At 37.5% G+C, this 72,089-nt stretch overlaps 1 protein-coding gene across 1 annotated transcript; it reads left to right on the top strand.

Annotated features, from left to right (window-relative positions):
- Positions 1 to 14,429: 14,429 nt before the first annotated feature.
- On the top strand, positions 14,430 to 44,473 carry LOC133803742 (uncharacterized). The gene is made up of 3 exons (XM_062241857.1): positions 14,430 to 14,909; positions 30,658 to 30,957; positions 43,323 to 44,473. Exons 1-3 carry the CDS (start codon positions 14,894 to 14,896, stop codon positions 43,349 to 43,351), a joined length of 345 nt encoding a protein of 114 aa, XP_062097841.1. The 5' UTR covers positions 14,430 to 14,893; the 3' UTR covers positions 43,352 to 44,473.
- The last annotated feature ends 27,616 nt before the right edge of the window (positions 44,474 to 72,089 follow it).

Genomic DNA, 72,089 nt, shown 5'->3' with positions numbered 1-72,089 from the left:
GGGCGAGTCGAGGGGTATTTCGAGTATTTGATGTTTTATGGGGTTATCAGGTTATGGAAATAAATATTTGGAGATATATTTGAGGTTAGAATAGGAGGGAATATTGGGGAAATTTATTATTTTTCCCTTGGGGACATTTTTGGCACCCCGAGCCTTGAGGTAACCTTAGAGACTAAGTTAAATAAAAAAAAAAAAAAAAAACCAAGAGAAGCCTTTAGAAAAAAAAGAAGAAACCGACCCTCCCTTCTGTCTCTCTCTCTTTTGGAGTTTATCCTTGGGAAGCATGGGGAACCTTGGTGAATTTAAGCAAAGATTAAAGGATTTTAGCTGGGATTTTGGGAGCTAGGGGCTTGGAGCTTGGAGAATTGGTTTAGGGATTCACTTCTACTTAAGGTAAGCTTTTAATATGGTTGAGTTGTGTTGATTTGTAGCTGGTTTTCTGCTGAAATATTAGAGCTTTGCATGTGTGTTTGGTGAAGGATCACTCTTGAGATTTGATGAGGTTTTGGGCTAGTTCTTTGTTAGGTTTTGTTACTGAAAACATGGTAGAGATTATGTGATTAATGGTTTGGAATGTTCGGTAGATTTTGGGATAAATTGGCTGGGTTTTTGTGGCATCAATGGAGGATTTTCTAGGTTCGAAGGGTCGGGCCGCGACATTGTTCTTGCTGAGTCGCGGCCCTCCAAAGCATTATGGTGGCCTAGAAGAAGGGCGGGTCGCGGCGCGCCTGCCATGATTTGGGGTTGCTCTCTGTTTTGGGGGCAGGCCGTGGCATGGCCTTATGGGGTCGCGGCTCTTAGTGCAATATTGGGCTTTAAAGTGTTTAGGCTTGGGAGTTCAAAGGTTAAGGCTCAGAATGGATTTTATCACCCGGATTGATAGAATTCAAGGCCCCGGAGATTAGAATTATGGCTCAAAGTTATTTAATGGATTAGAACTTGATGGATGAATATTATTATGCGTTGTGACTAGGGTTTCGGTGAGGCTCAGATTAGGGGACTGTGCTCGGGACATCGGTGCTTGGAAAGCTCGGGACGCAGGTAAGAAAACTACTGTTCCCGTAGAGCTTGTATGCAGGGCAGGGCCCTATATGATTGTGTTGCAGGGCGTAGCCCTTTGATTGAGTTTATTCATGTTTTGTATTTGTTTTATTATGCTATGTATGCATATGTGTGAATGTTCGGCAAGAGCCGGGAACGATGAAGGCCCAGGTCGGCAAGGCCGGGAACGGCAAGGGGTCGAGAACGGCGTTAGGCATGTAGAGTGCAAGGCCAAGTGCAGCAAGGGGCCAGGAGCAGCATTTAGCACGCGGAGTGCGAGTTACAGGGCGAGACCCTAAAGGATACCTGGGATATCCTTACGGTGTAGACCGCGAACCCAGGGCCTGGTAAAGCGCCTGGGACGGCATGGCCGTATGTGTATAGCCTATTGATGGCTTGTTTATATGCTAAGTGTTTGATATGCACATGTTATCTACTTGTGAGGGTTTTCTTGCTGGGCTTCGGCTCACAGGTGCTCTGTGGTGCAGGTAAGGGCAAGGGAAAAGTCGACTAACCATGAGTATGGAGAGTGTGAAGCGGCACGTACATGTTTGGCCTGCCTGGCTGCCACGGCCAGGGGTATTTGGGAGATGATTGTACTAAACTTAGATTTTGTCGTCTAGTCGACTTTGCTTGTATTTATGTGTTGTAAAAATTTCTAAACAATGTTATGGGATCCCAAATGTTAAACGTTTTAAGATTTTCAGTAAATGGAATTATTTTCAAAGTTTATGACCCTGTTTATGGTTTAATTTCACGTTTTTTTAAAACCTCGATTAGCGAGTTAAATGCACGTTTTAAACTCACGTAGTAACGGCTCTAAGGAAGTAGGGCGTTACAACGCGGTAGACATGGCCATGTATAGGATCTGGGCCAACAATGCCGACCTCGATACAAACTTCCTGGATACCCTCGAGGACGAGTTCTTGGAAAGATGGCAAGCTCGGTTGGAGGCAGAGGAAGCTGAGGAGGAGGCTGAAAAGGCTAAGGAGATGCCAAATGTCGTTGGGGGGGACGCTCCAGCTTACTAGAAGCGAGATCATGGGTTGCGTCCCATTAAAATTTTTGTAATAGTTACTTTGTTTTTATATATATATATGTGCCCTCGGGGCAAAAACAATTTACAGCTCGTATGAGAGTTATTTTTTTTGTTTGTCCAAACTCACATTTGATATTTTTAATTTTATGCTTGGCTTCACTTTAATATTTTTGCTTCACATTTCTAGTTCGAAATATTTTGAGCATTTTATATTAAATATTTGCCTCTATGTTTGTTGATTCATACAAACATCAGTTGGATTTAAGCTCAAGTTCCAATGCATTCATATACAGTTTGCTCGATATATCCATATCCGATCTCGTTATTTGTCAAGGTCGGACCTTACTTTTACCACACACTTGAAAGTACTTATGTGGCATGTAAGATAGGTAGTTTAGTTATATTTTTCTTTTCTAGTAACTTTTCCTCTTCCTCGATTAACTCCTTAAGGTTATGAGGTTGAAACTATTTTTTTGCAAAATATTCCAACCTCGATCTCAACATAGCTCGAAGTAGGTTTATCTTTTTCCCAACTTTTGTCGATTAGTTTCAGCTGGTTTGTTCCAAACCTATTTAGGTCGTGTTTGGTTTGTAATCCATACACTTGTATATTTTTTAATAATCTGGTTGTGTCCAGATCATCTTAGCTCGCGTATCTGGTTATATCCAGACATTTGTATCTTTAATCCAGTTATATCCAAATCATCTTGGCTCGCGTATCTGGTTATTTCCAGACACTTATAACTTATTTAATCTGGTTAATGATCCAGATATTTTTATTTTATGATAATTATTTTTTCAAACTTATGGTATTATTGTATACCACTGATGCCCCCTTAATATCCTATGAGTGTGACCATATGTTATTAAATTAAGAGAGTTTGCAAAAAATACAACATATAAGAAAGAAAAGGACTTTTGATCAAAATCGAATTTATTAATAAAGATTTTGAAAAGACAAACATGCTTGGTTACAATGAGACATCATTCTTACACTATTGATAGTAAGGTCGTAGATGTTCGCCATTCCAAGCTCGCTGTACCAATTCTCCGTTTAATTTGGCCAATTTATATACTCCTAGTCAAATAATGGACTCGATTTGGTAAGGTCCTTCCCAATTAGGTCCGAGTACTCCAATAGACGGGTCCCTTGTTGCTAGGAATACACGTCTTAGTACTAAGTCTCTTAATCCGAACTTTCTATCCTTTTTTATTGAAATATCAGGTAACTCGCTGCTGATATGACGCATCTTTTAGTTGAGCTTCATCTCGCCTTTCTTCGATAAGGTCCAGACTTACTTCGAGCTAGGATTGGTTCGAGGTTTGATCATAAGCATGGCTTTGAATTGTGGGTATTTCAACCTCAATTGGTAACATGGCCTCGCACCCATATGCCAGGGAGAAAGGGGTATGCCCTGTCGAAGTGCGATCTGTGGTTCAATATGCCCACAAAACTTGGGGTAACTCCTTGGGCCATTTTCCTTTAGCCTCTTCCAACCTCTTCTTCATTGAGCTTTTGAGGGTTTTGTTGACTACTTCGATCTGGCCATTTGCTTGGGGATGGGCCACAGAAGAGAAGTTCTTTATTATCCCATTCTTTTCACAAAAATGGGTAAATAATTCACTGTCGAATTGAGTACCGTTATCAGATACAATTTTTATGGGCATTCTGTATCGGCAGATGATGTTTTTTACCACAAAGTCCATAACTTTTTTTGAGGTAATCGTTGCCAGGGGTTCGGCTTCAATCCATTTTGTAAAATAATCAACCACGACCACAACATACTTTACTCCACCTTTGCCGCTTTGTAATGAGCATATAAGATCGATTCCTCATACCGCAAATGGACATGGGGAGGTCATCATGGTTATCTCGGATGGCGGAGCTCGCGGAATTGTAGCGAATCGCTGACATTTATCACATTTCTTGACATATTTGAATGCATCTGCTTTGACAGTAGGCCAGAAGTATCCTTGTCTTATAATTTTCTTCGATAGACTATGCCCCCCGGTGTGGTCTCCACAAAATCCTTCATGAATTTCTTGCAGGATTTTCTTTGCCTCGAGCGTTGTCATACATCGGAGTAGTGGCATAGAATATCCTCTTCGATATATCCTTCCTTCAACAATAGTGTATCTCAAAATCTGATACATCAATTTTCGAGCCTTGTTCCGTTCTATTGGGACAATGCCAGGTTTGAGGTAATCAACTATTGGGGTCATCCAGGTTGGTTCGGAATCAACCATGCGTACGTCTTCCTCTTCAAGCTCGTTGATATTGGGGGTCGGCAGGAATTCTATTGGGACTACGTTTAGCCTGTCGACCTCGTTGGATGGAGCGAGCCTGGCGAAGGCACCCACATTTGAGTTTTGTTCTCGGGGAACCTGCTCTATGGTGTAGAACTCGAAATGTTTGAGTGTAGCCTTGGATTTTTCTAAATACGCAGCCATCCTTATGCCTCGAGCTTGATATTCCCCTAAAATTTGGTTGACCACCAACTGCGAATCACTGTAGCAATGTATTGCCTTTGCCTTGAGTTCTTTGGCTATTCAAAGTCCTGCCAATAAAGCTTCGTCCTCAACCTCGTTATTAGATGCTTTGAAGCTGAACCTCAAGGCGGAATGAAATTGATTTCCTGCTGGAGTGATTATTATGATTCCTGCCCCCAGTCCATTTTCACTGGAAGATCCGTCGACATAAAGTTTCCACAGTTTGCGAACTGGGGTTATAACTTCGTCGTCAGATTCTCCAGTACATTCTACGATGAAATCTTCCAGGGCTTGCCCTTTATGGTTGTTCTCGGGTGATAAGTGATCTCGAACTGTCCGAGTTCAACTTCCCATTTTAACAATCTGCTTGAGGCCTTTGGTTTGGACAAAACTTGTCGCAGTGGTTGGTCAGTCAACACATGGATAGGGGCGCTTGGAAGTAAGGTCGGAGCATTCGAGAAGAATGGATCAGGTTGAGGGCCAGTTTTTCCATTAAAGGGTATCTCAATTTTTCCCCTAGTAACCTTTTGTTGACATAGCACACTGGTTTTTATTCCTTCTTGTCTTCTCGGACGAGCACAACGCTAATGGCGTGCTCGGTAGTAACGAGATATAAGTATAAAACTTCTCCTATGATAGGTTTTTACAAGATCAGAGGTTTTGTGAGGTGTTTCTTCAAATCATGGAATGCGAGCTCACATTCCTCTGTCCACTCGAACTTTTTGCCTTATCTCAGAAGGTTGAAGAATGGAAGACAGCGGTCTGTAGATTTAGAAATAAACCTACTTAATGCCGTCATCCGTCCAGTTAAATTCTGGACATCTTTATGCTTTCGAGGCGAGGGCATATCAATTAATGCCTAGATCTTGTCAGGATTAATCTCTATTCCTCGCGTGTTTACTATAAAGCCTAGAAACTTCCTCGAAGATACTTCAAAAGAGCATTTTTGGGGGTTGAGTTTCATGTTGTACTTCTGTAATACGCCAAAGCATTCCTCGAGATTATCTACATGGTTATCGTTATGTTTAGATTTGACTAACATATCGTCCACATAAACATCCATTTTATTACCTATCTGCTCGGAGAACATTCTGTTCACGAGTCTTTGGTACGTTGCTCTAGCATTTTTAAGCCCGAAAGGCATGACATTGTAATAGTATAGCCCTTTATCGGTTACAAAGCTCGTATGCTCTTGGTCCGGTGCGTGCATGGCGATCTGGTTATTTCCAGAATAAGCGTCCACCAATTGAAGTATTTTGAAAAAAGTGAATACTTTCTTAGCAAAAGGGAAAAACGATAACTCCAGACAAATCGATTTCGTCCGACAAAGAAATGATCTCCGCACTTCGTCATGGGATGAATGAACGACATAAGGTCGTGCCTAGCTGTGGCATCTACAAGCTAATCGATCCGAGGTAAGGGAAAACAATTCTTGGGGCATGCCTTGTTGAGGTCAGAGTAGTCGATGCAGGTTGGCCACATTCCGTTAGGTTTCAGAACAAATACTGGGTTGGCGATCTAATCAGGATAGAAGGCATCTCGTATGAACTGATTTGCCTTTAACCTGTCGACTTATTCCTTTAGGGATTTATTTCTATCATCGTCCATGAGTCTTCGATTTTGCTGCTTCGGGGGGAAGCTCTTGTCAATATTAAGTGCATGGCTTATCACATTTGGACTTATCCCTACCATGTTCGAATGCGACCATGCAAAAACATCCTGGTTCTTCTTTAAGAAGCAAATTAATTGCTACTTTGCCTTTTCAAAAAGGTTTTTCCCCACCTTTACAGTCTTTGTGGGATCGACTTCTTCGAGCTCTTCGAGTGGCTCGAGGTCATCCCTTTCCTCTATTATGGGGTCGATCTCTTCATCTATTTCGAAGACCATTCCGTCCTTGTTCTGAATTATGAAAAGTGCCTGTGCACTTGTTTGTTCCTTCCCTCTAACAGAAATTCTATAGCATTCCCTTCCCACAAGCTGGTACCCTTTCAAAGTCATGACGCCACTGGAAGTCGGGAACTTGATGGCCAAATGCCTAACAGAAGAAACTGCCCCCAGCCTAACTAGGGCGGGTCTCCCGAGCAATACATTGTAGGCAGATTGAAGATCAACTACGATGAACTCCATTATCTTGGTTGCAGAGACTGGGTAGTGTCCCAAGGTCATAGGGAGTTCAATGGATCCTACATAGGCAATCCCTTCTCCTGAAAAGTCGTACATCGTGGTTGCACAGGCTTTTAGGTCGCAAAGCGCGAGTCCCATCTTTTCTAGAGTAGCTTTATAGAGGATATTCACCGAGCTCCCATTATCAATAAGGACTCGGTGTACCCTCTTGTTCGCGAGATGGAGGGTTATGACCAGGGGGTCATTATGGGGAAATTAGACATGAGACGCGTCCTCTTCAGTGAAAGTTATGGGTTGAGTTTCAACCCTTTGTTTTTTCGGAGCTCTTGGTTTGGGTTCGTAGGAAGAACCGTCACTAATTTTTAGCTCATTTACATAACGTTTTTGGGCATTCTTGCTTGATCCTATGGTATGGGTTCCCCCCGTGATGGTTATGACATCTTCTCCATCAATCGAAAGGGTTCATTCATCCGCTCGAGCTCGGGAGTTATTATTTTGGGTAGGTGTTGTAGCTGTTGCCCTTTGGCTGATGGAAGCCTGATTGGGATTTCGGTTTCTTACATATTGCCCGAAATATCCCTTCTAGATCAATCCTTCGATCTCGTCTTTAAACTGTCGACATTCATCGGTTGTATGTCCGATATTCCAGTGGAATCTAGAGTACTTACTATAGTCTCTTTTTGCCTTTTGGTTCCTCATGGGATCAGGTCGTCTGAATGGGACCTGGTTTTCATTAGCCAAGTAGATATTCTCCCGAGACTCATTGAGCTCGGTATACACTTTGTATACGGAGAATAATCTTTCCCCTTTCTTCTTCTTTCCTCCATCCGCCTCGGGGTTACTCCCTTCATTTTTCTTTCTCTTGGAAGGGTTGTCCCCGGGAGGTTTTGAAGTCGTGGGGTCCACCGAGGTTGAAGTAGAGTTTGCGTTTGTTGTTGTAGTTACGGGCTGAGAGGTCATGTTTAGTGCTGACCTCGCCTCCTTTACATTAACAAACCTCTGGGATCTTCGATTAAACTCGGTTAAAGACCTGAAAAACTTCCTTTGTAAGTCTTCCCAGATAGGAATTCATGGCATTACACCGGCTCGAACTGCCATTAAATGACCACTATCGTCGACATCTCGAGCTTGAGCCACTTCTAAGTTAAACCTTGTGAGGTAACCTTTCAGTGATTCGTTTGGCTGTTGTCGAACATTGGTTAAGGGTGAAGCCTCAAGCCTAATGCCGACCATAGCCTTAAATTGTTTCTTGAAATCTCTTGACAATTGATCCCAGGATGCGATCGAATGTCTTTTGAACTTTTTGAACCAATTTTTTGCTGGTCTTGTGAGAGTGGCTGGGAACAGCATACACCTGAGCTCGTAGCCTACGTTGTTGGCTCGAATAATTGTGTTGAACGTGTTCAGGTGGCTGTATGGATTCGAATTTCCATCGAATGGAGGGACATGAGGAATTTTAAACGCTTGAGGAAACGGGGTGTTAGAGATATGTGGGGTGAATGGTTCGAGCTCCTTATCAAACTCTTCATCCCTTTCCCGGCTATGGTCGTTCTTTAAGAGCCTGAATGCTCTCTCCAACTGTTCGATCCTTTCTTGGACAGGATCTACGAGAGGCCTAACCCGGATCTGAGGGGGCTGGTTTTCGTTGATAACAACTCCAACTCCCTGTCTCGGTGCAAGATTGTAAATCGACTGTTTGCGGCCATTTAGATGATCTCGTAGATCTGGGTTCGGGGGATTATCATGTCCCCAATTATGGTTTAAATGTTCCCGTAGGTCAGGGTGATCTCCTTGATTCCCGACATTCCTTGGCTCCGTGTCATAAATGGTCACGGACCTAGTGTAATCCGAGATTTCACTACATAGCTTGCTGCTCGGCGATTGCGATGTGGGTCCCTTACTTGTCTCCTTGTCCCAACAGCTTGTGATCGTGACATTTGGCTTCTAGCAGGCTGAGGAGCCCTGTGATTTCGAGGAGCTTCTCCTCCATTTCCCTATCTGCGTCCAGCCCGCCGATCCATATCTTGGTGGTCAAGTCGTGGAGCCCTCTGGACTGGCGAGGGTGTTGCGATATTTTATTACACGCAAGTGCACGTATCATACAAGTAGTAACTCACATAGGTGAGGTCGAACCCAAGGGAATTGCAGCTAAGTACTAACCAAATTGGATCTATATTTCTATTTGGAAACAATAAAATTTGGTGTTAAAATAATAATGCAGAAAACAAAATAACAATTAAAAAGGGGTTTAACAATGGATGTGAAATTAGGAATATGATTTCAATTGCTTTGATTACCCAATTGTCAATACTAGTTAACTATTCTTCTTCCTCCTATGTGATGACAGATTATAAAATCACCTAAAATCTTTTCAGATCATAAAGGTACTAAATTGCATGTCAACTACTGCATCTCTGAGATAGCATAACAAACAATTCGCATTAACCAATAATCTAAAAGTCACACAAGCTATGCAAATACTTTCGTATCACATCAAAACCTATGTTTATTCATTTAGAGCATTCCTAATATTCACTTTTCAGATTTCATATTAGGATCATGAATTATGCTTAAGGTGATCAATCTCAAACATATATTAAGCACAAAGATGAACAAATCACATAAACAAGGAAGAAGGAACAATCAAATAGCATTAATCCATGGAATAATCTCAGTCAATATCCATCAAATCCCTAAATAGGAGTTTAGCTCATAATCTCAGTATTCATATCCATAATCAAACTAAACATAAACAATAACATAGAAAATTGAAGAAAAGGAGAATGAAACTAGATTGGGAATTCTCACAGATCGCCCACGCTCGCTCCAAGCTTCTTCTTCTTCCTTTTCCACTTGTTTTCTGTTTCTCCCCTCTAATTCACGTTTTTCTCCTCTTCAAATCGCATCAGAAATCGTAACCCTAAATTATCCCCCTTGAATTAACCAAAATGCCCTTCATTTAAAAATCTGCCGAATTTCAATTTCCAGCAACCTAGCGCGGTCGCGCTCTACAGTAGCGAGGTCGCTCTACTCTCTCAAAAAAGGCATTTTTGACAGCTTTACGAATTTTTGTGCTTTTTGGCATCTTTTTCATTCTAAATCATCCCAATCCTTCAAAACCTGAAAATAAACAAAAACAACACAAAACAAGCATAAAATAGAACAAAACAACCATAAACCTCTAAAATACTTCCTAAGTAGACACACTAAAACAAGTCTAAAACTCGCTAATCAGAGGGATGCCTTATTGGCGATGGTGGGTGCCTTATAGGAGATGGTGGCTGCCTCCCATTGTGTGGTCTTGATGGTCCCAAATTCGCCCGGTTAGGTTCCGGGACGTTCTGTGTAGCACTGGGATTTGGGGTCCGAGCCACTTAGGCGGCTCGGTTATTCTCCATTCCCGTTTGTGCTTCTGCAGTCGGGTTAGTAGTAGTTTCAGCCTGATTTCCCTTCTGGGGTCTCGGTCGAACATGATGGGATGTTGGTGGCGGTGTTGGTTTCGCTCTCCTGGCGCCCGCATTCTTACGAGGGCGCCCCCTAAGCCTACGAGGTGGGGCCTGAGTGTCTCGAGGAGGTGCTTGTGCTTCAACAGCTAGTCTGGCTAACTCTTCGTTGCACTTTGTGGCTTCTGCCAACTGTTTACGCAGTTGGCGATTCTCAAGTTCCACAATTAGAACATATCTCTCGGGATTATAATACATGTCCTCGTCGGCCCTGGGAGCAGGTGGTCCTCAGAAGTTGGATGAGTCACTCCTTTCGTCGAGATCGGGATCCATCATAGCCTGCTTTCCAGACCATCAGGGGTATTCTTCTTCATGAAGAATTTCCTCCTCAGGTATATTTTGATCGCTTGTTGCGGCCATTGCTGATCCGAGAGGCTCTTTGATTAAACAGGCTCACGTCTCCGTTTAATTGCTCTCAATGAAAACACCAAACTGTTGATGCCGTTTTTCCTCTACTTAAGAAAGAAGAGCAATTAAACAAAAATCTACCAAAGGAAATGAATAAAAAGGATGAAAACAAGATCTTTTTACATGGTTCATCAGTTGAAAATCTGCCTAGTCCACGAGTCTATGTTATTAGCACTTGAGAGTCTTTTGGAAACTTTCAGAGAATAGTTGCCCATGTTTTTCTCTCAAGATCTCAGTCCTTTGTCCCATACAATTGAGGTTTCCTTCTATATTTGTAGAGAAGGTTTCAGAATTCATTCTCACATATTTCGAGAAGATATTCTGTGAATCAAATAATATAATGCAAATAAATACATTATTTACTATATACGCGGTAATATCCCATAAAATGTGGGATTTAATAATAGTATCACATTAGATCCCTTAAACAATGGGAAGCTATAACAATAAATACATTCACACACAGCTGACGTGTTCGGATGATGGATCCATTTGTCTTTGAGACCATTTGCCCATTACAAACTTATCACACTGGTTCGCTTATGCTCCCAACAAGTTACCGTTGACGAAGCCATTATGTTCGAGTTTACCCTCTCGGGCTCGAACCATCTTGTCTGAGGGCAAGAGATACATCAAAAAACTTTTACAAGTGTTGAACCCTTGATATCGTGAGTTGCGAGTCCAACTTATAAGATCGGAGCACTTTCGAGGTTACATATTCCTCGAGCTCACGAGGTCGTCATTCACAGCGAAACTGTCTCTGAATAGTGGATCAAATGATAGCCGTGTTCATTTCGAGCTTACACCTAACGAGCCTGGATTTCGAGATCATGATTTCCTTGTTCGAAATCTGGGTGTAACATGGACTTTTTTAAAACATAAATACATAGAACATTCACAAATTTGAAAGTTTAAAAACATAATTAAAAATCCATAAGCATAACATAACCTACATATATTTATAATTTCCGTCGGTTTCGGTTCATATCGATCGGTCCACACAGACTTTTCAAACCGACCGAACAGTGGTAGTTTACGCCGTTAACGGTTTTTTCAGTGTTTGGTTTAATTGATTTTTGTTTTTTCGGTGTTCAGAAAGTAGGTGTACTCAGTTTTTTTTATTTTTCGGATTTTATGCTCAGTCCTACTAGGTAGTGAAAATAAGAATAATATTTTATTTTCTACTTGACTTAAAATAATATAGAATAGGAGATATATAGTAAATTTAAAAGGTAATCTTTAATTTAATTCATAGCCGTTGACCGAAATTAAAAAATATTAAAAATTTATTAAAATAATAATAGAGAAAAATAAATATTCCACTTTATAATTTTGCCAATAATATTTAAGAAAACCATATTATCTAAAATAAATAAATAAATAATCTTACACGTTACAAAAGCTTCCAATTCTAAATACTCATTGCACAAACCACCTAGAAATTCCAAATTAATACACATAAACCAAACATAAAGCACAAATTAAGACAAACACTTTATAGCGCATGAAAACATTTCTCAGCCCCATAAAGTATATAAATCAATATACTATGAGCTATTTTGTAATCAATATTATGTATAAACCAATAAATTATGAGTAAATACTCATTTGATATCTTGTTTGATTGAAATACAGACTTGATACTCTATGTTTATAATAATGATCATTCGGTACTTTCTATTTGTAATTTGTACTAGTTTGTTACTGTCTACTGGAATCTAATCAACTCAAATTCAATTTCAAATATAACCATGTTACCTCTCATTTTAATAGTTTATTTGGTCTTCTTTTGATTTTGTTATTTTAAAAATATTTTCTGAAAAAATAAAACAATTTTTTTTATTATAAATTAATCAATGAAAAAGTATTTAAAAATAAATTTATAAATTTTAATTGATTAATTTATAATTTTTTTTAATTAATTCAAAAAATACTTTTGATTTATTTTAAAATAACAAAAATCAAAGAAAATCAAATAAATTATTAAAATGAAGAGGAATATGGTCATATTTAAAGTTTGGGTAGACCGGATTTCCACGAAGGGTACCAAACTGTTACGAATTGCAAATATATGATATCAAATGATCATTATTTTAAACAGAAAGTAGGGTTGTTCATTGGACCATATCCAATGTGTTTGGACCCATCCAGATCCAATCCAATTATACATTGGATGTTGGATTTCTCCAACCGATCCAATCCAATATTGTGTGCTCAACCGAACCGATCCAATAAGTCATTGGATTGGATCGGTTCCATCCAATGGATATGAATCCCTGTATTGGATCAGATCCATCCAATATTTTTGATCCAATATTTATTAGGTTATTAGGGTTTAGGGATTTGCTTTTTTTTTCTTCTTCTTTTAGAATATAAATGCTTTTTAATATAGGTAAACAATAAATGTAATAAAATATAATATATTTTAACTTTAAAAAAATATATATAATATATTTTTTATCTGAATATTAATTGGATGATATTTGATCATTATTGGATTGGATCGGTCGGTTGGATCCATTGGATTTACATGTCATCCAAGAACCGACCGATCCAATATTGGATTTTTAAAAATGTCATCCGATCCAATCCAATCATGATTGAATATCCAATTTTTAGCGGTCGGTTGACATTGGATCGGTCGATTTGTTATTGGATCGGATCGTTTCTGCACAACCCTAACAAAAAGTACCAAGTTAATAGATAAGGTACAAAATAAATATTTACCCATAATTTATATACATATTTACATGGTCATATGTGTTCACGTGCATAGCATGTGTAGCTTCCACTAGTATTTAGTTAAAGGTAAAAAATGATAATGCCTAATTTTTTTTAATCATGACTTCATGCTCTGCCTAAATTTTTAGCTATGATGAGAAAATCCAAGAAAAATCTAAATTTCAAGCTATATTGTTTAATTCATTTTCTGCCTAAGTAGTTTGATCATTAAGTCAGCATTTGGAAAACCTAAATGCTAATTTAATGTAGTTGCAACCCAACCATCAAAATGTGCCAAAGCGCATATTGAGTAGCTTTAAATAATGAATAAAAATAATATTTTTTTAGTTACTAATAAATATTATTGATATTTTGTGAAAAAATTTAATATTATTAATATAGTGTAACATATTTAATAAAGAAAAAACAAAAATAAATTAAAAATTACAAAAAAGCTTATCAAATTAACCTCTTAAAGAAAGCTCTAGTTGCAAGCTAGGTTTCAGTCATAGGCAAACATTTTAAGAAAAATCTTAAAAATTTGATTTTATTCATGTAATCAACAAACCATGCTTATTTATATATATATATATATATATATATAATTAATCTATTAATTTGCAAGGTTTCAGTCTTAGGCTATAACATTTTAAGAAAAAACTGTAAAAAATAATTTTATTCATTATTTAACAAACAATGCTTTGAATTAACTAAAATTGGAGAGGAAATGAATCATATATGTTCTTCAAGAATAAATCCCTCATTTTCAACCCAAAAGAAAAAAAAATACAAGATCACACTAGACTTTTCCCCTATTCAAATATAAGTATTTAATGCCTTTAATAAGAACAACCCTAAAGATCTATATAGCTTATATGCACAACGTAGCCACAAACCCACAAATTTTTAACGACTTTTTAAGAGAAAGAGCTGCTTTCTTATAGTTAGGTAATTAGCTAGATTCCTCGCCCTAGTGAGAGTTTATTGAAAATTGTAAATAAATAAATTAGACAACTATCTAGGTATATTTACTTAATTAATTAGTATGAGACTGACGCTATTAACTAAAGTCATTTGCTTTAGTTGTGCATTGGCGCTAATGACTAAATTTTTTTTTTTAAAAAGGTCAAGAAGCCCACAATTCCCACTTCCCCCACTAACCTTATTCTCGTTTTCTTAACCTAATCAACCGCCCCTTTACCATACTCTTTCTCTCTCTCTCTCTCTCTCTCTCTCCCTCTCCTCTCTCTTTCTCTTTCACTCTCCAAACCTCTCATTCTCGGGCCTTCTCACTAACTCTCTGCCCCTCTCTCTCATTCTCCATCCTTCTTTCTCTCACGCCCTGACCTTCTTTCTCCCTCTCTCTCACTTTCAGTCATTTTTCTCTAGCCCTTTTCTCACCACCGACCCTCATTTATTTTTTATTTTTTTTATGTGTTGCTGGGTGTTTTTTGGTATTTGTTTTCCGTTTCGGGTAGATTTTGCAGGTGGGTGGTGGTGGGCAGTGCGACAAGGTTGTGCGGTGGGGCTCGGGGTATTGTGCGACTATTTATCTTGCTACCTGTAGATGCACAAACACACGAGTAAGTTCTCTGACCGTCTTTTTCTGTATGTGTTGATGACTTCGTGTTAAGATTGTTAAATTAAAAATTAATCTAGATGCATAACAATCTTAATGTGGAATAAACAAATTGTTATATATAAATTAATAGGATCGAATATGTGTACCTCTAGCCATTGTTATTGATAATCTCGATCTATAAACTTTGGATCTACGAAAGAAAAGAAGAGAAATTAGAACAAGTACACATGCTTCCAAGCTCTCACAAACTCTTTTAGATGGAGTTTGTTGACTGCTTTTTTCGCTATCAACCTTAAGAAGAGAGATTGAGGAAATATGCAATAAGAACACAAGAATTTTTATGTGGTTCAAGTTATAAAAGAACCCTAGTCTACGAGTCTCTGGTATTAAGAGGAATGGAAGCTTGAGATGGCAAGCTCCAATGGTGTATTCTCAAGCAGCGTTTAGATTGCTTTGAATACAATGTGTTTTCTCTCTAAAAAATCGAACCCTTTACAATGAGACTCCCAGCCCTATTTATAGAGGTTGGGGTCATTAATACTAATAATTAGTAATTAATACACATTCTTGTTGGGAAAACTTATACAAGATCTTGTTTATTTTCATGTAGATCTTATATTAAACAAATTAATATAAGAAAACCTAGAACATGTTTCTAAAATTGAATTCATATAGAGATATGATAAGAACACTTACATTATTGTGCAGCAGAATGATTGAGTCATTCCTTCAGTTTTTCTAACCCTTATATCATTTCTGTCACAGAGTATTACTAGGAAACTAAACAGCTCTTCAATTATCTTCACACCCTTCCAAAATATCCTTAGAATCACTTACACTAGGGTGAGCAATTCTCAACACATGATATAGATACAGAGAGAAGAATATTGAGGCTTAGAAAATGACTTATGTTGTAGAGAGAATCTAAAATCTACTAGATCTTCTGATTTTCAGTCAAATAATCTTTTTTGTCATCTGTTTTCAACTCCCACTTAACATTCCTTTTATAGACTCAATTAGGTCATTACTTTAATTAAAAAAATCAATAAAATAATAACCAATTATCAGCCTAGGTCGAAAGTATCATGGGCTTTAGGCCCGTGAAATTTCTCATTTAACTATAAGTCCATTAGACTTAAAATCAAGGGCTGTATTATTTTCTATTGATTTAATTAATTATATAATTATTTAAATCCTTTATCAAATTAATTATTTATAATTTGAACATTGATTTAAACTTATTTATTTATTTAGACATCAATTTATCATAATTAATAAATCTGCCCTAATTTCTCTTTTCTTCTCTAAATTACAAAACTCTGTGAAACTATCCAAAATTGACATGATCAACTTTCATAATTCTAATTGATAATTAAATCAATTAATTGAGACTATCTAGATGATTTTAACCAAGGTACAGTGGGGACCATGGACCTATGAAATTAAGCTCCAATAAGTTATCATAAATCTAACAAATAAATTTACTAACTTATTAATTTCTCGTGACTCCACTAAAGACTCAGAATTGCACTCTTAAATTCATAGAACACTCTATAAGAAATATTGATACGTTATTAATTATCCATTTTTACAACCATAATTGTCACCCAATCCTCTATAGACGGTCTACAATGAGATGGGACTAAAATATCGTTTTAACACTCAATGTATTTTATCCTTAAAACACTTAGTTCCTTGTAAATTATATTTCAGTAAACTAATATTAATTGCTGAAATAAAATCTCTATCATTTAGCACCTTGAACCAAACTAAAAGGAAACCACTGTTTCACTTCTTCATCATAAGTTATAGATGTTCATATCTATGATTAACACTCCCACTCAATTATACTACAGAATTGAGATTAAATTGACCTATGGTCAACTATATGATATGACTAGAATAGATAATAATGATATGTTTACTTATCCTATCAACTGTCAATATCAGTGCAGTCTGATGTAACAAATACTTCCGATCTTATCTACTTTGCTAATGTTATGGAAATAACATAACATTGCGATTTGTAAGTAGATCATATCGTAGATTGGCAAGTCAGTGTAAATCCTGTGCACTGACTAATCTTAGGACTAACTTATATTTGAGCATGTAATCATATTTATATTCCACTGTGATTACGTCACTATGAATATGATTAGTTATATGCTCGGGATTTAATAGAAGTTTATATTAAACAAATAATCATGAAAATAAAATATGTGAGCAAAGTGATCGATGAAGTTAAAAATGATTTCTATTCTTTTATTGATAATAAAATGAGATTACAAAGAAATTGGGTTTTAATTAGGGCATAAACCCCCAACAAACTCCCACTTGCACTAATTGAAACTAATGTCTTAAATCTACTAATCTCATTTCCTTGATATGCTTATCAAATGTAGCTTCTGGTAGTGCCTTCGTAAACGGATTTGCAAGATTGTCTTCAGATGCAATCTTCATAACCTTCACATCTCCCCTAGCCGTATATTCTCAAATTATGTGATATTTCCTTTCTATATGTTTATTCCTCTTGTGACTACGAGGTTCTTTCGAGTTGGCTATCGCTCCTGTGTTGTCACAAAACAACACAAACTGTTTATCCAATTCTGGAATAACACCAAGATCTAAATAGAACTTCTTTAGCCAGACTATTTCCTTAGTTGTTTCTAGCACAGCTATGTATTCAGCCTCCATGGTGGAATATGAGATTGTAGACTGCTTTACGCTTCTCCATATCACAGATCCACCCCCAAGAGTAAACACCATTCCAGAAGTAGACTTCCTGTCATCGACATCAGTCTGAAAATCTGAATTGGTGTAGCCTACAGGGTTTAGAACTCCACCCTTGTAGACTAACATATAATCCCTAGTCCACCTTAAAAACTTCAGGATATGCTTAACTTCTATCCAATGTTACGGTCCTCGGTTTGACTGATACCTGCTCACTACTCCCATTGCATAGCAGATTTTTGGTATAGTACACAACATAGCATACATCAGACTTCCAACTACAGATGCGTAAAGAACTTTTTCTCATTGCATCTTCCTCTTCATGAGTTTGGGGAGACTGTTTCTTTGAAAGATGATGTATGCTAGGGACGGTAGAAGTCCTTTCTTGGAATTTTTCATTGAGAAACATTCAAACACTTTATCTATGTAAGCTTCTTGAGAAAGAGCTAAGAGTCTGTTCTTTTTGTCCTTGGTGATTTGGATACCTAGAACATAACTTGCTTCACCGAAATCCTTCATCTGGAATTGAGTGCTCAGCCAATTCTTCACATCTGAAAATTTCTTAACATTGTTTCTGTAACGTCCTCCTAATCTAGGACCGTTACATTGTGTACTTTAAATTGTGTCAGACTCGCTAATCAAGTCATTTGGTTTAAAATGTGTAACTATGGTTAATGTCAAGGGTTAGGGTTAAAAATTTTGGTCAAAGGAACCATTGACTTTTATTAAAAATGTTTCATACATTCATGGGATCCCAAAATACTACAACCAAACTTTTAAAAAGGTGTATGTACATCAAAAATTACATCCAACCGACCTATTTCCTTAAGATATCCTCGGCGTGGTGGACGAGCAGCCGCATATGTACACGCCGCCACCGAAGCTCTCCAACTCATGGCTGGTCAAGCTTTCCTTTACCCTTACCTGCACCACAAAGCACCCGTGAGCCAAGGCTCAGCAAGACAACTTAAACATGTGCATAAATAGAAAATACAGATTCCCAGATATTTATCTTGCTTGTCCAATAGTAATAACCTACTCATACATTCATTCAATTACAAATAAATGGTCATTGGACCAATTTGGGGTCGCTGCCCTGAACAGTTGACCATAGAGTCAACCCCGGGGCCCTATACCTAAGCTACGTGACCATAGAGTCACTTGGGGCCTTTGCCCTTAGCTGTGAGTAACTAGCTGTAGAGCTAGTCCAGCGTACCTAGTGCTTTAATGTTTCAAACCATAGGGTCGGCCAACGTAATAGTACGTTGCTGATTTAGGCCTAAGCCTTTCGACCAACGCGTAACGTGCTATTTTCGTCCTTGACAAATAAATCAAGCCCTAATCCAAGTATTCGAATATCAACACAGAAACATATATGGATAAGCATACCCCAACCAGATAAATACACATACATGTTAATCACATAACATCATCAGGTAATCGTAATCATAGTAATAATCATGCTAACTTAACAAGGCCAAGCCCTAGCCACGCAAGCCATGCGAACAATCATGCAACACTTAAGCAAGTAAAGAATATTCGAGTATGTTTTACCAATAAGTGAAACAATAACTTAAACATAAACGTTCCCAGAGGCCTAAGCCCTAATCATAATTATTATTAACAATCGAGCCAAGCCCTGATCACATATAACACGTATTGGGTGCAGTTTTCTTACCTCAGGTCCGAGTATAGCGTAAAATAAGAACGTCCCTCGAGCCCGATCTCGGTTTTGAGCCCCTAGTGATAACCTAGTCACAACCATAATATAGGATTCCATTAATAACAAGCAAATAAAGGCTTTCAGATCGGGCCCTAGCCTCCGGAGCTTCAAATTCCACTAAACCGGGTAGTAGAATCGATCCCGAGCCCTAAGGAAAAAGTTCTCGTCACTAAGAACTCACCAAGGTTGAAACAGTCCATGCGGGCTGCGACCTACACCTGAGGGTCACAGCGCGCCCCTCAGGTCAGAGGCCCTCCTCCTCTTCTAAAGGGACATGGGTCGCGACCTGCCCCTAGAGGGTCGCGGCGCGCCTCCCAGACAGATGCCTCCCAAAGCCCAGGGTTCAGTTGAGTCGCGGTCCCTCAAGTACAGAGCCACGACTTGGCCCTGCGAACCCAGATTTTCTTCATTTTTCAACAGCCAAATCCAACTAAAACTATCCCAATTTCACCCCAAAATTATAATTCAACCATCACAGCAGCTTTAATATCTTCCCAGCAGCAAAACCTAACTAAAACCTAGTTGCAAAACTATTCAAAATACCAAATTCAACTCTTGAGCTATAAGATTTAAGAATGCTGTAACACCCTGGTTACTCCAAGACCGTTACTGTGAACTTTGAACCGTGCTTAACCCATTAATCGAGTTCTTTGGTTATAAACGTGCATCTAGGTGTCATTAATAGGTTAAGGTGAAAAACCAATCAAAAGGGAAATGATATATTCTATTTAAAACATAAAACTGTTCATGGGCCCTTAAAATTTTTTACAAGTTATTTACAATACAACATGGTCATTACAGTGTAAAATTTACAACTAGCCGACCTAAGCGGCAAAATAGGGTTAACCCCCTAGTTCCTCCGAGAAACTCCTTGGTCGTGGTGGTCAAGCGGCCGCATATGTACAAATCACCACCTAAGCTCTCCACTCAAGGCTGGGTAAGCTTTTCTTTCCCTTTACCTGCACCACATAGCACCCATGAGCCAAAACCCAACAAGAAAACTCATTACCGCATATAAATATTATCAAATGATGATCATTATAATCATACAGAGCTTATAGCCCTGAACAGATGAATGAATATCAATTTGTGGTTACGTTAACCATGAAGGAGCGTATAGCTCTAATCAGATGAGTGATTTAACAATTGAGGTTCTGGAAAACCATAATGAGTGACTGGCGAGCAAGTCACTACGGGGCTCAGCACCCACAGCCATGTGACAATCCAGTCACCTGGACCTTGCGGCCCTGGCTCCAATCAAATGAGTGATTGTTGGGTTAGTCACTTCGGGCTCAACACCCATAGCCATGTGACGAAGCAGTCACCTGGGCTCTCTGGCCCTGGCTCTAAGTGACTAGCCTTAGGCTAGACAAACACTTTTAGTTTTCATTGAACTTGAGGTTGGTTCGGCATTAATGCTCATTTAGTCATTCAATGCAGATGTCGATTAGATCTAATATTTTTTGGCTTGCGTTAAACACGCTAAGACCGTTCTTGACTTATTAGTCAATACCATGTGACCAGTGCTCGGTACTACTGCCGAACTTGACTAATGAGTCACAGTTTCACAGTTAATACTGACACCATTTCCAATTCTGACCATTTAGTCAGTGCCATGCACAAGTGAGCAAGATTTGCTAAGCATTTGATATGCAATCAATGTCCACATTTAAACACTCAACATGCCTCATGAATAACCATGCATGTCACATATGGGGTGCAGTTTTCTTACCTCTGGTTTGAGAGAATTGATAAAAGAACGACCCTTGCGATCGATCAACCCTTTTAGTGCTGTGACGGTCACTTGGTCATAACCAACTATGGGATTCCATCAATAAAATGAATAATAAAGGTTCTCAGACCAAAACCTAGCCTCCGGGACATCGAATCCTACTAAATCGGGTAGTAGGAACGATCCCGAGGCCTAAGGCTTGAATCCCCAAGCCAAAAACACACTTTTGGCCAAAATGCCACTAAGGAGCGCGACCCTACTTTACCATGCCGTGGCCCGCCTCCTCAACCAGAAGCGACCACACACTCATTCCCCAACACGGGCCGCGGCCCCCCTTCTCCATGCTGCGGCCCAACGGCCTAGCAGATTCTCCCTTCCTCTTCAATGAGCTTGGGTCGTGGCGCTCTAGAACAGAGCCGCGACCCCACCTGAAACTCAGCCAAAAACCCTTGTTTTTCCCCTTCGAACTAATTTAAAAACCCCATAAAATCTCTCCCAATATTACAAAGCAAAGCCACCAACTATTACCATAACTTATCTACCATATAAGCCTCAAAACCTAAGCCTTACACCAATAAAAAATTCATCAAATTCCCCATTTTAATGATCAAAACTCCATACCTTAAAACCAGCACAAAAATAGGGCAAGGAACTATAAAATGGAACCAAAACCTTACCTTAAGCTTAGGATGAATCCTCTTCAATGGCTGAACACTAGCCTAAGACCTCAAGCTTCAATCTCCAAATTTGAATCCCCAAACTTGCTTCAAAATTCAAAGGAAGGAGAAGAGAAAGATTGTAACGCCCCACGTCACTATGGTTGGTTTCTAGAATGACGACTGGCCCTACAAACCAACACGAGTCTTTCCAGCGTGCTTTGTCCTCACTCGCATGCTTCCTGGGAAAACTTCCAAGGAGGTCACACATCTTAAGATTACTCCAGATTAAGTACGCTTAAATTTGGAGTTCTCAAGTGATGGGCTACCGAAAAGAAGATGCATCTTGTTGGCATAGGTGGTACCCATCAATCCTTTTAAGCCCTCTTAAACTATGTAGTCCCATACCTACACAGTCTTAGAATCACCACACTTGACTTTCCCTAGGCGATGTGGGATTGCACAGTTTTTTTACCCAGTCTTTTCCCCTGCGAATCACGGGATTCTAACTGTCACAATCACCCACCCTTAGGGGTCCGACGTCCCCGTCGGCCACACTTCTGGCTGGGTCAAGGCTCGGATATCATTTGTAATGCCCCACGTCACTATGGCTGGTTTCTGGAATGACGACTGGTTTTTGTAATGCCCCTCTTAAACTATGTAGTCCCATACCTACACAGTCTTAGAATCACAACACTTGACCTTCCCTAGGCGATGTGGGATTGCACAGTTTTTTTACCCAGTCTTTCCCCCTGCGGATCACGGGATTCTGACTGTCACAATCACCCACCCTTAGGGGTCCGACGTTCCCGTCGGCCACACTTCTGGCTGGTTGAAGGCTCGGATACCATTTGTAATGCCCCATGTCACTATGGCTGGTTTCTGGAATGACGACTGCCCTACAAACCAACATGAGTCTTTCCAGTGTGCTTTGTCCTCACTTGCATGCTTCCTGGGAAAACTTCCCAGGAGGTCACCCATCTTAAGATTACTCTAGGTCAAGCACGCTTAACTTTGAAGTTCTTAAGTGATGGGCTACTGAAAAGAAGATGCATCTTGTTGGCATAGGTAGTACCCATCAATCCTTTTAAGCCCTCTTAAACTGGGTAGTCCTACACCTACACAATCTTAGAATCATCACACTTGACCTTCCCAGGTGATGTGGGAATGCACAGTTTTTTTACCCGCTCTTTCCCCCTGCGGATCATGGGATTCTGACTGTCACAAAGATGATGATTGTGAGGGTGATAGACAAAGCTCTGTTTTGGCTAACCTTCCACAGCCTTCAACTTATATATAGCCTAGGTCAAATGACCAAAATATCCCCCCCCCCCCCATGCCTATTTCATTCTTTAATAGCCCCAAGGGCAAAACCGTCCTTTCCCGCCTATCTCGTTAATCATAATTAACACTCTCCAATTCCTGTTATTCTCAAATACTAATAAAATCACATCCCATTACCCTTTAATTCCCGGTAATGTTCAAATCATCAAATCAACCCGAGCCCCGAATTCAACCCAATTATGACCAAACTGATAACAAGTTACTCAAAGATCGTTTCATGTCGAATGGCTCGAACAAATCACCATTATTATGTGGCCTCAACAATGATTCACCAACATGCATGAAAATACACAATTACGCCCTCAACGGGCCAAATTACCAAAATGCCCCTATAATGAAATGTGGACCCACATTCATACATTTAATATCATATTATAATATAATTCACATAAACTTGTACGTAATCATTTAATGGCATAATAAATCAATTAGGGCCCTCCCGGCCTACTAATCCAACCATTAAACCGCGTTAGGGATTTTAGGGCATTACAAACACCTCAAGAACAGCTATGAATTCTAATAAAATTAAGTTACAACAAAGATTAAAACATTACTTCAGTTTTGAACAGTGATCCCCTAGCCACAAGCTATCCGAATTCTAATCCTGAGCCTTCACTTCTTTGGTTTCCAGCCACAATCCTCTTAATTCTTCAAGAAAATTATCTTAAGAAAGCTTAGAGAGAAAGAGAGTGAGGGAGAGAGAGTGAGTCGACCAGTGAAGTGTTTCTGTGTGTTTCTTTATGTTTCCTAAGGCTTAAGTTTACTTAAGCTAATTCCGAGGCTCGGGGTACCAAAAACGTCCCTAAGGGCAAAATGGTCAAATTCCCCAGTATTCCCTCTTAAATTCACGAACTCCAAATATATCCTCACTTATTCATTCCTATTACCCGATAACCCAATTTAATGCTAAATACCTAAAATATCCCTCGACTCGACTCGAGTCGGGTATTGGGTCCCGGTGTGACTTTCCCGCTAACTTGCTCCCTAGGATCGTCTCGTGCCGAGTAACCAAAATAAACCCACACAATAATGTGGTCTCTCACATATATCACATTTATGCATATATATACAATTATGCCCATAACAGGCCAAATTACGAAAGTTGCCCCTTCTAATAAGAAACGGGCCCACATGCATATTTATTCTTAAACATGCATAACTAGTTATCTTACCATATAACTCACATAATCAAAATTAAATATATCAAATAAACATATAATTCCATATATTTCCATCTTGACCCCCTAATCAAGGCCCTAAGCCTTATTAGGTAGTTTTGGGACGTTACAGTTTCCAATGAGTAAGATATCATCTACATAAAGAACCAGGAATACCACTATATGATTTGCCTTCAGTTGGTAAACAAAAGGCTCATCAATATTTTGTTCAAAGCCATAGGTTTTTATTATTTCATCAAACCTAAGATTCCAGGAACGAGAAGCTTGCTTAAGTCCGTAATGGACCTATTCAACTTGCAAACTTTTCCTTCTTGTCCAACTACTTTAAATCATTCTAGCTGATCCATATAAATGACTTCGTCGGGCTTCCCATTAAGAAAAGTTGTCTTGATGTCCATTTTCCTGATCTCATAGTCGAGAGTGGCTGCTATGGATAGGAGGATGCAAATGGACTTGAGCATGGCTACCGGACTAAAATTTTCCTCATAGTCCACACCTTCTCTTTGGGTATAACCCTTTGTCACTAATTGAGCTTTATAATTTTCGATATTTCCATCAATACCTCATTTCTTCTTGTAGATCCACTTGCACCCAATGACCCTAAAGTCACTAGGTGCTTCCACAAGATCCCAGACGGAATTTGAGTACATGGACTTCATTTCCTGTTTCATGGCTTCGAGCCATAGTTCCTTTTCAGGGCTAGCCATTGCCTGTTTGAAAGACAATGTATCATTTTCACTAGTGTCACCAAAAACCATATTGGTTTCACCATCCAAACCATAGCGAACTAGGTTCCTAGAAACCCTCCCACTAGGACGAGGCTTTATGACTGTTTGCTCAGGAACAATGGTACTTTATTCATTTAAATCGACTTGCGTTGGTTGGACATGAAGAGTGGAAATTTCATCATCAACTCGCATTGATGTGAATGGAACATTGGTTGGAGTCAATTCTTCAACCATCTCCTCTAAAACTACTTTGCTCTGTGGTTTGAAGTTTTGGGCATAGTCATTTTCCAGAAAAGTAACATTCATAGAAGTAAACACTTTCTTTTCTAAATGATTATAGAAAAGTCCACCCCAAGTTCCTTTAGGAAAGCCAACAAACATGAAAAAGTTTGAATCGATGCAACCCTCAGGGAATTCATATATTTTTATAGATATAAATAGAAAGTCTATTTTCGATTATACTATCCGTTAAATAAAATAAGAAATAGGTCGTACCCACTAGGAAGCCTATCTCTAACTATCTTCATAACGAACTATGCAGAGACTACGGACCCTCTTCTTGTTTTGTTCCTAGCCGTCTGTTATGAGTCTGGGAAGCCTTGAATCCTAAATAATATGAGGGATCCCTCAAAATAGAGTAATGGCGGGCCGGGCTTCCGCAAGCCCCCCCCCCCCCCCCCCCCCCCTCTTCTCGGTCAAGATAGATGGGAAAGAGCCCAGTTCAGAATAAACCCGCAGTTCCTGATCACTACGAGGAAGAGATCCCCAGAAAGCCTCATGCAGTACCGGCCATGTACTTGGATCCCACTCCCATGAATCAGATAGTGCCATACGTCCCACCACATCCGTTCGATCCTCTGATGGAGAAGATCAGTCGCCTTTAACGGGCAGTTAATAAGTTGAGTGGGGACTAGTATGATGTTTCAGATCTTGAGAATCTCTCCCGCTTCCATACGGTTTTAAGTGGCCAGACTTTAACTCGAGGATCTAGCTTTCCCTCCTTTTTCCTCAAGATGTGGGCGGGACACCCGTAGATTCTATAATGGCGTAAACTAGGTTCACGACCATTCTAGAGTTCTAAAGGTGTTTTAGGGATTGATTTGGAAGGCACGACATTGAGAATGTCGTTTACGGTTTCAATTGCATGTCCCCAGAATGAAGTTGGTAGAGTTGAGTAACTAAGCATGCATATAACCATTTACAATAAAGTTTTGTTCCGACGTTTCGCTACACCATTTTGTTGCGGAGTACCTGGGGCAGTAAGTTGTGATAAAATCCCAAGTTCTGTTAAATGATCTTGGCACTGCATTTCCAAATATTCTCCAACCCTATCAGATTGCAAGATCTTTAACGTTTTACCTAATTGGTTCTGAGCCATAGCTAAGAATTCCTGAACTTTTGAAAATGTTTCTGATTTCTTATGCATTAAGTAAAGACATGAGTATCTTGAGTAATCGTCAATGAAAGTTATGAAATACTCAAAACCACCCCTGACTTGTACATTCAAAGGTCAACAAACATATGAATGAACAAGTCCAAGTGGTTCATTGGCCCTATCACCCTTTGCAGAGAATGGACGCTTGGTCAGTTTGCCTTCTAGACAAGATTCACAAATTGGTAATTCACCTAAGGTGAGTTCCCTCAAAGGTCCGTCCATTGTAAGTCTTTGAATCCTATCATAGCCAATGTGACCTAGTCTCAAACGTCATAAATATGTCATGTTATCGTTATCGATCTTTTGATGTTTATTGGTCCTAAGTTTAGCTACTTTGAATAAATCATTGTTAAGAGAGAGGGGTTCGTTAGGTTTTAGAATATAAACCCATTTTCCAAACATGAAATACACAATTGTGATCCATTGAAAGATATAGATATATTAGATTTTGTGAAAGTCATAACAAATTGTTCTAATTGCAACATGGAAACTGAAATTAAATTGCAACATATTGTTTTAATTGCAACATGGAAACTGAAATTAAGAAATTCATCATTCAAAATTAAAAATTTATTTCTGAACTTCAGGCGAGCTTTTCCTCTAGCTTGAACCACAACAAACACTCCATTCCCAACTCTAAGCTTTAAGCCGCCTTCGCCCACTTCCTCCCACGATTCAAGAAGCAGTAAAGAGTTGCAAACATGGTTAGTAGATCCAAAATCAATAATCCAAATGGATTTATCATTCTCTAAAACACATGTTTCTAAGAAAAATTAACTATAATCATTACCTTTGTTTTTCGCTGCTAGAAACTTGGGGCAATCTTGTTTCCAATGCCCTTTCTCTTTGCAGTGAAAACACTTACCTTTACCTTTCTTGATTTTCTTGTTCTTCCCCTTAGGCATGTGTGTAATTGGTTGTGCACTCGTCTTTATAGCCTTTCCAGGCGTGGGGTTGTTGTTTTGTCCATCTTTCCTCTTGTTTCCTGCTTTCGAAGACGAAGCTTGGTTAGCTTCAGCCTTAGCTGTATCAGCAACAACAATAGCAATTGTCTTATTTTCTCCTCCCTTACTTGGTCCACTCATGGTAGACTCAAAAGTCTGAAGCTCGTTCATGAGTTGCGTCAGACCATAGTTGAGTTTAGTCAACACATAGTTGGTGGTGAATGGCAGGAAAGCTGGAGAGACTGTTAAGGATTGAGTCGACTTAAGTTTCCTCATCTATTATTGCTCCATGAAGTTTAGCTTCCTGAAAGTAGTTTGTCATCTTGATCAGGTGATCACGAACGTGCTAAGACTGTGCCATCTGAGCATTGGCATATTTCTTGGAGGCCTCAAAATGAGTCAGCGCTGACTTGGCACCAAACGTGTCTTGGAGCTGATCCATGGTTTCGTAGGTCGTCTCGACATTTTCCATCTTTGTCTTGAGAGTGTCAACCATACTAGTCAACGTGTAGCATTGCGCCTTGTTGTTAGCCACCTGCCAATGCTTATTCTTATCCCTCACAGACTTGGTAGCTCATTCAGCTGGAACTTCCGGGGATTCCTTAGTCATGACGAACTTGGAGTTGTTATCAGTCTACACAATGTTGATGTTTTGCTTCCATTTAAGGAAGTTTTCTCTAGTGAGTTTCTCCATCGAAAGTTTAAAAAGGATGGGAGTAGACATAGCCTTACTTAAAAATACAAATTATCAATAAAATAGAAATCAATCACATTTGCTCAATAAAACTTCTATTCACACAAATTTCAAGAAATAGCACAACATGTACCATAAATATGTAAGATATGAGAAAAAAATACAAAAAACAATAATATCTCTATTTCTTTAGGTTTTTAACTAATCTATGATATCATTGTTCCGGTTGGCGAGAGTAAAAAATACCACTAGTTAAATAAAGTTGTAAACTTATTTAATAATGGACACCATTATTAACAACCTACTATTCGATCAAAATAAGAAAACAAAATCTCTTATTTTATGAGCTAGACCCACGATTTCGATAATCAATAGATTTAGTCCTAGTAGTTACCGTAGGGGTGAGTCTAGTAGAATTTGACCTATAATTATCTATCTTTCAAAATCTAACATTGTCAAAATAACTAATGAACACCTTCCATAGGGGGATGAATCGAAGTGTCTCAAGGCCCCATGAAGCTATTGACCTTGTTAAACCAACAATGACAATTGAATATAATTCTTAAAATAAGCTTATTATAAAATAAAAAAAAAGTATTATTTTTATTATTTATTTTCGAAAATGAATGACTATGGTTCTCCAAGAAATTATAAGATTTAAATTTTTAAAACCTTAGTCCTATAATCTTCTATTAATTCTAAAGTGTCACATTGAAACAAATTTAATTAAATTAGAATTAATTTATTGCTAATCAATATTTAGGATTAACTAATATAATGAACTTATACAATTAAGTCCAACTCAGGCAAATTGACCTTAACTATTGGGCTTGTATGGAGGAGGGCTGGATCCAGTATGTCGTTCTAACTACTATGGCCCCCATACTTCCATACAAAGTCCAAAAGACACGAATTTAAACATTCGTTTTATTAATTGTTATTAATTTATTAGACCCACTATAGTCATGCAAAGCAAATGTGCATTCACAAGTAGAATCACTCACAAGAGAGGAATTTGAACTTTACATTTTCTAATGGGCCCAAATAAAACCTATCATTTTATGAATATTTTATTTGGAAAAATCCTTATATTAAGGAAACATATGGGTCACTATATGCATCTAAGCCCAATTGCAAAAATACCACATATAGTGCAAACAAACATATTATAATTGGATGAGCTTAATCATGTTACTATATGAGCAAGTCTATAAATTTATACAAAAATACCACAAGCAAAAATACCACAATTATTTTTCTAGAATTTATCAAAAAATTCGAATTCATTATTTTTTTTTTTACAAAAAATAAGTCAATTTAAATGAAATTTATCATCAATTAACAATAGTACAGTTAACAATAGTTAATTTAAATTTTATTTATCAACAATAATCTTTGTTTAGGTTAATTTGAAAAATATTAATTTAATTTAAATAGGATTTATCAACAATTAACCATAGCTAGTTTAAATCCCATTTAAAAAAATATATTTTATTAATTGGTTGAAAAAAAGGTGATATTTTTGAAAATTTAATCAATTTTAAATTTTAAAATCAATATCTTAACTATTTTTCAAAAAAAGATATTGTATTGTTACAATTATAAGTGTTGTGCGCATGCGCACGGGCGCGACTGGTAGCGAGGCAAAAAATTTCAGAAAAAAAATATTTTGTACAATTTTTCAAACAAAAAATGTTTTATAATTAACTTTTACCATGTTTTACACAAAATAAAGTATTTATAAAAATTAATGGCATAGAAAACACATCAAAATAACCTAAAATTGCTAATAATCACATAAAATTCAATATGCTTCATAAAAATATGAAATCCATCCAATTACTCAACACATCAAATAATTCAATTTTTACCATGTTCATGGATGAAAATAAAGATTACCAAAGACTCTAAGGCCAATTGTCGGGAAAACTTATACAAGATCTGGTTTATTTTCATACAAATCTTATATTAAACAAATTAATATAAGAAAACCCTAGAACATGTTTCTAAAATTGAATTCATATAGAGATAATAATAAGAACACTTACATTATTGTGCAGCGGAATGATTGAGTCATTCCTTCAGTTTCTCTAACCCTTGTATCATTTATGTCGCAGAGTATTACCAAGAAACTGAACCGTTCTTCAATTTTCATCACAGCCTTCCAAAGTATCTTTCGAATCACCTAGACTAGGGTGGACAATTCTCAACACATGATATAGATACAAAGAGAAGTATATTGAGGCTTAGAAAAAGACTTATGCTGTAGAGAGAATCTAAAACCTACTAGATCTTCTGATTTTCAGTCAGATAGTCTTTTTTGTCATCTGTTTTCAACTCTCACTTAGCATTCCTGTTATAGAATCAATTAGGTCATTTATTTAATTAAAAATCAATAAAATAATAGCCAATTATTAGCCCTAGGTCAAAATTATCATGGGCTTTAGGCCCGTGAAATTTCTCATTTAATTATAAGCCCATTGGACTTAATATCAAGACTTGTATTATTTTCTATTGATTTAACTAATTAAATAATTATTTAAATCATTTATCAAATTAATTATTTATAATTTGAACCTTTACAGATTTCCCCCAACAACTACAGAGTGCTTGCAGGGATGTACATTTTGTACTAGAAGCAAAAATGCCCGAGCCTTCATCGGCAGAGCTCCTCTACTTCTATAGTTTCCGCAGCACTCCTCAGAAGAAGAGCTCCAAACAAGACGGGTACTATGCCTGGGTGAAATACGCAGCCTTTTCGCTCGACTACAAGACTCTTCACCATAACGAGAATCATTCTCGGGATTACAAGGATGCCTTCTTCTTCACGAACGGCTTCCCGACTCTCAGTAATCCAACCCTGATTCTCGACTTCGCCCAAGTTGGTGAGTATCTTCCCAAATGCATTATCCTTCACCTTATTAGGACTTTTTTGTGTTAGATACTTAGTTAATTACTTTTAAATAGGTCTTTTCCGCCGAACCCACTACGTCTATGTAATTTCCTAACACCCAGGGACCGTTACGTTATGTATTTTAAATAGTGCTAAGCTCGCTAACCGAGTCATTTGACCATAATCGTGTAACTAAATGTGATTAACGATTTAAGGTTAAAAATTTTGGTCAAAGATACAACGTTTCACTAAAACGTTTACTGTATACATTGGGATCCCAAAATGCATTTTAAAGGTTAATTACAATAAAAGAGTTACAACCAACCGACCTAAGCGGCAAAATAAGGTTTAACCCTAGTTCCTCTTTAAACCCTCAGCCACAGTGGTCAAGCAGCCACATATGTACACATCATCACCTAAGCTCTTCAACTTAAGGATGATCCAGGTTTCTTTTACCTTTACCTGCACCACATAGCACCCGTGAGCCGAAGCTCAACAAGAAAACTCAAACATGCTAATAAGCAGACAATAACATGTCACCAAATCATAATAAGCATGGCTAGTAGTAATAACCCTATTCATGCATGCTGACAAGTACAAATAAATGTTTATGAAGTCCTGTGCCCTGAGTAGATGACTAATAAGTCTCTCTGGGGTCCTGCGCCCTAAATAGATGACTAGTAAGTCTCTCTGGGGACCTGCGCCCTGAAAAGATGACTAATAAGTCTCTCTGGGGACCTACGCCTTGAGTATATGACTAATAAGTCTCTCTGGGGTCTTGCGCCCTAAATAGATGACTAATAAGTCTCTATGGGGACCTGCGCCTTGAATAAATGACTAATAAGTCTCTCTGGGGACCTGTACCCTAAGCCATGTAACTTTCCACTCACCTTAGCCTTTTAGCTCTGGCTCTGAGTAACTAGACTTAGGCTAGCCGAGCGTTTTAGTTTTCTTCAACTAATAGGTCGGTCAAGAATTTGATGCTCATGTTGATTAGATCTAATCATTTCGACCTGCAGTCAGAACGCTAATGCTGCTCTTGACTCATAATTCAATTTCATACAACCAGCGCTCAGTAGTATTGTTGATCATGACTGATAAGTCTGAGCTTCCCGACCAGTACTATACACCTTTGTCGTTTCTGACTAATAAGTCAGTGCTTCCTCAATAATGTAATGCAAACAAACATATATCATATGCCAAATATCCAGATATAAAGCATTCAACATGCTTAATTAATAATCACAAGCATAATCATAATTATGCACAAATACAGAGACTTAGGCTCTGATCTATTCCATATTCAACATTTATTTCATGTCGTAGTCTTATGTATCACATGCACCATATGCATCACATACTGGGTGCATTTTTCTTACCTCAGGTTCAAGTGTAAAATAAATAAAGAACGACCGTTGAGAACGATCATGTCCTTAGATCCTTAGCGGTCACCTAATCATAACCAAATAGGAAATCCCATCAATAAAATGAGTAATAAAAGGTTCATGGATTAAAACCCAGCTCCCAGGACCTCGAATCCGACTAAAACAGTCAGTAGAATCGATCTCGAGCCTTGAGATTCAAAAACCCGCACTTAAAACTTGATAAACCCAACCTGGCACAAAGAGGACAGGTGGGTCACGACCTGCCCTCCAAGACAGAGAGCCCCCCTATCTGGGCACCAGGGGCGGGCCGCGACTTGCCTCTGAGGGTTGTGATGCGCCTCCTAAACAGAGCCCATAATACCCTGGGGTTCACTCAAGTCGTGACTTGCATGAACTACGTCGCGACTTGACCCCACGAACCCAGCTCCCCTGCATTTTTCTCAATCTAAACCTTAACCAAAACTCATCAAACCAATCCCAATATCACTATCAATCATTAATACAATTACCACCAATCTAATAACAAAACCCAACCTTTATAACACCCAAAACATAATCAACTACTAAATTCTAAAATCAAAATATCAAGCTTATAAACCATCTCAAAAAAAAAAGGAAAAACCTTAAAGTTCAAGCTGAAAAATCATTACCTCAATCCTAGAATTATCCCTAAGCTTCACTCAAACCAAAACCCAGCTCAAACATCCTCAAATCTTCGAAGGTTCAAGCTTCAAAATCAACCGAGAGAAACCTCTATTTTTGCCCAGCTTATTCCACAGCCTTCCTTGGCTGAGTTTATCTAATGGTCTAAATAACCAAATTGCCCCTAGGGCCATTTAAATTCTTCAAGGCTAAGCAAGGGCATAATTGTCATTTCCCACCTATCCCGTTATTCATAATTAACTTCATCCAATTCCCATTATTCCCAATATCCTCAAATAATTATTAAATCATATCCCATTACCAGCTCATTCCTGGTAATGTACTAAACACCAATTTACCCCTAGGCTTACCCCGAGCCTGATAATTAATCTTGTTATGACCAAATTGCTAACTTGCATACTAGGATCGTCTGATTCCGTATAGCTTAAACATATCCACATGATAATGTGGTCTCACCCATATATCACATACTTGCACATAAATATACAAATACGCCCTTAACAGCCAAAATTACGAAAATACCCTTCTAATAAAAAGTAGGCCCACATGCATGCAATTATCATCATATAATAATATAACTCACATAATCATGCATATAATCACATAATCACATATAAAATCAATTATGGCCCTCCTGGCCCCTTAATCAAGCTCCTAAGTCTTATGAGGAAATTTGGGACGTTACAGTCGAACTCTTCGAGGATCATCTCCAAGCAATTAAGGCTTTTCTCGATCGAGAATTGGACCATAGTGTCCTGGTAACAGAAGCAAACATCATTAGGTTGGGGCTACTCAGCATAGAATAACAAATCAAAAACTTTGAGCTGACCAAGTATCGACAGTCCAAAAAGTCTCGGGAGTTGGCGTCCTATCACATCAGCTACATAGACGGGTTGGCCAAGAAGGCATTATAGAAACGGCTGGCGGAGGAGGCCTGAGAGGCACAAGAGGAATAGGAGCTTGAGGAAGAGCTTCAGGAAGGGATGGAAGCTTTCCACCTTGACTCAAGTAAATCACGTCTCACCCTGACTTACGCTTCCCGAGTAGGTGATATGATAAGTCCCAAGCACGTTTGGACTTCTCCAGCCCTCCTCCATTGTGATCAAATTTCACATTGGCGCTGGACTAAGGAAGAATTCCAAGATTACATAGATTTAATAGACATGTACCTCCACCGCCCGAGAAGGTAGTCAACTTCTCGGGGCTTCGTACCTCTAGACCGAGTGACGTATTTCAACTCGAGCTGGTTTTGCTAATCTGGTACCAACATTAGTTATCAGGTCGGGAATAGGATAATACACCCTCACTATTTGCACCGAGGCTTAACTCACAGTGGGCCTCCAAGTAGCTTATGTTATTGCATTACCCTATTGCGTAGAATGTACGCTAACTGTTTAATTTGTTCTTACAGCTCATATGGGATTGGCAGACATTGCTCGTTTTGAGCTAAGGTTTGTAGTGCCCCCAAGCTCTTCGGCGGGAGAGGGGTCATCGCGTCCTCAGGAGCAGCCCAAACCCTCTGCTCCAGCTAAGAGGCAGAGAGTCTCCAGTCCCCTGTAGAGGTCCCTGCAAATGACTTGCCCCCGGTTGTGGAGATCCCTTCCTCGTCTGGGTTAGACGAGGCGGTTCAAGAGCCAAGGTAGGAGGAGGTCCTAGAACTGGACCAAGGTTCGATTCAAGACTCAGAGCAAGAGGCGGTGTCATCCCAAATCCATCTCCTAGTGTACCCCAAGAAATATGAGGGGGCCTTGCTGGAGTAATACAAGAAGATGCTTCAACACTTTGAAGCAAGGCTGGAGGAGGTTAACAAGGCCCTACACGAGACATTCGAGTCCCTTCACTAACTCAAGCCGCCCCGAGAGAGGCTCATCGTCCCTCTGATTGGTCGGGCTAAGCTGGAGACTTTGTTCTCCACCAAGCTAGGGTAGATCGTCACTCCTTTCATCGCTGAACTCCTTTAGGGGGTCAGCTCCACTATGTGTGAGTTGACCACCCGAAGCTTCTCCCAACTAGGCGACAATAACGAGGCTTCTCTCGTGGCCTCGTGTCGGTATGCCTCTGTCCAAGTAAGTTACTTATTCATGCGCTTGAATTTTACTCAACAAGGCATTATTAGGCTAACACTTTCCTTCTTTTTACTTTTTCGTTTTGCAGTCTGCCTTGGCCTACCAGCGCCTAGGAGACATCATGATGAAGAATTCATTGCACTCCAAAAGTCCCGGGACTAAATTATCTCCCTTAAGGAGAAAATGAAAGGCCCTCGGGAAGAACTTGCCCGGGCCAAGGCTGCCCTTGAAGCCAAGTGAAAACGCTCTAAGGAGCTTGATGAAGCTATCTAGAAGGTCGTTGAGGACATGCAACAGGCCAAAGAGGAGACGAAAGCGGCCATTGAGAGCATGCAGTGATCCCAGGAGGAGGCTAAGAAGGCCACAATTGAGGTTGCCTGAGTGATCTTGGAGAACTCCCTACTTCAGGAGCAGGTTAAGGAGGCCATCGACCGAGTTGAGCTAACTGAGAGAAAGGCCCTCCAGGCCATGGAGTTGAACAGGTCCACTCGGTGTTAGGTGGAGAAGCTTGAAAAAGAAATCGAGACTATCGTTGAGGATGCCTTCTACGTGGTCTGGTATCATTACCAAGACATGAGCTTGGATTTTACTGGGGAGCCCGAGAAGTTTAAACTCATCTTCAACGAGTGCCTCTGAGTGACCTAGGCTGCAGAAGCGGCTCCAGTTACCGAGGCGACCCAAGTGGCTCCAACGGCTGAGGCGACTCTATCTGCCGAGGCCACTCAACCAATTGAGGTGACTTCAGCGGCTGAAACGACCTAGGCAGAGGGTGCCCCGAGTGGAGATCCAATCATTGTATTGGTGGCGGAGTTCCCTGAGGACTAATTGTAATTTTTACACTTAGGCCTGCATGCCACAAACCTATTGGGGTATAGACAAATAATCTCTTGAGCCCCCGAGCATAGTTGTAATTATTGCCCGTTTCAGATTTATGTAGCTTGCCTTGCTTTTTATTTGGTTTGGTTCTATGAATTCACCGTAACTTAAATTGCCACGAGAATAAACACTCCAACCTATCTAACCAATTGGTTCCATAAGTCCAATGTGGCCCGACTGCCACGAGAACAAGAACTCATGTCTGTTTTTAAACAGTTGGTTCTACAAATTCAATGCAACACGAATGCCACGAGAACAAGAACTTAGACCATTTTATACACTTGGTTCTATAAATTCAACGTAACATGAATGTCACGAGAACAAGAACTGGCATCTATTTATACACGGGTGTATCGGGCATGGTATATTGGGCAACAATCCCATTTTCTTGAAGAAACTTTGCAAAAGGGCCAGGTGCTTGTCCAACTTTAGTGTATCTACCATAATATTCTCTACCCCTATCTGATCTCATTATCTTTAGCTTTAACTATCTTAAAGACACCTAACGCTTCGCTTTTGTTATGAAGTAAGTAAATATACATGTAGCTTGAGTAATCATCTATGAAGAAGATGAAGTATTTCTGACCATATGAGTCCATGTCTGGACTACATATGGACACTATGTTTCTTAGACTTGGAGGTATGCTTTCCCTTAATGCAATCCACACAAGTATCAAAGTCAGTAAAATCTAAGGTATTGAGTACCCCATCTTTCACTAACCTTTTAATTCTATCAATGGAGATATGTCTCAATCTTTGGTACCTTAATGTAGAGGAATTCTCATTCATAACACATCTTGTACTGCCATCGTGAACATGGACAATATTATAAGCAATATTATTTTGGAAATTAAGGCAGTAAAGACCATCAGACAAAATGTCATTTCCAACACATTCAAATTTATTACATAAATTAAAAAGATTTGTCTGAAAATGTAAAGGAAAATCCAAAAGGCCAGTCTTGAAACTGAAATCAAGTTTCTAGGGAAATTTGGTACATAAAAGGTCTTTTCTAAATTTAAAATAAAACCACTACTTAAAACTAAATGACACATTCCAATAGTCTCCACATGTGAGCCCTTCTCGTTTCTGGATAAGATGCTTTGCTCACTTCACCCTAGCTTCCTTAGGTTTTGTAAACCCTGCTAGGAATTTGAAATGTGAATTTTTGATCCATAATCAATCCAACATTAGAAATATTAGATTCATAACATGCAAAGGAAATTGGATTGCCTTTGTCATCCATTCATTTCTTGAACTTAGCGCATTCCTTTTTTGCATGTCCCTTCTTTTTGTAGAAAAAACACTTGTTGGAATCCTTCTTAATTTTTCCTCGGGGAGGCACTTTATTTTTCCCCTTGTCTTTCTTGGATGGTTTGCATTTCTTTCCTTGGGTGGCCATATGAACACTTTATCTCACCTTGGGGAGGCACTTTATTTTTCCCCTTGTCCTTCTTGGATGGTTTGCATTTCTTTCCTTGGGTGGCCATGTGAGCACTTTCACCTTGTTCCTATAGGAGCCTTGCTTCTTGAGCACACATGGTTATCAATTCATCGATACTCCATTTATCCTTATGTGTGTTGTAACACCCTATGTCACTATGGCTGCTTCTAGGAATGACGATTGGCCCTTCAAACCAACACGAGTCTTTCTAGCGTGCTTTGTCCTCACTCGCACGCATCCTGGGAAAACTTCCCAGGAGGTTTCCCATTATGAGACTACTCTAGGTCAAGCACACTTAACTTTGGAGTTTTTAAGTGATGGGCTCTCGAAAGAAGATGCATCTTGTTGGCATAGGTAATACCATTAATCCATTTATGTCTTCTTCAGTTGTGTAGTCCCATACCTACACAGTCTTAGAATCATCACACTTGACCTTCCCCAGGCGATGTGGGATTAAACAACTCTTACCCGGTCTTTCCCCCTGCGGATCATAAGATTCTGACAGTCTCAATCACCCCCCCCCCCCCTTAGGGGTCCGACGTCCCCGTCGGCCACAATTTTGGCCGGGTCAAGGCTCTGATACCATTTGTAATGCCCCACATCACTATGGCTGCTTCCTGGAATGACGACTGGCCCTACAAAACAACATGAGTCTTTCCAGGGTGCTTTGTCCTCACTCGCACGCTTCCTGGGAAAACTTCCCAAGATGTCACACATCATGAGACTACTCCAGGTCAAGCACACTTAGCTTTGGAGTTTTCAAGTGATGGGCTACTGAAAAGAAGATGCATCTTGTTGGCAAAGGTAGTACCCATCAACCCAATTAAGCCATCTTCAACTAGGTAGTCCCATACCTACACAGTCTTGGAATCATCACACTTGACCTTCCCTAGGCGATGTGGGATTGCACAGCTTTTACCCAATCTTTCCCCTTGCGGATCACGGGATTCTAACTGTCACAATCACCCCCTTAGGGGTCTGACGTCCACGTCGGCAACACTTCTGGCTGGATCAAGGCTCTAATACAATTTGTAACGCCCCACGTCACTATGGCTGCTTCCTGGAATGATGACTAGCCCTACAAACCAACATGAGTCTTTCCATCCAGCGTGCTTTGTTCTCACTCGCACACTTCCTGGGAAAACTTCCCAAGATGTCACCCATCATGAGACTAATCCAGGTCAAGCACACTTAACTTTGGAGTTTTCAAGTGATGGGCTACTGAAAAGAAGATGCATCTTGTTGGCATATGTAGTACGCATAAATCCATGTACGCCCTCATCAACTGTGCAGTCCCATACCTACACAGTCTTGGAATCATCACACTTGACCTTCCCTAAGCGATGTGGGATTGCATATCTTTTACCCAGTCTTTCCCCCTATGGATCATGGGATTCTGACTTTCACATGTGTTGTAGGAAATTTGAAAGGCCCATATTGAGGTGGAAGATTGTTAAGGATGTAGTGAACCAGGAAAGTTTTAGGAATGACTACATCGAGCTTCTTCAGTTGAGAAGAAATGTCCATCGTCTTTGAGATATGTTCTCTAACTCCTTTGATACCAATGAGCTTTGTTGATGAGAACTAGAAGATGGGGTTGTTGTATAGTGGCTTGTCTGAAGTGTTGAACTACTCATCGATCATTTTGATTAGATCTTTGACTTTCTCAGGTTGCTCCAACGATCCACGCATTCCTATAGGGATCTTGGACATAATGAACATGATGCTGAGATAATTGGATTGCTCCCATTTTTCATATAGTGTGATCTCAGAAGTAGTGCTGGTCGCACTGATTGTAGCAGGTTCGTTCTTCCTTATTGCATAGTCCATGTCAGCCCAGCCTAAATGAAGAAGAACTCGTTCCTTCTAGATTTCGAAATTTTCACCCCTAAGCTCAGGAATTCCGATAAGGATTTCAACGAAACTAAAGGATGATGAAGAAGCTGCATGAATAGGATTACAAATTTAGATTTCTAAAGATTGAGGCTTGATGAACTCATGTTTTACCAATGTATAACATGCTGAAAGATGACATTTTATTAAACAAAAATTTGCTCTAGGCTAAATTTTTAATTTAATTAAATTAGATGTACATTATGATAGATTATTCAAACAAATTATTAAGGTTTGATATTTCTATCTAAATTAAACTTTATGATAAAACTATTAAATTAATTATCATAACTCCTGTGTGGAAATTAAGAAAATTAATTTAATATATTATCATAATTAATTATATAAATATAATAAAATCCATGCGGGGTAAAATTATCATACTTATCTAATCAATCAAAATTTATATCCATTATGTGATCCTTTCAGATTAGTATATAATTTTGTGTAATTAAAGAGGTTGTGGCTACTCCCTAATTATTTAAAATTACATGCTTCACTAGACATTGTGTTTTAGGCTCTATGAAGATCTAAGAACAATTTCGTTATAACATAATAGGCAACCACAAAGAGTAGTGCTCCTAGTGTGGTCATTCGAAGATCATTAAAAATCGTTCTAGATTGAGCATTTGTCTCATTTTCATGCGTTCTTATGTCAACCACAAATTTTTTATGTATTATTTATAATTTTATTCACCATAAATATTTTATGAATATTAATGTGAATATTTTATGAATATAAATGTGTTATATATTATTCAACTTATCTTAATGTTTGAATATAATCTAAATATATCTAGCACAATTATGGAATATAAAACGTATTTATAATTATAAAGCCATACATATAAAATTAAATACAATTATACTAAGAATAAATTTTCCATGAATAATAACAAAATAATCAAACAAATTAGCATAATTACTAATATGTAGGAAAATAAATACAATTACTCCATATATACACTTAATGGCAGAAAAAATCCATGCTAAATAAGACAATAAAATCATTTATTGATGGGAAAATACTATTTTGGCTCCTGTGTTTTGCCCGAATACTCGATTGACCCCCATGTTTTGTTAAATGACAAAATGAATCATCTATTTTGTAAAATGGAACAATAAGATACCTTGGGCCCGATTTTGGTCAAACAAATTTTCAATATGACTAAAATTCCCTCGTATTTTTATTCTTCTATTTTTTTTTAATTCCTTTGATGAATTTTCTTTTTTATAATTAATTAAAACATAAATATTTAAAACCTAAAATTTTTAATCCATGGTTGCCTTTGTGTTTGAACGGAAATATTTTAAAACCTAAAAATAATTAAAAACCATATTTTAATTAAACTCTCAAAAACACATTCTCTCACCACCCACTTTCCTTCTCCTTCAATCCATCCAGCCTAACTTCTTCTTCCATTCTTCTTCTTCTTCTTCTTCTTCTTCTTCTTCTTCTTCTTCTTCTTCTTGTCTACGTCAACGACCTGCAACCTTCCATCCTGGCACCTAAGCTTTGTCCATGGCATGCGTTCCGTCTTGGATCTAGGCTTCATCTTCGTCAGTTGCTTGAGCTTCATCCATAGCTTCGTCCATTGCCTGAGCTTTGTCTTCATCAGTCACATGAGCTTCATCGGTCATCAATCGCGAGGCTTAGATTTGGGCTCGTGTGGGTCATGAAGATTCAGGGACGATGGAGACTATGGCTGGATAGAGATTATGGGTGGATGAAAGAAGGCAGTGACACCACAATTTGGATCTAGGCTCACGGCTTGGGACTTAAGCAGGCAATATCTTGATTTTTTTTGTTACCTTTGATAGATTAAAAGTTTTTTTCAATTTTGTTTGGGTTATTGTAAAAATATAAGTTTTGAACTTTGAAATTTTTGTCAATGTTCAGATTTTAGTTGCGAGATTATCATTTTGGATATTTTGGGTCTATTAGCTGTCATTGTTATTCTTGGTTCTACTATTTTTCAAGCCTTAAATTTTGAATAAAGGGTGTTATATTGATGCTTGAGTCTAGATTATGAACCAAAATATATGTTTCGATTTCATTAAGGGTTTTGAATGTGGTTTTAGTGATGAATTCAAAAGCATGTTTTGCTTTGATTGTGAGTTTTGAATTTGGATTTTGAATATTGGTTTCAAAGATGATCACATTTTATTTTAATTTTTTTGAATTTGGAGTTCACGGTGAACTCAAGAACAATTTGTTATATATATTTTAATTTTAGGTTTTAAATATTTATGTTTTTTATTAATTATAAAAAAAGGAAATTCATTAAAGGAATTAAAAAAATAGAAGAATAAAAAACAAGGTCATTGTAGTCATATTGAAAATTTTTTTTGACCAAATTGGGCTCAGTGTATCATATTGTTCTATTTTACAAAACAGAAAAGGTATGTTTTGTCATTTAACAAAACATATGGGCCAATTGAGTATTCAGGCAAAACATAGGAGCCAAAATAGTATTTTCTCTTTATTAATTTGGTGAATTAATAAAATAATTGCACAAACTTAATAGTAAAACAAAAATATAATTACATTATTAAAATAGCACAATTATTTAATATTGCATGAATAAAATAAATATATCACCAAAATCAAATATGTGCACATTTTAATTAATTTCAAATAACATATAAATTCCCAAAGTTATATGTTTTAATTAAATTGGCAAAAAATCAAAAAAAGAAATTTATTGTCTAAATAAGCATTAAAATTAAGAAAATAAGAAAAATTCAAAAATAAATCAAAAAAGTTAATTTTAGGAATTTTATAATTTTTTCTTCAATTTTTTTAACCTCTCAACACGACATGTCATTTTGCTACAGTTGTGAACGAAACGACCTGTCGTTTCACTTGTCCCTGTCCTCCAATCGGGTCGAAATTGACCCGGTTTCTACATGTGAGTTGAGCGAACCCGGTTTCAAATCTAGTCGGAAAATGCTATTCCGACGACCAAAAAATGAGTTTCAAAACCCAGATCACACACAAATGAGTAGATAAATATATCCATGACATTAGATTGATTAAAAAACAACTAAAAATCCGACTTTAATTTCAAAATTGTTTTTGGCCATAACCAGGTTCTTCAAAATTTGAACGACTTACAGGAGTTTGAAACTCGAGTTTTGAATGAAAAAAATCATTGAAAAATATAAACCTAAAGGTTTCAAATGATGTTTATATTGAAATCGGTCTTGAATAAAAAAACCTAAAGATTAAGGCATTTGAGACATTAATGTAAACTCAAATTTCAAATAAAAAATTAAGGGTTTATAAAGTCATTTTCATGCATTAAAAACATTAGAAAATGTAAACTAAATTGTTTCTAATGCTTATAATAATGAAGATTATGTGCAAAAATATAATTAAATGTTATCAATAATCCACCATAAACATGCAACAGTTGGTCAATATTTGGTATATGTATATATACTATGTAATCATATACCAATAATATAGGTAAAAAAAATCGTGACAAAATATATATCAAGGCAGAGGTAAAAACCTGGCTCTTGATACCAAATGTTAAATTAAAAATTAATCTAGATGCATAACAATCTTAATGCGGAATAAATAGATTGTTATATATAAATTAATTGGATCGAATATGTGTACCTCCATCCATCGCTATTTATAATCTCGATCTATAAGCTTTAGATCTATAAAAGAAAAGAAGAGAAATTAGAACGAGTACACGGGCTTCCAATCTCTCACTAACTCTTTTAGATGGAGTTACTGAAAGATAGAAAATGAGGAGTGAGATTGGGGACCGTTACTCTATATATAAAGAGTGAGACATTCTATCAGAGTCTCTGCTACAGATTGAGATATTCTTTCATTCAGTTGGGAAATACAAAATTAGGTAACAAATAATGTTGACCATTAATTAGAATATTTGTCAATAAATAAAATATTGACTTTGATATATTAAATGAATTTAAATCAATTAGTTATAACATAATTGATTCTATATACCATATAAATAAATATTCTAACAAAGACAAGTCTTCTTGGCAGCAAGAAAATCCATCAGTTGGAGTGTTTAGACCAAATTGGGAGGGGCCCTATCAATTCAAATCCACAATTCGTTTGAGAGTCTATAATTTAGCTCGATTAAATAGCGAATCAGCCCCACGAGCTTGGAATATTGAACATCTTCGATTATATTATCAATAAGTTTGTGAAGCACTTGGTTTGCCAAATAAGTTTTTGGTTTATTTGCATCTTCAAATTTATGTAAGCTCTAACAAATTAAAGGAATTTTTAAATTTCCAATCATTGTTGACTATTTAGTTTTAAATTTTTCTAATAATTATTTATCTTTTGCTCGAGCCCAAACAAAAGTAAACATAGGATTAAATAACCTAATTTAGTTGGGGGCGTATAGGGTATAGCTAGATTATACCACACCTCGAAAAATATTTTGTGTACGGCTTTTTTTATAAAAATTCAGTACATACAATTTGTTTGAACAAGTCGACGATCTATATAACTATTGTCGATTCCATTAAAAAATAATTTCTATTTCATTTTGTTGAAATCTATATTTTTTACATTTCCACACTTAACACATGGGAAACATGTAAAATTTGGGTCTCCCTCATTTTCCAAAAATAATCTTAAGAAGAAATCGACCTCGTTCTTATACTCCACAAATAATTTATTTGTTGACATTTATTTTCTATCCATATCTTCTCTTTTAAACAAATTTTTTTTTAAATATCACTAAAAATTGGACATCACCTCCCCTATATTACTAACTTAATAATCTATCAATATATTTAACTATTCAATCAAACACATGTAAGAAGATCATTCATAATTCTACATAAATTCGAGCTGCACTTCCCATATAATAGTAACATAACCATCTGTCAATAGTACAGGTCAAACAATTCAAACAACACACAATAAGTTTTCTTCCTTATATCACCATAGCACACAATCAAATATCTCAGAACCTATACTTCACTAATACACACATCTCAACCTTCTGTTATCACCAAAACACACAATTTTAATCTTAAAACCTACTTCACTACGGATGAATATTTAAGATATTAAAAATTCCCTAAAATTGGTATAATATTAATAAAACAATTAAGAGAACAAACCTATGAGCCTCTTTAAATTTAGAAAGCAAGTTAATTAACTTTGCAATGCTCAATCCTTACCCCTAAAGAATATAATCAATACCTATATGATTACTATAATTTTTTTTTTTTAAAATAAGGCAATAATTTTGGATTCAAATTAAAATGGCAAAAAAATTTGAAATTACTAAAATAATAATAAAAAAAACTATACAATACATGCCAATATTTTTAATATACTATAATCAATCGAAATTAATAAAAGTCAATATAAATAAATTTATTTTTAGATTTAATAAAAAAATATAAAAATTTACAAAATAAAAATTACAAATAAAGAAAAATTAAACACATTATTATCAACAATAAAAGTGAAAATTATTACAAAAAAATAAATTTAATTATTTAGGATTTATTAAAAATCACAAAAATAAAAAATTTATGAAAAACTATATATATTATTATACTATTACCCCAATAATCTTCAAGAAAATCCTCAATTTCTAATTCTTTTCCAATCCCTAACATAAAACCCCAAAAAACTTTACCTCCTTTTTATTCAAACAAAAATTGTATCATTAATCAAAATAACACACATAAAACTTTATATATTATGGTTTAATTAAAACCCAAGATTCAAAAGTTAAAATCATACCTCAAATTGGATGAAAATGGAAGAAAAAAAAATTAGAGCCAAAATCGCCCTTGCCGGTACTGGAATTCATCTCTAGTCGAGTGAGAGAGACGAGAGGTTGTGTAATAATTAAAAAGGGATTTAGGGCTAACTATTCCCGTCACGCATGGATAGACAGGATATAGTTGTCTCGTCCCCAATGCAAGACACAAAAATGCAATATGCTTTAAAAAAAAATAATGTATTTACTTTTAACGTCCCCTCATTAGAGTTCACGTCTTACTTTGTAGGACAAAAGTCAAAACTTTTCATATCTCCCATTGTAGGACATGAAATGTCCCCTAAGAATTTTTGTAATAACCCGAAAAAAAAAATTATTATTTTTTTATTCTATTTTATTTTATGTAAAATTATTTGTGAATTAATTTTATTTAAGGGTAAAAATAATAATTGGTGAATATTATTTTAATTAAAGAAATGTGAGTTGATCTCTTAGGACCGTAATTTGGGACTCAAATGTGAAATAAATATAAAGTTGAGAAGTATTTATTTTACTAGCTAGATTTGAGTGGAATAATTATAGAAAAACCTTGGAAGAATCTTGGAATTTTAATTTGTGTCACAAGAGAATTTTGCGAAATTTTTTAAAAAATTTTAGTATATGAATTTATGTGTTTGGACCCACATAAAATCATAGAATCATTATAGACTATGATTTTGTGATTTATTCTCTAAGAGTCTATAAAAATTCAAGTGGAATTTTATGAGATTAAAGTCATTATTTTATGTTGAAAAACTTACATAAAATCATAGACATATATTTTAACTAAAGTTGCATTATTTGGGTGCTTAGACCATAGTTTATATTTAATTATTTTAAGCTATGGTTTTAATGCATTATTTTGGATAAAAGGCAAAGAGGGTTTTAGCTGGGCATATAGTCAAGTTAGTAAAAAGTTGAGTCCCTAAAGGGTGGGGATGAGGTACCCTCACATGTGACTTTTCAGCATATGTATTTTATTGTGTTTCTCACGTAAGTTACCACACACACACACTCGGTGGGAAACATATTTTTGAATGTTCATGAGGAGTTATTAGGGGTTGGATGAGAGGGAGTTAGAGCCATTTTTTTCTCTCATTTTCATCAGCCATATTCAACTTGAGAGAGAGACCGAGATAGAGAAGAAGAAGAACACTTGGTGTCCTTGAAGTGCATCGTACGGAACGGGTCCAAGGAGAATGGAGCAAGGTGAGTGATTTCTTTGGGTTTCCATTGAATTGCATACCTTAAACAAGTTCTTAGAGTCTCTCAATCTCTTGTAGAAGGAAGCAAAGGTAAGGGGAGTTGTTTTTGGAAGTTTCAGCTAGAGCGGTCCGAGAAAAAACGTGTGTAAGTGTCTTTTGCCTTTGTTTTTCTCTTAGATTTTGAGTATGATACTCATGTGGAACTGTTTGGTTGTGTTCATGGCATTGGGAACTATGCTGGGTTTTCTGCCGTAATTAAAACCCAATTTCTTTGTAATCTCATTTTATTATCAATAAAAGAATATAAATCAATTTTTGACTTGGTCAATCACTTTGCTCACATGTTTTATTTTCATGATTATTTGTTTAATATAAAATTCTATTAAATCCCGAGCATATATCTAATCATATTTATAGTGATGTAATCACAGTGGAATATAAATAAGATTATATGTTCAAAATAACTTAGTCCTAAGATTAGTCAGCGCACAAGATTTACACTGACTTGTCAATCTACGATATGATCTACTTACACATTGTAAGGTTATGTTCTTCCCAGAACATTAGCAAAGTAGATAATATCAGATGTATTTGTTACATCAGACTGGATCGATATTGACAGTAGATAGGATAAGTAAACATACCGTTATTATCTATTCTAGTCATATCATATAGTTGACCATAGGCCAATTCAATCTCAATTCTGAGTGGTTAGTATTCTAACTGATTGCATTATTTGAGTTCTTTGACTTATTCCTTACCAGCTCACCCTACGGACTAGCCCATACTTACATCTTGGGAACTCGGTACTATAATTGAGTGGGAGTGTTAATCATAAATATGAACATCTATAACTTTTGATAAAGAAGTGAAATGATGGTTTCCTTTTAGTTTGGTTCAATGTGCTAAATGATAGAGATCTCATTTCAGTAATTAATATTAGTTTACTGAAATATCATTTACAAGGACCTAAGTGTTTTAAAAATAAAATACAATGAGGGGTAAAACGGTATTTTAGTCCCATCTTATTGTAGATCGTCTATAGAGGATTGAGTGACAATTATGGTTGTAACAATGGATAATTAATAACGCATCTATATTGCTTATAGAGCGATCTATGAATTCAAGAGTGCAATTGTGAGTCTTTAGTGGAGCCATGAGTAATTAATAAGTTAGTAAATTTATTTGTTAAATTTATGATAACTTATTGGAGCTTGATTTCATAGGCCCATGGTCCCCACTTGTTGACCCTCAATTTGGCCAACGACATGGAGTAAAAAATACGACAGGAAATTAGACGAAAATTAAGAGTTTAATCTAATGGTAAAGAAGAAACACCAACAATTTATAGTGGTTCGACCCCAATGAATGGTAATGACCTACGTCCACTTAGTGCTATTATTAATATTGAATTCCAATGTTGTGATCAAAGAACTAGAGTTCTTTGAGTTTCACAAACCTTGGGAGAATTACAACAAGATGATGGATAATCACACTATTACTCTCTCTCTCTCAATATTCAGGAAAAAGATAAAAATATCAAAAAGTCCTCTCCTTGAGCTATTTCACGCATATTTATAGGCTCAAGGGGGTTACATGGGCCTTAACTCTCCTTAATATCCGTGTATCAAGGTAATAAAGATGAAATAATAAATGTAATTATTACAAGATCACAATTCTATAAGGGAATAAACTGAATCATACGACCAGCCTGATCGTACTTAATAATCAGGCTTGATGAAGCAATGTGTAGCTGGTCGATAACTGAACAACACCGCCTTATTTCAATTCTGCCACATGTGAGAAATACCTGCCACGTCATAAGCAGTCCTTTTTGGGTAAACATTTGCCCCCCAAGTTTACTTTACTGCGACCAGCATAAAGTAAACTTAGGAAACTGACTCTTCGCTTACCCCACCAAATCTGTCAGAGCCACCCATGCTTTCTCAAAAAAAGTGATCAATCTTGTCTAATCAAGTCTTTTCGGTTTCCCAAAAAAATTTCTGACGGCTATTTTACTTCCCCATGCTTTGAAAAGAGTAATTCCATGATTACCTCTTTTATGGCGCTACGATCACTATAAATAATACCCCCATATCATATTTTTACTTTTTACCTTTCACTTGCCTTCTCTTCTTCAAGAACTTTAAAGAACCTCAACCTTCAGAGCCCAGGAAACTCAGAAAACCTTGAAGTGTTCGCTGATTCAAGGAATTTTTGCTCAGACGATTGAAACATTCGTGCTCACTCTCTAACTTTCATCCAAGTAAGTTTCCAGAATTTTTCTGCTATTTGAGATGCCATGCAAAACTGTCTTATACCCGTTTTTATCTCTGAACTTTTGAATGTTCTTGGCTGAAACTTTTTGGGGTGAATGCACATATTGATTGATGCTTGATAAGGAAGTGGAATAATGTTGTATAGGAGTTAGGAGTCAGTTTGGTAGTCGAGACTGAAGATTTAAGGCGAAAAATTGAAGTAAAAATTTGATTTTTAAGCTAGTTGAAAAATAGGGATTTTCCCGCCCTCACGGAGTCGAAAAAGTTTTCTCTGAAAATTTTTTTACTTCCGCTTTTTAATTTGTTTCTCAAATTGCTCATATTGTTTCTTTTTGTGAAAATATGTCGTCTGAAGACATGTTCGAACATTACAAGGCTGTCGCTGCTTTCTCAGGCCGGAAGAAAGACAGCAAGAGGACTCGGAGAGAGACCAGTAAAACCGCCACAAAGAAGGCCTGAACTGAGGACCCTCCAACCACTGTTCCTTCGAAAGAAAACACGCCACCTCCATCTCCACTCGAGCAGCCGGCCTCAACGCCTCCGGTCGACTAGAATTTCACTCCTCCAACACCTGTCGACCAGCACCCCACACCTCTGGACCCTACCAGCCAAACACACCACACTCAGCCAACTCAGCCCGAAGGCTCCCTGTCCATCTCCGTGGTCAGCTCTGCCAGGGAGACAATATACAAGCTCTCCAAAAAAAAAATGTAGTCAAGAGGCTATTAACGGCACCATGTCCATGGAGACTGACCAGATACTCAATCGAGGGCTGAATGAGATAGTCAGCATAAGTTACTTTTTGATGCTGAATATTTTGCTTTTGATTTTCTGCCATTGCCTTACTCTTTTCATCAGATTGCAGGGATTACTGACCATGACTGCTGGTTGGCGCCATGCGGGTGCAATGGTGTCCCAGACCAAAAAATTTAACACGAGGCTTGCTGAGGCTATGAAAGCACTTGAAGGGAAAAATGTCGACATGCTCGAGAAGAACAATGAGTTGACCAAGAAGAACGGCGAGCTGCTTGAGAAAAGTGCGGAGCTATCCAAGCAGAATGAGGAACTGCTGGAGCAAAAGGCACTTTGTCTGAGGAGCTGCTAGAGAGTCGAGACGCCCTGAAGAAATCCAATGAAGACAAGGAAAAATTCAGGGAAATTTCCAAACTCAACTTCCAAAGGTCCAAACAGCTCGAGCTCGATTTGACTGCGAGCAAGCAAGAGACGGAGGAGTTGGAAAAGCGCGTGAATGAGCTTGAGGAACTTGAAGTGAAGAACTTGGAGAAGTACAAGGAATCCACCCATCTTTGCTTCTACGAGTTTTGGAAGCACAATCGGAAGGCCGACTTCAGCTACCTATCAGATCGCTTGACGCGGACTCTAATGTCCCAGTGTGCCATTTGCTTGGAGGAAGAAGAGAGGGCTAAAGTTCCTACTTCCCCAGAGATCTCCCTGGCAATGGGGTTTCGATGGTGCAGACAATGAAGCTGGCGCAGCTGTTGACCAGGATGCTCCTCAAGACCCTCCAACCTCTTAGTCTTTTTCCTTTCTATTTTTTAATCTTTTGATTACACGACTTACGGGTCGTGATGTAAAGACACTTCAATTTTCTAGTTAAAATTTTATGGCTGCATGGGCAGCTTTTACTTTTAATTGAACAATTACATCCAAGCAGTAATTGCTCGCGGAATAAAAGGTTTCCTTAATATATTATAATATTTGTATTTTATTATAACATCTATTTGCATGACCGAACATAACATAGTACTTTGGTTTGATTTAACAAAATACAAATTTTTGAGAAATACTCTAACTACCCTAGCATGCTTTCACTTATTTTGCTCATGTGTTTACATACCTTTGGATATTGCTTGCTTACTAGATGCCTTATATGCCCCCTGAGTGATTGAGGAGCTTTAGGTCCTTAGTCACTCGCCTTGAACAAAACCTGTTCGAACATTATTGCTCGGGGTAATGGAATTAAAACGATAATACAGCAAAACAACACATGTAATGAGCAAATACTTGTAATAAATACAATAATTGGCAAGAATGACTGGCTGCGCACAGTCCCTTATATTTCTCGTAATAAATGGACAAAACGTGCCTGTACGAGTGATCAATAAGATCTTACACTTATAAGCGATTAGTCACATAAAATGACCAACCCTTTTTCATAACTTGTAAAAAGTGAAATTTATACAAGCCAATTTTTTAAGAAGAATTGTTCATTGAAAGTAGTTGCGCGGGTGTTCTCCGTTCCAATAGCGAGGAACAAGATCTCCATTCAAGCAAGCAAGTTTGTAGGTGCCTGGATGGAGGACTTCTTCAATCTGGTAAGGCCCCTCCCAATTAGGTCCGAGTACTCCAGTAGCCTGGTCGCGGGTGTTTAGAAAAACTCTTTGAAGTACTAGATCTCCGACGTTGAATTTTCTTTCACGCACTTTTGAATTGAAATATCGGGCGACTTTTTGCTGGTACGCAGCTACTCAGAGTTGGGCTTGCTCACGCTTCTCATCGATCGAGTCCAGGGATTCCATCAATAGTTGGCTGTTAGAGCCTTGATCGTACGTTATTCTGTGATGCGAGGGTGGATCTAACTCAACAGGCAAATTGCCTCATACCCATAATCCAAAGAAAATGGAGTATGACCTGTTGTTGTTTGGTGGGAAGTTCTGTACGACCAAAGGACTTCAGGAAATTGTTCTGGCCATGCACCCTTAGCTGCTTTTAGTTTTTTATTCAGAGTATCCTTTAGCGTTTTATTGACTGCTTTGACTTGTCCATTTTCTTGGGGATAAACAACTGAAGAAAAGCTCTTGATAATCCTATGCTGTTCGCAAAAGTCTGTGAATAAATCGCTATCAAACTGCGTGCCGTTATCTGAGATGATTTTCCTTGGCAATCCATAGCAACAAACGATGTTTTTAACCACAAAATCCAACACCTTCTTGGTCGTTATGGTTGCGAGTGGCTCGGCTTCATCCCATTTAGTGAAGTAATCGATGACAACCATAGCATACTTGACGCCGCCCTTTCCTGTGGGAAAAATTCGATTAAATCTATACCCCACACTGCAAACGGCCATGGACTTTGCATTTATTTCAGTTCATTAAGGGTTGCCGTAGGATTTTGGAGAAACTCTGGCATTTGTCGCACCTTCGTACAAATTCCATCGAGTCTTCATTTATTGTTGGCCAGAAATACCCTTGCCTCAGGATCTTTTTTGACAAGCTTTGCCCCCCAGCGTGGTCCCCGCAAAAACCTTCGTGTACCTCTTTCATCAACTCCTTGGCCTTCTCTTTTGAAACACATCTGAGGAGTGGCATTGAGTATCCCCTTCGGTACAAGATTTCATCGACCAGGATATACCTAGCAGCCTGTCGCTGAAGGGTCCTAGCTTTGTTTCTGTCTGTTGGTAACTCGCCTTGCGTCAGATACTCTATGTATGGTGCCATCCATGTATCCGCCACCTGGATCACCAGAGTGGTCTCCTCTGCTTGGATGCTTGGCACAGATAGTCGTTCAACTGGCACTATGTTCAGAGTATCAGCATCCTTCGCACTTGCTAACTTGGCCAAAGCATCAGCGTTTGAATTCTGGTCGCGAGGTACTTGCTGAAGGGTGTACTTGTCAAATTGCACCAATAAATCCTTTGTTTTGTTTAAATAAGCAACCATCTTTAAACCTCGGGCCTGGTACTCTCCCATGACTTGATTTACCACCAGTTAAGAGTCACAGTAGATGTCAAGTACCTTTATATTCATATCCCTGGCTAATCGTAACCTAGCGAGCAACGCTTCATACTCAGCCTCGTTGTTGGAAGCAGTGAAGTCAAATCTGATTGCGCAGTGAAATTGATGCCCTTCAGGCGTAATCAGGATCACCCCCGCCCATGCGTGATGCCCATTGGAGGAGTCGTCTGTAAATAACTTCAAAGAGGTTGGTTTTGAGACTCGGGCTCTTTAGGCTCATCGGTCTGCTCGTTATCTAGAAGTCCAGTGAACTCTGGAATGAAGTCAGCCAGGGCTTGCCCTTTTATCGCTGCTCGCGGAAAGAGATATCGAACTGCCCAAGTTCGACCGCGTATTTCAACAATCTGCCCGCAGCCTCTGGCTTTTGCAGAACTTTCCGTAGAGGCTGGCTGGTCAAAACTGTGATTGGGTGAGCTTGAAAGTAAGGCTGCAGCTTTCTAGAGGCCAAAATTAAGCAATAGGCTAACTTTTCAATAGGTGGGTACCGCAGCTCCGCTCCAATTAGCCTTTTGCTCACATAATAAACAGCCTTTTGGATGCTTTCTTCTTCTCTTACTAAGACAACACTAGCAGCATATTTCGTTATCGCCAAGTAGACAAACAAAGTTTCCTCATCGACCAGCTTCGATAGAATGGGTGGTTGTGCCATGTTAGTCTTCAATGCTTGGAAAGCCTACTCACACTTCTCCGTCCATTCAAATTTCTTGTTTCCTCTAAGTAGATTAAAAAAAAGAATGCACTTGTCCGTCAATTTCGAAATAAATCTACCGAGAGCGGCAATTCTTCCGGTCAAACTTTGAACATCCTTAATCTTTGCTGGCGATTTCATATTGATCAGGGCTTTTATCTTCTCGGGATTTGCTTCAATTCCTCTTGAGTTAACTATATATCCCAAGATCTTCCCTGATCCTACCCCAAAGGAGCATTTGAGGGGATTAAGCTTCATCTGATATTTGTTCAAGATGTTGAAGCATTCTTGCAAATCCTCTATATGCCCTTCTGCCTTCTTTGACTTAACTAGCATGTCGTCGACATAGACCTCCATGTTTGTGCCGATTAGCTCCTTAAACATGTGGTTGACCAGTCGCTAGTAAGTCGCACCAGCATTTTTCAAACTGAAGGGCATTAATTTATAACAGTAAAGCCCGGTGTCAGTCCGAAAGCTAGTGTGATCCTCATCAGGTGGGTGCATACTAATCTGATTATATCCGGAGTATGCATCCATGAATGAGAGAATCTCGTGCCCTACAGTGGCATCGACCAGTTGGTCGATTCTAGGGAGTGGGAAACAATCTTTAGGGCAGGCTTTATTAAGGTCTGTGAAATCCACGCATGTTCGCCATTTTCCATTCGACTTGGGAACTAGTATGGGATTATAGACCCATGATGGATAAAATGCCACCTTGATGAACCCATTCTCCTTCAGCTTCTCGACTTCTTCTTTTAGGGCCATTGATCTATCTTTATCGAGCAGATCTTTTCTGTTGCACTGGTGGAAAACTCTTGTCGATGTTCATGACATGGTTGATGACTGTAGGGTCTATTCCAACCATGCCTTTGTGCGACCAGGCGAAGACTTCCTGGTTCTTCCTCAAAAACTCCACCAGTGCTTTTTTTGTTGTTGTCTCTAAGTTTTTACCGACTTTCACAACCCTGGTTGGATTTTCTTCATTGAGTTGGACCTCTTCAAGGTCCTCGATGGGTCCTATTTCTTCCTCAAAATCCCCAAAGCAAGGATCCAAGTCTCTATCCTCCTTTGGGCAACGCCCTATATGGTGATATCATCACCTGACTGGGCCTAAACATCAACTTCCATTTGCAACTCCTTTCCGGGAACATCTCTCGACATACCTTTCTTTGCTTTGGTTATTGAGGCATTGTAGCATTCCCTTGCTTCCCGCTGATTTCCCAATACACATCCTAGCCCCGTGTCTGTTGGGAATTTCATGGCAAGGTGCCATATTGAAGTGATAGCTCGTAGGTCGACTAGAATTGGCCTCCCAATTACAGCATTATATGTCGAAGGACAATCAACTACTATGAAAGTAGCGAGTAATGTCATGTTAGCAGGTGCAATACCGGCTGTAACTAGAAGCCTAATCGACCCAGTTAGGGCGAGCTCTTTGCCGGAAAAACCATAGATGGTTTGGTTGCATGGCTCCAGGTCCTTGATGGAAAACTTCATCCTCTCCCGTGAATACTTGTATAGGATGTTGACCGAACTTCCTGTGTCAACTAACACCCTGTTCACCATCATGTTTGCAACTTGCACGTCCGCGACTAGTGGATCAGAGTGTGGGAATCGTACGTGTTGGGCATCGTCTTCAGAGAAGGTTATCAACTACTCCTCTGTTCGAGCCTTCTTTGATGCTCGATCCTCCATACTCATCATCTCGATGTCCTAGTTGTGGCGTAGGGTTCGAGCATATCGTTCCGTTGCCTTCCCACTGTCCCCTGCAAGGTGTAGGACACCGTAGATGGTGAGTAGAGTGCCTGCCACAGGAGCTGGCTGTAAAGGTTGCGAGCGCTGGCGTGCAGGTGCCTGCTCGTTGCCACCATGAGCCTTTCGCTGAGACCCTCCTGCGGCTCGCACATATCTCCTTAGATGTCCCTGCCTAATCAGGAACTCAATATCATCTTTCAACTGGTTGCATTCGTTAGTGTCGTGCCCGTAGTCGTTGTGAAAACGACAGAATTTCATCGTATCTCTCTTAGAGATATCCTTCCTTATGGGCGTGGGTCGCTTATAAGGCACGTTAGAGCTGGTCGCCTGGTAGACTTCCGCTTGACTTTCGATAAGGGCCGTGTAGTTGGTGAATCTTGGCTCATATTGATTTCTTTTGGGGCGGTTATTGTCAGAGGCTGACGGCTCAATGTTTGCCCGTTTTCCACCATTCCTACCATTGTCATTCCCGTTGCCCTTGTCGTTACCATTGGGTTTCTCCGACCCGTTGGTGGCCTTGACGGGTTCTTCCTTTGGCCCCTTGTCTTTTGTTGGCGATTTCCCCTCATTGGCAATCGTATTCTCGAGCTTGATATATCGATCAGCCCAATCCAAAAACTCCTGGGTACTCTTTACCCCATTCTTTCTTAGGCTACTCCAGAGGGGTGAATGGCTCCTAACCCCAGCAGTTAGGGCCATCATCTTGCCTTCATCACCCACTGTCTTGGCTCCAGCTGTTGCTCGCATGAAGTGTTGGACATATTCCTTTAAGGGCTTTCCCTCCTTCTGGCGTATCTCAACCAGCTGGTTAGCCTCTGTGGGGTGTATGCGCCCGCATAGAATTGTTCGTAAAGTTCCTTCACGAACATCTCCCAAGATACTATACTAGCAGGAGAGAACTTAAAGAACCACTACTGGGCGATGTCAGATAGTGTCGCGGGGAAGATCCTGTAGCAGGCATCTTCCGACACTTTCTGTATATCCATTTGTATCTCAAACTTGTTAATGTGAGATACTGGGTCTCCGTACCCATCAAATTTCGGCAGTGTTGGCATCTTCAATTTACTGGGGGTTTCAACCGCAACAATCCTCTGTACAAAGGGAGTGCCCCTCCTCCTATCGTACTCTATGTGGGACGTTCGTCCCCCGACAAGCTATTGTACTGCCTGGTTCAGAGCATCAATCTGAGCCTGAACTGCTTCTAGGACTACAGGGGCGACCGGTGCTGAGGGAGCGTACTACTCATGCCTTTCACGATGGTCATTGAGTACGTCCCTTAAATCGTCATCCATGCGTCTCTGCTCGCTAACTCCTAGTCGATCAAAGAAGTTATGCTACCTGGGTTGCCCCCCAACGTTATGGCTAGCTGGCCTATTTTCTCTAGGTGGGGGACTTCTGCCTCTGCCTCTTTCCTCATTCCTCCGACCAGCATTTCCTCTGCCAGTGTCAGCTTCATTATAATCATAGCCATCTCTAAACTAGGGCCGTCTACGGCGTGACCGACTGTTCATGCTATTACCTCCTCAGGCTGGAATTTCCCGAGCGTCAGGGGGAGGCCTGTGCTAGTCGTTGGGACCCCGTGCATTGTTATGTCATGGGGGGCCCCTGACCGCACAGCCTGACCCGATATTCCTTCTGTTGGCAGAAGGACGCTGTCCCCTGCTCGGTGGATTCGACTCTTCATCTCCTAGGAGTCTAGGGCTGCGGGGCGGCTGCCCGGCCCTATTTTGCCTTGGGCGCTTAGGATTGCCTTGACCAGCCTAAGATGGAGGTTACTGCTCCAGATCCCTAGCTGGGACATCATCCTGAGCCACAGGTGGCTGCTCCGGCCTTTGAGGGCTTGCTGGCTGGAGCGGAGGGCTAGGATTAGGAGCTCTCTGAGGCGGCGCATTCGGTGGCTGATTTGGCTGAGAGGCTGGCACAGCCTGACTCCGAGCCAATTGGATGGCTGCTTCGAGAGCGGCCATGGCATCCCTCTACCGACGGTCCATGTCCGCTTGTCGCTCACTCAGCTCCTGGCCCTGACATTCAATTTCTCTCTGCTGCAGCGCCATTGTCTCCTCTACATTCTCCTGATTGGCCCTCAGATTAGCCCACTCGTTCTGCAATACCCCAGTGTTGCCCTCAACATTTCCAAATCTAACTCCTCCTCTTCAAACTCTAAATGTGGTTCATTCTCAGCCACATTTGGGGGAGGAGGTTGGGATGATGCAGCGCCAGCGGTCTGTCCAGCTCTCTTGGATGTCCTCGCCATTATATTTTCTTATAGTTTTTTATCAATCTCTCAATGAAAGCACCAGAATGTTGACCCTCGATTTGGCCAACGGCACGGAGTCAAAAATACGACGGGAAATGAGACGACAATTAAGAGTTTAATCTAATGGTAAAGAAGAAACACCAACAATTTATAGTGGTTCGGCCCCAATGAATGGTAATGACCTACGTCCACTTAGTGCTATTATTAATATTGAATTCCAATGCTGTGATCAAAGAACTAAGGTTCTTTGAGTTTCACAAACATTGGGAGAATTACAACAAGGCGATGGATAATCGCACTATATGCTCTCTCTCTCTCTTTCAATATTCAGGAAAAAGATAAAAAGATCCAAAAGTCCCCTCCTTGAGCTATTTCACACATATTTATAGGCTCAAGGGGGGTTACATGGGCCTTAGATCTCCTTAATATTCGTGTATCAAGGTAATAAAGATGAAATAATAAATGTAATTATTACAAGATCGCAATCTTATAAGCGAATAAACCGAATCATACGACCAGCCTGGTCGTACTTAATAATCAAGCTTGATGAAGCAATGTGTAGTTGGTCGATAACCGAACAACATCGCCTTATCTCAATTCTGCCACGTGTCATTCACGTGTGACAAATACCTGCCATATCATAAGCAGCCGTTTTTGGGTAAACACCAATGTACATTGGATAAAATCATCTAGATAGTCTCAATTAATTGATTTAATTATCAATTAGAATTATCAAAGTTGACCAGGTCAATTTTGGATAGGGCATATTTATTAATTAAGATAAATTTGTATCTAAATTAATAAATAAGTTTAAATCAAGGTTCAAATTATAAATAATTAATTTGATAAAGGATTTAAATAATTATTTAAATTAATTAAATCAATATAAAATAATGCATGCCTTGATTTTAAGTCCAATGGGCATATAATCAAATGGAAAATTTCACGGGCCTAAAGCCCTTGAGAATTTTGACCTAGGGCTTATTATTGGATATTATTTTATTTATTTTTTTAATTAAACAAATGACCTAATTGATCGTATAAAAGGAACGCTAAGTGAGAGTTGAAATCATTTTTTTGAGAGACAAGTTTTTGAGAAGATCGGAAGATCTAATCTTGATGCTCTAGGTTTTAGATTCTCTCTACAGTATAAGTCATTTTCTAAGCCTCAATATTCTTTTCTCTTCTTCTTTTTGTATCTATCTCATGTGTTGAGAATTGCCCACTATACTCTAGGTGATTCTAAGGATACTTTTGAAGGCTGTGAACAAAATTGAAGAACAGTTCAATTTCTTGGTGACACCCTGCGACAAAAAGAATACAAGGGTTAGAGAAACTGAATGAATGACTCAATCATTCTGCTGCACAATAATGTATGTGTTCTTATCATTATATCTGTATGAATTCAATTTTAGAAACATGTTCTAGGTTTTCTTATATTAATTTGTTTAATATAAGATTTACATGAAAATAAACAATATCCTGTATAATTTTTCCCAACAACTGGCCTCAGAGCCTTTTGTAATATTTATTTTCATGCATGAACATAGTAAAATTGAATTATTTGATGTGTTGAATAATTGGATGGATTTCAATTTTTTTATAAAGCATATTGAATTTTATGTGAATATTAGCATATTTTGGTTATTTTGTTGTGTTTTCTTCGCAAATAATATTTATATAAATGATTTATTTGATGTAAAACATGGTAAAAATTATTTAGAAAATATTTTTGGGTTGAAAAATTACACAAATTTTTTTTTTTTTTTAAAATCGAACTCCGGTCGCGACCACTTTTTCACAGGCTGCAGCCTGCGATTAATTTTTCTTAAAATTTTGGGCTCAAGGCGCGGCCATTTTTTCACAACCCGCGCCCTGCGAAGATTTTTTCTTAAATTTTCTAGCACTGGCCGCGGTCATTTTTTTTCTTAAAATTCGAATTTTGAATGTATTTTTTAATGGATTAATACAAAAATATCAGATCTTTTCTATTATTTAAAAATATATATTTTTTAAATATGATATTTTTGTTGTTTGATCTTTTAAAAAATAAATATTTTTTACAAAGATTCAAATTCAAATTTAAAAATAATTTAACTAATTAATTTTAAATATTTTTATATATTAAAATATTTGGATTAAATTATCAGATATTAAAGATATTTTTTAATACTTGATATTTTTTAAATCTGATATTTTAAGATATTAATATCTGATTATTCTATGAATTTTAATATTTAAATTATTTGAAAATTTTTTGACTAGATATTTTTATATATATTTGAAATTTTTTAAGTGTTTAAGATATTTTTTTTCAAAATGGTAGATGATATTTGTTTTAAAATTTTATAATTGGCTAGATATTTAAAAATATCACGTTTTTCAAACCAATTAATAAAATATTTTTTAATAAATGAGATTTAAATTAACTATGGTTAATTTTTGATAAATCCTATTTAAATTAAATTAATATTTTTCAAAATGACATAAACTAAGTTGATTGTTGATAAGTGAAATTTAAATTAACTTTTGTTAATTGTTGATAAATTTCATTTAAATTGACTTATTTATTTTTGCAAAAATTTAATTAATTCAAATTTTTGGATAAATTCTAGAAAATTAATTGTGATCTTTTTGAAAATGAAATAAATTGTGGTATTTTTGCATAAATTCATAGACTTGTTCATATAATAACATGATTAGGCACATCCAATTATAACATGTCTGTTTGCACTATATGTGGTATTTTTGCAATTGGGCTTAGATGCATATAGTGGCCCATATGTTTTCTTAATATATGGATTTTGCCAAATAAAATATTCCTAAAATGATAGGCTTTATTTGGGCCCATTAGAAAATGTAATGTTTAAATTCCTCTCTTGTGGGTGATTCCACTTGTGAAGGCTTATTTGTTTTGTGTTGACGCCGTTTTTCGTCAACTTATATATGAAGAGCACTAAACACATGATTAAGAAAATAAATCAGAACAATCGAGATTTTAAGTGGTTCAGCAGTTAAAATTTGCCTAGTTCACGAATCAATATTATTGAGTGGTGGAATTCTCTTAAAGCTTTTACAAAGCAATTTTGCAGAGTATTCCCAGTACCAAATTGTGTGTGTCCACAAATGAAATTCTCCAGTCTATTTATAAAGTGGTTAACAAAATATCTTCCTTTTTATTTCGGGAAGTTACAATTCAAATTTAATATACATATAATTAAATACATTAATGATATAATATCCTATGATAATCGGGATTTATTATCAGATTACAACAAATCTCCAAGGAATAGGGATTTTCTAATAGCAACTGCGTTCAAACTGGATTACCAACCTCGAGCATACAATTTACACACTGTCGAGATCAACCAACATCATGAGCTCGTCACTCTAGTTAGCCTCATCCTTAGCCAGTGATTTCATTGAAAATAACCATCGAAGATCAACTTCTTCGAGCTTGCAATGAAGGTTCGAATTGCACTCACACTTCAGAGAAGATCCATCCTTTCGAGCTTGATGCCTAAGCTCGAACCTTCTTAACTAGTGTTCGGTTGCCATTTGGAACAACTCAGGAAACATATTAATTTATACAAGTGTTAAGCCCTTACTTTCCATTTTCGAGCTTACACTTTACGAGCCTACATTTCGAGACCAAAATCTCTCTTCTCGGAATTTGGATGTAACACTTTGCATGACTATAGTAGGTCTAATCAATAAATAACAATTAATAAAATGAAGGTTTAAATTCCGGTCTTTTGGACCTTATGTGGAAGTTAGGGGGCCTTAGTAGTGGGAACGACATACTGGACTCAGCCCTCCTCCATGCAAGCCCAATTGTTAAGGCCCATTTTCCCGAGTTGGACTTAATTGTATAGGTTCATTATATTAGTTAAACCTAAATATAGATTAGCAACAAATTAATTGAATTTGTTTCAATGTGACACTTTAGAATTAATAGAAAATTATAGGACTTTGGTTTTAAATTTTAATCTTATAATTTTTTGAGAACCATAGTCATTAATTTGTGAAAAATCAATAATAAAAATACTATTTTTATAATGAGCTTATTTTAAGAATTATATTCGATCTCCACCGTTGGTTTAACAAGGTCAATAGCATAATGGAGCCTCGAGACGCTTTGATTCGTCCCCCTACGGAAGGTGTTCATTAGTTATTTCGACAAGGTTAAATTTTGAAAGATAGATAATTATAAGTCAAATTCTACTAGACTCACCCCTACAGTGACTACTAGGACTAAATATATTGATTATCAAAACCGTGGGTCTAGCTCATAAAATAAGAGATTTTGTTTTCTTATTTTGATCGAATAGTAGATTGTTAATAATGGTGTCCGTTAATAAATGAGTTTAAAACTCTACTTAACTAATGATATTTTATTACTCCGCCTACTAGGACAACGATATTATAGAATAGTTAAAAACCTAAAGAAATAAAGATATTATAGTTTGTGGTATTTTTTTCTCATATCTTACATATTTTTGGTATATGTTGTGCTATTTTCTTGAAATTAGAGTGAATAGAAGTTTTATTGAGCAAAAGTGATTGATTTCTATTTTATTGATAACCGATAGTTTTAAGTATGGTTGTGCCTACTCCCATCCTTTCTCAACTATCGATGGAGAAACTCATTGGAGAAAACTTCCTTAAATGGAAGCAAAACATCAACATTGTGTTGATTGGTGACAACTCCAAGTTTGTCATGACTGAGGAATCCCCAGAAGTTCTAGCTGAAGGAGCTACCAAGTCTGTGAGGGATAAGTATGAGCGTTGGCAAGAGGTACTACATGTTGACTAGTATGGTCGACACGCTCAAGACAAAGATGGAGAATGTTGAGACAGCCTACGAAATCATGGATCAGCTCCAAGACATGTTCAGTGCAGACTCGTTTTGAGGCCACCAAGAAATATGCCAATGCTCAGATGGAACCATCTCTACACGTTTGTGAATATCTCAACTATGGCCTGATGCAGCTCATGAAAAAGTTTCAGACTTTCGAGTCTGTCATGACTGGACCAAGTAACGGAGGAGAAAATATGACTACTATTGTTGCTGCTGATCCAGCGAAGGGTGAAGCTAACCAAACATCTTCTTCAAAAGCTGGAAAAAAGAGGAAAGATGGACAAAACAACAACCCCAAACCTGGAAAGGTTGCAAAGACGAGTGCACAACCAAGTGAACAGACGCCTAAGGGAAAGAACAAGAAAAACAAGAAAGGTAAAAGTACGTGTTTTCACTGCAAAAAGAAGGGGCATTGGAAACAGGATTGCCCCAAGTTTCTAGCAGCTAAAAATAAAGCTTCTTGAATCATAGGAAGAGGTGGACGAAGGTGACTTAAAGCTTAGAGTTGGGAACGGAGCGTTCGTTGTGGTCCAAGCTAGAGGAAAAACTCACCTGGAATTCAAAAATAAAAATTTAATCTTGAAAGATGTATTTTTTATTCCGAATTTTAGTATAAATTTAATTTCAGTTTCCATGTTGCAATTAGAACAATTTGTTATGACTTTCACAAGTTCTAATATATCTATTTCTTTCAATGGATCACAATTGTGTTTTTCATGTTTGGAAAACAGGCTTCATATTCTGCGACCTAACAAACCCCTCGCTCTTAATAATGATTTATTCAAAGTAGCTAAACCTAGGATCAATAAACGTCAAAAGACCGATAACGATAATATGACGTATTTATGGCACTTGAGACTAGGTCACATTGGCTATGATAGGATTCAAAGACTTACAAAGGATGGGCCTTTGAGGGAACTCACCTTAGGTGAATTACCTATCTGTCAATCTTGTCTAGAAGGCAAACTGACCAAGCGTCCATTCTCTACAAAGGGTGATAGGGCCAAAGAACCACTTGGTCTTATGCATTTAGATGTTTGTGGACCTTTGAATGTACAAGCCAGGGGTGGTTTTGAGTATTTCGCCACTTTCATTGATAATTACTCTAGATACTCATGTCTTTAACTAATGCATAGGAAATCAGAAACATTTTCAAAGTTTCAAGAATTCCTATCGATGGCTCAGAACCAATTAGGTAAAACGTTAAAGATCTTAAGATCTGATAGGGGTGGAGAATATTTTGATGTGCAATTCCAAGATCATTTAGCTGAACTTAGGATTATATCACAACTTACTTCCCCGAAATAGAACTTTATTGGAAATGGTTAGATGCATGCTTAGTTACTCAACTCTATCAACTTTGTTCTGGGGACATGTAATTGAAACTGCGAACGACATTCTCAATGTCGTGCCGTCCAAATCAATCCCCAAAACACCTTTAGAACGCTGGAATGGTCGTGAACCTAGTTTACGCCATTATAGAATCTTGGGGTGTCCTGCCCACGTCCTGAGGGAAAAGGAAGGAAAGCTAGATCCGCGAACCAAAGTTTGCATGTTTGTTGGCTATCCTAAAGGTACTTGGGGTGGACTTTTCTATAGTCATTAAAAAAATAAAGTATTTACTTCTACGAATGCTACTTTTCTGAAAAATGACTATGTCCAAACTTTAAACCACGCATCAAAGTAGTTTTAGAGGAGATGGTTGAAGAATCGACTCCAACCAGTGCTCCATCGTCATCAACGCAAGTTGATAATGAAATCCCCACTCTTCATGTCCAACCGATGCAAGTTGATTTAAATGAAGAAGGTACCAATGTTCCTGAGCAAACAGTCACAGAGCCTCGTCGTAGTGGGAGATTTCTAGGTACCCAATTCGCTATGGTTTGGATGGTGAAACCAATATGGTTGTTGGTGACACTAGTGAATATGATTTGCTATCTTTCAAAGAGGCAATGGCTAGCCCTGAAAAAGAACTATGGCTCGAAGCCATGAAAGTCCATGTACTCAAATTCTATCTGGGATCTTGTGGAAACACCTAGTGACTTTAGGGCCATTAGGTGCAAATGGATCTACAAGAAGCGAGGCGTTGATGGAAAGATAAAAAATTATAAAGTTCGATTAGTGGCAAAGGGTTATACCCAAAGAGAAGGCGTGGACTATGAGGAAACTTTTAGTCCGGTAGCCATGCTTAAGTCCATTCTCATCCTCCTGTCCATAGCTGCCGCTCTCGACTATGAGATTTGGAAAATGGATGTCAAGAAAACTTTTCTTAATGGAATGCTTGACGAAGTAATTTACATGGATCAGCGAGAAGGATTTAAAGTAGCTGGACAAGAAGGAAAATTTTGCAAGTTGAATAGGTCCATCTATGGACTTAAGCAAGCTTCTCATTCCTGGAACCTTAGGTTTGATCGAAAATCAAAATATATGGCATTGAATAAAATATTGATGAGTCTTGTGTTTACCAACTAAAGGCAAATCAAATAGTGTTATTCCTGGTTCTTTATGTAGATGATATCTTTCTCATTGGAAACAATGTTAAGAAATTGTCAGATGTGAATAATTAGTTGAACACTCAACTCCAGATGAAGGACTTGGGTGAAGCAAGTTATGTTCTATGTATCCAGATCATTAAGGATAGAAAGAACAAACTCTTAGCTATATCTCAAGCAGCTTACATTGATAAAAATGCTTGAACATTGCTCAATGACAAATTCCAAGAAAGGACGTCTACCGTCTTGCCATGGATTCATCTTTCAAAGAAGCAGTCTCCCTAGACTCCTGAAGAGGAAGATGCAATGACAAAAGTTCTCATGCATCTGTAGTTGGAAGTCTGATGTATGCTATGTTGTGTATGTCAGGAGTGTGTCCTAAAAGCATGTAAAGACATTTGTTTTTTTTTGTGAATAAATAAATACAATGGTTTATTATTATTGTCATATTTAGATTGTTAAATTATTGTTTGAATAATTTTGTAAATATCAGAAAAATTCTATATTCATTATTGAGGATGTGATCTTGTATTAGTACGAGAGAATTAAGATCACGTGAATGAATAAAAATAGTCAACAACGACAAATTAAAGTTATGGAATTCTTTAATTGGAGTTGTAAGTACGGTTTACTGAATATCATAATGATACAAATAATCTAGATTCGGATTATTGATGTGGTAAGACATCTCGGTAAAGGTGCTTTATATAATATGATTATATATGACATGGACCGATATGAAATAAAGTCTTTATCCAAAAACCATTTAACAATAAAGACTTGTAATTCATATCATAAATGATGATCATTTATAGATCAACCTAAATCTTGAGTGTTCATGAACTCCTGTTCATGTTTATTAAATCTTTTGATTCATTCGTTAAGGTCTCTTCAAAGAATGAGGCTAATGACTTTTGTTTTGGAGATTTAATATCATGGATGGCTGGGAACATGTATCAACAATATGGAATCTAATCTTTCCTAACGAATCGTATATTAGTTCCCTTAAGGGTTAATTCTAGAACTGAATGATTTTGAGCTCAAATCTATAATTAGATTATAGATTAATTATTCACTAGTGAATTAATGGTACTTAAGGAATAAGAAGTAAATTAGAAAGGTTAAATGGTAATTCTCCCATTCTGATTTATGAATTAATTAATTAGAATGTTGAACTATTGTAAGATGGTTATATCAATGGACGACTTAAGAAAAAGATTTATGTAAAAGTATATCTATAACATAAAGAGTGCAATTCTGAATTTATAGTGGAGTAATATCAGAATTAATAAATTAACTATTATAATTAAAGAGTTTAATTATTTAGTTTCAATTTATTGGAGCTTAATGTTATAGGTCCATGGTCCCTGAAATGGCTCAAACAATCACTGTCAAAGGCAAATACAAAAAATGGGCAAAAAGGACTTATGTGATAAGTAAAATATTTTTCTATGTATCAAACATAATTATTGTTTAATTATGTGTAATTAATTAATTAAGAATTAAATAATTATTTTATTTAACAAAAATATAATTAATTTATTTTTGGGATTTTTGGTATTTAAATAATAATAAAAATTGGGAAAAATCACATGCCTGCACAGGCATGTGGTACACGTGTGGCACAGTGCACAGGCACTGTGCTACACGCATAAGAGATGGACTTAGTCTCTTGATTCCACGATTTTATTTATTTAAATATTAAATAAATAATGAGATATTTTAATATTATTAAAATATTATTATTTAAACAAAAATCTTATTTTGAATTTGTTTAAAATAACAAATATTTTAATCTTGCAGATCCGTTTACGAAGACATTGCCAAAAGCTACATTTGATAAGCATATCAAAGAAATGAGATTAGTAGAATTAAGGCATTAGTTTCAATTAGTGCAAGTGGGAGAATGTTGGGGTTTTATGCCCTAATTAAAACTCAATTTCTTTGTAAGCTCACTTTATTATCATTAAAAGAATAGAAATCAATTTTTGACTTAGTCAATCACTTTGCTGGATTAATAAATAATAAATAAGTTTAAATCAAGGTTCAAATTATAAATAATTAATTTGATAAAGGATTTGAATTAATTAAATCAATAGAAAATAATACAGGCCTTGATTTTAAGTCCAATGGGCTTATAATCAAATGAGAAATTTCACGGGCCTAAAGCCCATGAGAATTTCGACCTAGGGCTGATTTTTAGCTATTATTTTATTAACTTTTTAATTAAATAAATGACCTAATTGAGCCTCTAAAAGAATGCTGAGTGGGAGTTGAAATTAGTTTTTTGAGAGACAAGTTTTTTAGAAGGTCAGAAGATCTAGTCTTGATGCTCTAGGTTTTAGATTCTCTCCACAACATAAGTCCTTTTCTAAGTCTCGATATTATTTTCTCTTCTTCTTTTTGTATCTATCTCATGTGTTGAGAATTGCACACTCTAGTCTAGGTGATTCTAAGGATACTTTGGAAGGCTGTGAAGAAAATGGAAGAACGGTTCAGTTTCTTGGTGATACCCTGTGACAGAAAGGATACAAGGATTAGAGAAACTGAAGGAAGGACTCAATCATTCCGCTGCACAATAATGTAAGTGTTCTTATCATTATCTCTGTATGAATTCAATTTTAGAAACATGTTCTAGGTTTTCTTATATTTGTTTGTTTAATATAAGATTTACATGAAAATAAACAAGATCCTTTATATGTTTTCCCAACAGAAAAAAGGAAAGAGAAGAAGAATCCACCAAGAACCAAGCACAGTAAGAGGTACAAACCCATACATTTCCTTTGTAGTTTTACGGTTCTGATGTTTCATTTTCGTTTCTTAGGATTGGTTATAAATTTTGGGATGTTGTGCAAGGTTTTAATCAGCATTTTGGGACTAGAAACACTCATTATGGTGTTGGGGATTGTTTAATATGATAGCTCTTTAGGTTTGGGATGTTTTGGTGGTGGTTAGTGATTGGTAGGGGCGGTTATGTGATGCAACACCATGGTCGGCGGTGGGTGGTGGTGATGGTAGTGGTGGCCGAAGTGGTGGTCATAGTGGTGTAGGGGGTGACACTGTGGCTGGCATGGTAAGGAGCCTTGGGTCCAAGGAAAGCTCGGGGGAGCCTAAGGAGGCCGACTAGTTCTTGAAGAAGACCACCTTTGGTGGTCACGTGCATGTGTGTGCATGCATTCAGTTGGTTATCGAGGGTTACTAATTGGTAACCAAAGGGACCAAAATGGTAGTTGGTCCCAAAACTTTAGAATTTTTTCGCGAGGCTCGGGATTAGGTACCCGAAAGTCTAAGATATTTTTGAGAGTCGGGGTTAGAAAATTTATCTAAGTAATATCCAAGTTTAATAATTTATGAGCAAGGCTCAGAAATTATTACTTAAGCTTCCAGAAAATTCTAGGCTCGGGAATTAGTTCCAAAGTTTATATTTGATGGCTTAGAACCTACAAACTATTTTCAAGGACTTAGAAAATATTTTAGGAAGTACAATATTACCTATTTTAAGTATTAAGATCAAGGAGTGTGCTCGAGCATCGGAAAATTGGATTTTAAGAAATAATTGGAGTTTTGACTTGAAATTTTGGATGTAGTCTAGGATAAAATTATTATTGGAAATAATAATTTTCTAAGTTGAGTTAGGGATTTTGAGAGGGGTATTATGGTCATTTATCCCAAGAGATCGAGTTTGGGCAAGGGTCGGGAATTTCAGTTTTTTATTTTAAATTCCCTTATATGTATTTAAAATCACATATTGTCCCAATATGATTATAGGGTCTAAACGCGATAGGAAATAATCACAAAGATATAATTCACGAACGTTAAGGACAAGAGGTAAGGAAGTATACACCAAGAGTAACTTAGCTTGTTTGTGATTTTAGTGAATTGCTTGCATGTTTGTAGCTGCCAGTTAAATTCTAGTTGCTATATATGTGTGATTATATGGATGGATGTGCATAACAGTGCACATCTGTCGTGGTTGAATGCACTTATTTCAGTAAAGTTATCGTGAATGCAATATGTGAGGTATTTGTGTTTTCCAAGGAAAACCTTGTGAGGGTGGGTCCCATACAGCCGTACAGTGGGGTTAGCCACCAAGCCGGTAAAGTCATCGTGTGTTTAGCGGAGTGTACCCATTTGGTACAGGAGGTAATTATTCTCTAGCCTGTGGAGGCCACACGGGGATCATGACCCCGGAGATAAATCGATGGCTCAGTTATATGTTCTTAGTATATTACGCAATACTTTTACTTATATGAATGTTCTAGACGTGTTGCTCAGTTTACAGTTTCCAGTTGTGCATTACGATTATGCAAAGTTGTTTAGTTAGCACATTTTTAAGTTGTAGCTAGCTTCCTTACTGAGCTTTGTAGCTCATCAGTTACTCTATGTGTGTAGGTAAGGGTAAAGCTTAATGAGCAGTGCAATGTGTCTGAAGTATGCGTAGTGTGAAACAACCGACTTGCAGGGTTGTTAGGGTTCTCTTAAGTCTTCCGCTGAGTCCAGTAATAGTTTATAAATTCTATGTTTACTAGTTTTATTTAAAGAAGGCAATACGACCACAAACAATTTCTTAAGTTACGTTTAACTATGTTTTGTTTTTAAAACTATGGGATCCCATCCAAACACTATTTTATTTCAAAGTACTCTAATGTATGATTTTCTAAAGTTTTCTTGAAGGTTATTTCATTCTTAACGTCAATTTTTTACCAAAGTTGACCATAAGGGTCTAATGGACTCTGGAAAGTCATAGTCGTATTTTGGTGATTCTAGTTAAGAAAAGTCGGGTCATTAAGAGAAGGCACTGAATTTTTGTAGATCCATGTTCAAATAATATATAAGAATAGGTTTTTTGTTAAAAGGACAAGAGATCGACACCACGAGCTCAAAAGGCGATAGGAGTTTGTTTGGAGCTGGAATGGTGCAATCTTTACTCAGTCAGTAAAGTCTTTATAATATTGCTTGAGGGGGAGCAAGACATTAGTCTTCTTGTGCTCATCGCTCCAAGCCCCAACCTTGTTAACACTGGGAAAAAAACTCTGAACCTCTCAAGTAGTTGGCCAACATTATAATTCCTTAGATTGCTTGTGGCCATGTTTTCAGAGCACCGAGTTAACCTGCTCCATGGTAGTAACATTTGAGACTAATCATTCGGCCTCAAAGACATTATGTTGCTCGAGTGCGACATTTGGGTTCAACATAGGTCCGAAGTGGGGAAAAAGAGACCCATCTTCTTCATCTCCTACATTATCAGTATAGGGAGGATCAGGGTGCTGGAAAGGCTCTACCATAATTTTAAATTTAAGTTCCTCAGGTTAAAAAGCAATGGTAAATAAGAGGTTTTGTTTTAAGGGAATAGCTTAGGGTATTCGACACAAGTAGAAAGGTCCAAGCCAAGCAGCATAATGAAGGCATTTTCTCTTCTTCTCGTGAACTTCTTTGACTTGAGGTCTTAATGTGCTCACTAGCTCTTGCTCTTCAACCCACTTACAGTGTTCTCAAAATTGGTATTGATTTTGAGTAAATGGAGATTTTACTTACAGAGGCTCAAGTCATTGATCATGTTGGCAAAGTTTTGACTAAACAAAACAATTTTGGTTCTTAACAAACTTACAGCATTCCAAACAACTCATACCACTAAGAAATTCTCTATTAATGAGGTCTTTAACCTTGATGTGGCTCTAGTACCAATTATTGAACACAAACAACATAGGGAAATAGAAGGAAAAAATATTTTATTTATGTAAATGATCTATGTGTATCACAATTTAAAATAAAGGAATATACTCATTTGATACCCTGAGTCTGTAGAGTCCCAGAACATTACTTAGCTAGTTAGATAGTAGTAGTAGTAGTAGTAGTTGTAGTAGTAGCTGGTAGTAATTATAAGTTTAACCTATAGTTTAAGAATATTAATTATAACATAAGGTTTGATTAATATAGTTGATTATAAAGATGTCATTTATTATACTATAAGGTTTAGATAGGATTAATAAGAACATGACACTTGTCGTGTGCAGGTTTATTTAAGGATTTGACTATAGTTTAAATAGAAAGAAAGTTCAAGAAAGCTTTAGAATCTTCCAAGATTATTAAGAGTATGAAAATTCTCACAACCTTGTTTATTTGAGGATTGAAGCATTTAATTGAAAAATAGAGGTTTCTAGAAGCTCTAGACCCTCCCAAAACTTACTGGAATCTCATATTACTCAGTCAAACCTGCTTAATCAATTCAATTATGCTGAAAATGTGCAATTACGTGTTTAAAATATTCACGTATGTCGATATATCGCAACCTAGGAGCCGATGTATCGCCACACGGGGAATACAAAAAACACGTGAACTTCGCACAAATGAAACGACAAGCCCTCGGAACATAAGGGCAGGCGATATATCGCCTATGATGGACGATATATCGGCTCTAGGGCCATATTTTCGAACGTTGTTGAAACTGAGCTTGTTTTATTCTTCAACCTCTTAACCAGCTTCTGAACGAATATTCAAATATTTTTCAATAAATACTCACTATTTTTATTCAAGCTAAAAGGAGGTAGTTCACTCCTTGAACTCTATAAATAGGACATAGTACCCAGCCATTTCTCTCATTCTTCAAGCTGTGTTGAGAGCCTTCAAGCTGCTGGGTTTACTATAGAGTGATAAGCACTTGGGTTGGGGTATAAGCTTTATCATCTTAAGCTTTATAGACACTTGGGAAGTAAGATAAATAGTGTGTTTTTCAATATGGAGGTGTAGCACGGTTCTAGTACATTCAAAGGTATTCCTAATCTTAAGTTCATTTCAGTTTAATTCTTTAGTTTTCTTTACTCAAATCCTAACTCATTATTTTCAATTCTTGGTTAGGTATTTAAGTTCTTTAAACTTAAGGTTTCTTTTTGGTAAGTTTCATCTTGGTGGTTTAGCTCATTTCTTTATCATCTCTTTCTTAAGAAATACTCACATTCTTATAGTCGGTTTTAGGAGTGTTCCAAATCCTATCCTTGTTCTCATATCCCAGTATTGGTAAGGAAAATAGGATAGAATTATTTATGTTTATATGATATGATATGATATGATATGTTATGTTATGTTATGTTATGTTATGTTATGTTGTGTTATGTTATGTTATGTTATGTTATGTTATGTTATGTTATGTGATGTTATGTTATGTTATGTTATTTTATGCTATGTTATCTTATGTTATGTTATGTTATTTTATGTTATGTTATCTTATGTTATGTTATGTTTACATTATGTATAGTATGTTTATAGACCTTGGGCATATGACTTGTATAGCTAACAAGCCCCAGTAAATTATGGGTATATGACTTGCTTGGCTAGCAAGCCCCACCAATTTATTGGGCATATGACTTGTTTAGTTAACAAGCCCCAAGTAGTATAATGGCCATTGTAGTATATGACATATGTTTATAGTATATGTTGATGATATAGTTTATGTATATGTTTTATGTTATTAGTAAATTTTCCTTGCTGGACATTAGGCTCATTCCTTTATTTTTATGTATGCAGGAAAATAGATATGGCGGCGGAAGGATTCATGGTAGCTTGGCCTGTGTATTGAGGAAGAATGGATTCGATGGACTGCGTAAGCGATTCGAGGACGACGTTATTTTTGTCTTTTGATTATGTTTTTATGTATTTTCCGCACTTAGTTTTGTAACAAATTCATTTAAGTTTAAAGTGATGTTTTATTTTCAAACAATGGGATCCCAT

The sequence above is a fragment of the Humulus lupulus genome, chromosome X (genome assembly GCF_963169125.1).
Source record: "Humulus lupulus chromosome X, drHumLupu1.1, whole genome shotgun sequence".
In the NCBI taxonomy this organism is placed as follows: domain Eukaryota; kingdom Viridiplantae; phylum Streptophyta; class Magnoliopsida; order Rosales; family Cannabaceae; genus Humulus; species Humulus lupulus.
The sequence above is the reverse complement of the archived record's forward strand: the minus strand, read 5'-3'. Positions and strand labels throughout refer to the sequence as shown.

Excerpts from the sequence above, each read along its gene's own strand:
- LOC133803742 (XM_062241857.1), top strand. Across the intron at positions 30,958-43,322 it reads TCTCGACTTCGCCCAAGTTG|CAAGAAAATCCATCAGTTGG; the intron begins GTGAGTATCTTC and ends TCTTCTTGGCAG.